General features: G+C 49.2%; 2 protein-coding genes across 3 annotated transcripts; both read left to right on the forward strand.

The window, feature by feature from the left end:
- Positions 1-986: 986 nt before the first annotated feature.
- Positions 987-44,433, forward strand: FLOT1 (flotillin 1). 2 transcript variants are annotated; one of them, XM_075323427.1, is made up of 14 exons: positions 987-1,132; positions 4,689-4,734; positions 11,870-11,945; positions 31,317-31,407; positions 31,507-31,650; positions 32,033-32,152; positions 32,226-32,321; positions 34,507-34,659; positions 34,974-35,155; positions 35,232-35,277; positions 35,369-35,506; positions 35,990-36,154; positions 38,829-38,894; positions 43,494-44,433. In XM_075323427.1, exons 2-13 carry the CDS (start codon positions 4,689-4,691, stop codon positions 38,874-38,876), a joined length of 1,305 nt encoding a protein of 434 aa, XP_075179542.1. In that variant the 5' UTR covers positions 987-1,132; the 3' UTR covers positions 38,877-38,894; positions 43,494-44,433. The 2 variants fall into 2 exon arrangements, with proteins under 2 accessions (XP_075179542.1, XP_075179543.1); XM_075323428.1 differs by lacking the exon at positions 38,829-38,894.
- A 21,179-nt stretch (positions 44,434-65,612) lies between these two features.
- On the forward strand, positions 65,613-71,587 carry TUBB (tubulin beta class I). The gene is made up of 4 exons (XM_075323429.1): positions 65,613-65,758; positions 68,753-68,861; positions 69,121-69,231; positions 69,469-71,587. Exons 1-4 carry the CDS (start codon positions 65,702-65,704, stop codon positions 70,524-70,526), a joined length of 1,335 nt encoding a protein of 444 aa, XP_075179544.1. The 5' UTR covers positions 65,613-65,701; the 3' UTR covers positions 70,527-71,587.
- Positions 71,588-71,597: the final 10 nt, after the last annotated feature.

The following is a 71,597-nucleotide window of genomic DNA, read 5'->3' on the forward strand; positions in this document are numbered from 1 at the left end:
GTTTTTTGGTCGCCGCAAGTTTTACGCAAAATGCAATAACAGGCGATCAAAACGCTACCATTAGAAACATCAGCTCGAGACGCAAAAAATAAGCCGTCACTGAGCCATAGATCCCAAAAAATGAGAACGCTACGGATTTCGGAAAATGGCGCAAAACGTACGCCACTTTTATTGGACAAGCTTGTGAATATTTTTTAACCCCTTAGATACAAGTAAACCTATACATGTTTGGTGTCTACAAACTCGCACCGACCTCAGGCATCACACCCACACATCAGTTTTACCATATAGTGAACATGGTGAATAAAACATCCCAAAAACTATTGTGCCATCACACTTTTTTTGCAATTTTTCCACACTTGGAATTTTTTTGCTGCTTTCCAGTACACCATATGGAAAAACGTATAGTTTCATTTAAAAGTACAACTTGTCCCGCAAAAAACAAGCCCTCATATGGCAAGATTGACGGAAAAATAAAAAGGTTACGGCTCTCGGAAGAAGGGGAGCAAAAAACAAAAACGCAAAAACGGAAAGTGCCCCGGGGCTGAAGGGGTTAAAGCCAAACAGTGCTACAATGTTATGAATTTTCAAAAACAAACAATTTTTGACATAAAATACGTGCATTTAAGTAAAAAAACAAAACCCCACAAACAATATATTCTGCCTCCGAAGGTGGATATGATCTCTTTCAACAATCTATAAAATTGTGTGGTATTCTGCTGTGACGTTACACTGGAGCGTGCAGTGAGCTGTCCCGAACACTAGATGGCGCTGTGTGCAGCAAATAACCCATAGACATCTGATGGCGCGGTGTGCAGTGAGCGGTCCCGGACACCAGATGGCGCTGTGTGCAGTAAATAACCCATAGACGTCTGATGGCGCGGTGTGCAGTGAGCGGTCCCGGACACCAGATGGCGCTGTGTGCAGTAAAGTAACCCCCAGACACTAGATGGCGCTGTGCGCGACTCTATGATCCTGCCATTATCACCAGTGATTAGTGTAGGAGGAGGGGGCAGCAGGGTGGAGCAGTAACGGGAAGGAAAACACAGAAGGAAGAGAAAAACTGAGGGAGAGCGGAGGACTGAGAATTATCACCAGGAAGGTCACGTTATAGGCTGCAGCTCACAGCAAGGTGCAGTATACACAGCTGTGTGTGTATGTGTATGGGAGGTGTGGGCACGGCTGTGTGTGTGTATGGGAGGTGTCTGCCACTCCTGGGTGCGGCCAGTGTCACAGCAGACACTATATACCCATTGCACTGCCTCTAATATAATCCCATCTGCACCTCCTCTGCTTGCTGTCAGTGAGTGGAAACTTTCCTGCTTCCCTCCAATCCAGATCCTGCCTTGTGTAATGAGCCTCTTCTCTGTGTAAGCAATGGATGTTTCCATTCACTGACAGTTATCAGAGCGAGGAACTGATACTCCACTGCTCCTTTTATTAGGTAATAAAACAGAGCTACCTGGTAAATCCTCCACAGCACAGACCTCACTGAAATGATGTCACGTACACCCATGTGACTGCTGCAGCTAATCACTGGCTTTTTAGCATAAAGCTGCTCAGAGCAGTGATTGGCTGCAGCGGTCACATGGTTGTTATCACTGCAGGGAAGTAAACAGAAGGCTGATGGGGAACTTTTGCTTTATTTTGCAGCATAAAAAGGTTTTTAACCCCTTTTTAAATTGGCTGGGGTATAGGTGCAGTACCAGGCACAGGCTGTGCACAGAGGTGGCGCTGTTTATGATGCGCACTGCCATGTTTGTTCTAAACCCACACAAGACAAAATATGTTATTGTGTTAGATTAGGTTACCACAGGCCAGACGTCAGGAGATGCTGGGAGTTGTGGTTCTCGGCTGTAGTCTTTCTGCTGTTGCCGCTCCTCTCCTCTGTAATGGAGGAGCAGCAGACATGTCTCCTGCCAGCTGAGTACTGCGGCTCCGGCTGCCAGCTCTGCAGTCACTAATGTAATCAGTCCTCCCACCGGCGGATACGGAGCAGCTTCTGGCCGTCAGCGAGGACATATTCTATCTGTGCTGGAAGCCGATGTTACACAGTCACATGCCGATCGCTCTGGATCTGCTCAGCATTTTTTGCAGTTGATTTCAGTGGGAATCCTGTAATAGTTTTACAAAATAGAGGAAAACTAATTTATTTATTTTTAAAGGGGTCTCACAACGGACTCATGATGGACATATTTAGTGCCTAGTCCCTGGCGGTCTGGTGGTTTATGGCACATGGTTCCTGGAGATCTAATGGTTTCTGGCACACGGTTCCTGGATATCTAAGGCTATGTGTTCACGGTAGAATGTTGCTGCGGATTTTTCTGCATGAAAATCCGCGACTTTCCCGGCAAATCCGCACCTTTTCAAAGGTGCGGATTTACCGCGGAATTGCCGCGGATTCTGGTGCGGATTTTTTTTTTCCCAATTCTATAGCCAAAATCCGGATCAAAATCCGCAACAATAATTGACATGTTGCAGATTTTTCCGGATCAAAATCCGCGGCAAATCCGCCGCGGAAAAATCCGCAGCATGGACACAGCATTTCCAAAATGCCATTGAAATGGCTGGGAAGTGCCGCTGCTGCAGGTTTTCGGAAAATCCGCGGCTTTTCCGCGAGAAATCCGCGGCAAAATCCACGCATTTTCCGCAGCGTGGACACAGAGCCCTAATGGTTTCTGGCATACACGGTTCCCGGCGGTCTAGTGACTTATGGCATATGGTTCCTGGAGATCTAATGGTTTCTGGCATACACGGTTCCCGGCGGTCTAGTGGCTTATGGCATATGGTTCCTGGAGATCTAATGGTTTCTGGCACACGGTTCCTGGAGATCTAATGGTTTCTGGCACGCACGGTTCCCGGCGGTCTAGTGGTTTCTGGCACGCACGGTTCCCGGCGGTCTAGTGGTTTCTGGCACGCACGGTTCCCGGCGGTCTAGTGGTTTCTGGCACGCACGGTTCCCGGCGGTCTAGTGGTTTCTGGCACGCACGGTTCCCGGCGGTCTAGTGGTTTCTGGCACGCACGGTTCCCGGCGGTCTAGTGGTTTCTGGCACGCACGGTTCCCGGGCGGTCTAGTGGTTTCTGGCACGCACGGTTCCCGGGCGGTCTAGTGGTTTCTGGCACGCACGGTTCCCGGGCGGTCTAGTGGTTTCTGGCACGCACGGTTCCCGGGCGGTCTAGTGGTTTCTGGCACGCACGGTTCCCGGGCGGTCTAGTGGTTTCTGGCACGCACGGTTCCCGGGCGGTCTAGTGGTTTCTGGCACGCACGGTTCCCGGCGGTCTAGTGGTTTCTGGCACGCACGGTTCCCGGCGGTCTAGTGGTTTCTGGCACGCACGGTTGCCGGCGGTCTAGTGGTTTCTGGCACGCACGGTTGCCGGCGGTCTGGTGGTTTCTGGCACGCACGGTTCCCGGCGGTCTGGTGGTTTCTGGCACGCACGGTTCCCGGCGGTCTGGTGGTTTCTGGCACGCACGGTTCCCGGCGGTCTGGTGGTTTCTGGCACGCACGGTTCCCGGCGGTCTAGTGGTTTCTGGCACGCACGGTTCCCGGCGGTCTAGTGGCACACTGTTCCCGGAGGTCTGGTGGCTTGTGGCACTCTAGTGGCTTCTGGCACACGGTACTTTTGCTTTTTAGCTATGTAAGGGTATGTGCGCACGTTGCTTTTTACCTGCTTTTTACCTGCTTTTTTGCTGCTTTTTCTTCTGCGCTGTTTAATGCCAAAATGGATGTGTTCTTCTATTCAAGCAAAGTCTATGGGAATTTGGGTTTCTTGTTCACACTATGTTGTTCAAAATGCTGCCTTTTTGAGGCAGAACTTTGGTCAAAAACTCAGCTTTTCAAAGAAGCAACATGTCAATTGTTTTTGCCATTTGGGTTTTGCACTGCAAAGCTGAGTTTTTGACCAAAGTTCTGCCACAAAAAGGCAGCATTTTGAACAACATAGTGTGAACAAGAAACCCAAATTCCCATAGACTTTGCTTGAATAGAAGAACACATCCATTTTGGCATTAAACAGCGCAGAAGAAAAAGCAGCAAAAAAGCAGGTAAAAAGCAGGTAAAAAGCAACGTGCGCACATACCCTAATACTACATCACCCCTGTAGTGGCCACTGCAGGCAAAGTGAGCAGAGACAAGATTGTGTGTGATTGCGAGAGGCCCGGGATTGTCTGCACTGTTGCCCTTTTCATGTGATTCATCCAGAAACCAGCGGTTGTGCAATCTGGAGTCACGCGGAGTCCAGCCGTGGTGTAACGACCACAGACAGGAAGGACCAGGAGACAGAACAGAAGTCACAGGGCAGACCCCTCTACCACCCGATACATGCACGGGCTTATTACACTGCTGACCCTGATGGAGCCATCGCCTAATGATGAAATTGCAAAACAATAGTCCCCGATTATTGATAACAATAATGCAGGGTGAAAGCAACTAAACCGAGAACACACAGGCTTTGGGGCAGATTTATCAAAAATGTCCAAAAGGAAAACTGTAGGTTACCCAAACCAACCAATCACAGAGCAGCTTTCATTTTATCAGCGCAGTCTTTGAAGTGAAAGCTCTGCTGTGATTGGTTTCTCTTCCAGAACCTTTTGATAAATGAGGTCTTTTATGTGTAGAAATGTGCAGTAAAATTTTTACATAGCGTATCACTCGGGACCACCGCTCATTGCTTTATTTCTTCACATTCAGATGGTGTTTTATACCTGCGGACCGAACGAAGCCATGGTGGTGTCGGGTAAGATTGTGTCCCGTCCCAGACTCTCCCTCATCGTATAATGGGACAGTATCTCAATGTAAATTCTGCATCGATTCGCGACCTCTGCATGTTCTCATGTAACAGAAACCTTTATATATTCCATTCCTGCATGAAAAATGAGTTAACTGAGTGTCCATTAGTGAGCTCATTTTGAAAGGAGAATTTATTTTTCTTTTTCGCTCCTAATTGGGAGACCCAGACAGTGGGTGTATAGCTACTGCCTCTGGAGGCCGCACAAAGAACTACACTTAAAAGTGTAAGGCCCCTCCCCTTCTGGCTATACACCCTCCCGTAGGAGTACGGATTCCTCAGTTTTAGCTTTGTGCGCAAGGAGGTCAGACACGCACGCATAGCTCCATTGTTTTTAGTCAGCAGCAGCTGCTGACTATGTCGGATGGAAGAAAAGAGGACACATACAGTGTCCCCAGCATGCTCCCTTCTCACCCCACTTATGTCGGAGGTGTTTGTAAGGTTGAGGTACCCATTGCGGGTACGGCGGCAGGAGCCCACATGCTGATTCCTTCCCCATCCCTTTTTACAGGGCTCTGGGTGAAGTGGGATTTACCGGTCTCCAGGCACTGAGACCGGGCTCCATCTACAGCCCCTGGAGAAGATGCTGGATGGAGCGGAGTACGTCAGGGACATGGCCCTGCTTCCTTAAGGTACTCTGTGTCCCCGTGCATTTGGCGCTCACACCGCAGCATGCTGGGTGTTGTAGTGCGCCGGGGGACGTCAGCGCTGCGGCGCCTGTGCCATGGCCTCATTCAGCTTAGCTGAAGCAGGCACACTTATGGGATCGGCCGCGCCGGCCGCTGGGGCTGCGGCACGGCTGGCACTTGTAGTGCGCCGGGGACTTCAGCGCGGCCTGCGCTTTTACGGCGGCCGCGCTGATAACTACAGTCCCCGGCTTTTTGCGGCCTGTTTCCGTTCGTTCCCGCCCCCGGACCTGCCAGTCAGGAGAGGGGCGGGACGCTGCCCACGTCTAGGACTCGGTCGCGCCGGCCGCTGGAATAGCGGCGCGGCTGGCACTTGTAGTGCGCCGGGGACTTCAGCGCGGCCCGCGCTTTTACGGCGGCCGCGCTGATAACTCGAGTCCCCGGCTTTTGCGGCCTGCTTTCGTTCGTTCCCGCCCCCAGACCTGCCAGTCAGGAGAGGGGCGGGACGCTGGCCAGTGCATCAGCGCTGAGGGCTGGAGTCGTTTTTACATACTCCAGCCCTCACAGTCAGCACAGAGGGGACACTGTTCCCGCACTTTTGTTTGGGAACTCCCACGGACCGCCCCTCTCCACACAAGCCGGCAGCCATTCTTGCCAGACACGCTGCGCTGCAGAGGGGAGCCGGGGAGACCCAGACAAGGCATTCTGCAGCCTCTTACCCGCTGTTCAGCGGGCGGTAAGCAGCCCTCAGGGCTCACCCCCTCTTGTGCTCGTAGTATTCTTAGTATTTTGTTGCTACAAATACTTTGTACTGCATAGCGCTGGTCGCCCTTTTGGCTATAGACTCTCTCACATGCAGAGAGCCAGCAGCATGTCGCCCGTAAAACGCAAGGGTGCCAAAGCACAGACATTATATGCTTCCTGCACCGCATGTGGGACTTTTCTACCGGCAGGCTCCACGGACCCCCATTGTGTGCAGTGCTCGGCCCCTGCGGCGCTTGCACAGTCGGGACCTCTGCTGGACGTGTCCCAGGGTGTACCACCTGTGAATGCTGTCCAGGTGACAGGAACTGAGTTTGCAGCTTTTGCTGACAGAATGTCTCTCACTATGTCACAAATTCTTGACACATTGCGAGCTAGGCCTGTACTTCAGACCACGGACACTGTGCAATCATTGCCCCCTGGTCCCCCTCAGCTCCTAGCTCCGGGACGGGCATCTACACCTCAGGGTGAAGACTCTGACTCGGACGATGGCCCCGGGCAGCCTAAGCGGGCTCGTTATGACGGGCCTTCACATTCATCTCAATGGTCTGGATCCCAGCGGGATGAATCTATGGGTGATGAGGCGGACGTAACTGATCAGGATTCTGATCCTGGGACCGCTCTCAATCTAGATACACCAGATGGTGACGCCATAGTTAATGATCTTATATTTAACATCAATAAGATGTTGAATATTTCCCCACCAGCTCCTCCTGTAGAGGAGTCAGCTTCGCAGCACGAGAGAATCCATTTCAGATACCCTAAGCGTACATTAAGCACTTTTCTGGACCACGCTGACTTCAGAGACGCAATCCAGAAACCCCACGCTTATCCTGAAAGGCGTTTTCCTAAACGACTTAAAGATACACGCTACCCTTTTCCCTCTGAAGTGGTCAAGGGTTGGACCCAGTGTCCAAAAGTGGATCCTCCAATTTCCAGGCTTGCAGCTAGATCCTTGGTTGCTGTTGAAGATGGAGCGGCACTTAAAGATGCCACTGACAGGCAGATGGAGCTCTGGCTGAAATCCATCTATGAAGCGATTGGAGCGTCATTAGCGCCTTCTTTTGCGGCCGTATGGGCACTCCAAGCTATCACGGCCGGGCTTGCGCGAGTCGACTCAGTCACACGTGCATTTGCCCCGCAGGTAGCACCATTGACCTCGCAAATGGCGGCATTCGCGTCGTACGCGATTAATGCTGTTCTGGACGCTACAAGCCGCACGGCAGTGGCGTCAGCCAACTCAGTTGTTTTGCGTAGGGCTCTGTGGTTGAGACATTGGAAAGCAGATTCTCATTCCAAGAAGTGCTTAACCAATTTGCCTTTTTCTCGTGACCGATTGTTTGGAGAGCGTTTGGATGAAATCATCAAACACTCCAAGGGTAAGGACTCTTCCTTACCGCAACACAGACAAAACAAGCCCCAACAGAGGAGGGGTCAGTCTGGTTATCGGTCCTTTCGAGGACAGGGCAGGTCCCAATTCGCCTCGTCAAAAAAGACTCAAAAGGACCAGAGACGTTCAAATCCTTGGAGGTCTCAGTCACGCCCAAAAAGACCAGCCGGAGGAACCGTTGCCAAAACGACGTCCTCCTGACTTGCGGTCTCCGATACCCACGCCCGCGGTCGGTGGGAGGCTGTCCCACTTTGGCGACATTTGGCTAGCAAGCGTCAAAGACCGTTGGGTGAGAGATATTCTATCTCACGGGTACAGGATAGAGTTCAGTTCTCGTCCGCCAACTCGTTTCTTCCGAACTTCTCCACCACCAGACCGAGCCGATGCTCTGTGGCAGGCGGTGGCCGCTCTAAAGGCGGAAGGAGTGGTGACCTCCGTCCCTCTTCAGGAACAGGGTCACGGTTTTTACTCCAATCTGTTTGTGGTCCCAAAAAAGGACGGATCGTATCGTCCCGTCCTGGATCTGAAGTTGCTCAACAGACACGTAAAAGTCAGGAGGTTCCGGATGGAATCCCTACGCTCCGTCATAGCCTCAATGTCTCAGGGAGATTTTCTAGCATCAATAGACATCAAAGATGCGTATCTCCACGTGCCGATTGCACCAGAGCATCAGCGTTTCCTACGTTTCGTCATACACGACGAGCACCTACAGTTCGTAGCGTTACCCTTCGGTCTGGCAACAGCCCCCCGGGTCTTCACCAAAGTCATGGCAGCAGTAGTAGCTGTTCTGCACTCGCAGGGTCACTCGGTCATCCCGTATCTAGACGACCTGCTTATAAAGGCATCCTCTCAAGAAGCATGCCAACACAGTCTGGAGGTGGCGCTAGACACTCTCCAGACTTTCGGGTGGATTATCAACTTTCCAAAGTCTCATCTAATCCCGACCCAATCTCTGACTTATCTTGGCATGGAGTTTCATACTCTCTCAGCGATAGTGAGGCTTCCACTGGACAAGCAGTGCTCGCTACGGACTGGAGTGCAATCTCTCCTTCAGAGCCAGTCGCACTCACTGAGGCGCCTCATGCATTTCCTAGGAAAGATGGTAGCAGCAATGGAGGCAGTCCCGTTCGCGCAGTTTCATCTGCGCCCTCTCCAATGGGACATTCTGCGCCAATGGGATGGGAGATCGACGTCCCTCGACAGGACGGTCTCCCTCTCTCAGACTGCCAAGGACTCTCTACTTTGGTGGCTTCTCCCCAACTCATTGTCACAGGGAAAGTCGTTCCTTCCCCCGTCCTGGGCAGTGGTCACGACAGATGCGAGCCTATCAGGGTGGGGAGCGGTGTTTCTCCACCACAGGGCTCAGGGGACGTGGACTCAGGAAGAGTCCACCTTGCAGATCAATGTTCTGGAAATCAGAGCAATCTATCTTGCTCTGCGAGCCTTCCAACAATGGCTGGAAGGCAAGCAGATTCGGATTCAGTCGGACAACTCCACAGCGGTGGCGTACATCAACCACCAAGGGGGAACACGCAGTCGCCAAGCTTTTCAAGAAGTCCAGCGGATTTTGACGTGGGTGGAAAGCAGAGCGTCCACCATATCTGCAGTTCACATCCCAGGCGTGGAAAACTGGGAAGCGGACTTTCTCAGTCGCCAGGGCATGGACGCAGGAGAATGGTCCCTTCACCCGGACGTGTTTCAACAGATCTGTTGCCGCTGGGGGTCGCCGGACGTCGATCTGATGGCGTCACGGCACAACAACAAAGTCCCAGTTTTCATGGCACGGTCTCACGATCACCGAGCGCTGGCGGCAGACGCATTGGTTCAGGATTGGTCGCAATTCCGACTCCCCTATGTGTTCCCACCTCTAGCATTGTTACCCAGAGTTCTCCGGAAAATCAAGTCCGACTGCCAACGAGCCATACTCGTCGCTCCAAATTGGCCAAGAAGGTCGTGGTACCCGGATCTGTGGCATCTCACGGTAGGCCAGCCGTGGGCACTACCAGACCGTCCAGATCTGCTGTCTCAAGGGCCGTTTTTCCATCAGAATTCTGCGGCCCTGAACCTGACTGTGTGGCCATTGAGTCCTGGATCCTAGCGGCCTCAGGTTTATCTCAGGGAGTTGTTGCCACAATGAGACAGGCTAGAAAACCATCCTCAGCTAAGATCTATCACAGAACGTGGAAGATATTCTTAGCGTGGTGTTTGGCTCAAGGGTTTTCTCCCTGGCCATTTGCATTGCCAATTTTTCTTTCCTTCCTGCAGTCTGGGTTGGAAAAAGGTTTGTCCCTTAGCTCGCTTAAGGGTCAAGTCTCCGCGTTATCCGTATTCTTTCAGAAGCGCTTGGCACAGCTTTCTAAAGTACGCACGTTTCTCCAAGGAGTTTGTCATATCGTTCCTCCTTACAGACGGCCATTGGAACCCTGGGATCTGAACAAGGTTCTCCTTGCTCTTCAAAAGCCGCCTTTCGAGCCCTTGAAAGAGGTTCCCCTTTCTCGGCTTTCACAAAAGGTAGTTTTTCTTGTAGCGGTCACATCTCTTCGTAGAGTGTCCGAGCTGGCGGCGTTATCTTGCAAATCTCCCTTCCTGGTGTTTCACCAAGACAAGGTAGTACTGCGTCCAATTCCAGAGTTTTCTCCCAAGGTGGTTTCTTCCTTTCATCTCAATCAGGATATCACTTTGCCATCTTTGTGTCCGCATCCAGTTCACCAATTTGAAAAGGGTTTACATCTGTTGGACCTGGTGAGAGCACTCAGGATTTACATTTCTCGCACGGCGCCTCTACGCCGTTCGGATGCGCTCTTTGTCCTAGTCGCTGGTCAGCATAAGGGATCGCAAGCTTCCAAATCCACCCTGGCGCGGTGGATCAAGGAACCAATTCTTCACACATACCGTTCTGCTGGGCTTCAGATTCCATCTGGACTGAAGGCCCATTCTACCAGAGCCGTTGGTGCGTCCTGGGCGTTGAGGCATCAGGCTACGGCTCAGCAAGTGTGCCAGGCGGCTACCTGGTCGAGTCTGCACACGTTTACCAAACACTATCAAGTGCATACCTACGCTTCGGCAGACGCCAGCCTAGGTAGACGGGTCCTCCAGGCGGCGGTGGCCCACCTGTAGGAAGAGGCTGTATGACAGCCCGTTCATGTGGTATCTTTTTACCCACCCAGGGACTGCTTTTGGACGTCCCACTGTCTGGGTCTCCCAATTAGGAGCGAAAAAGAAGAAGGGAATTTTGTTTACTTACCGTAAATTCCTTTTCTTCTAGCTCCAATTGGGAGACCCAGCACCCGCCCTATTTGTTTTTAGGGTTTCGTTTTTTTCGGGTGCACATGTTGTTCACGTTGTTTCTTAAGTTCTCCGATCTAGTTATCGGATTGAATTTGTTTTTGAAACTGTTATTGGCTTTCCTCCTTCTTGCTTTGGTACTAAAACTGAGGAATCCGTACTCCTACGGGAGGGTGTATAGCCAGAAGGGGAGGGGCCTTACACTTTTAAGTGTAGTTCTTTGTGCGGCCTCCAGAGGCAGTAGCTATACACCCACTGTCTGGGTCTCCCAATTGGAGCTAGAAGAAAAGGAATTTACGGTAAGTAAACAAAATTCCCTTCTTTTTAAATCTTTTTCTGAGTTCCTCTCAGCTGATTTTTGACCACGGAGCACATCACAGGTGAATGGAGCACATCACAGGTGAATGGAGCACATCACAGGTGACTGGAGCACATCACAGGTGACTGGAGCACATCACAGGTGACTGGAGCACATCACAGGTGACTGGAGCACATCACAGGTGACTGGAGCACATCACAGGTGACTGGAGCACATCACAGGTGACTGGAGCACATCACAGGTGACTGGAGCACATCACAGGTGACTGGAGCACATCACAGGTGAATGGAGCACATCACAGGTGAATGGAGCACATCACAGGTGAATGGAGCACATCACAGGTGTGAAACCATGAGCCTATAAAAGCTAAATGGTGCTAATTTTTTGTTGAAACACAATTGTTTTTAGACACAAATGCATGTATTTAAGTAAACAAAAGCATAAAAATGTCCCCAGAGTTGGACAAGCAACTTAAAGGATCACTGGGCGTCTGCTGGGACCCCAAAGATCCAGTAAATGAAGGGTTGCAGCACTAAGGTCTGTCTTCACCTGTATCTCGGAGGTGCCCAGCCAGCTTCCTTGAGATGAATGTGGCTTCTCTCCTTGGGTTCAGCCCTACGTCCACATAATTCTAAGGATCGGTTACATTCCCAGAAATATAAGAGTCCTGTGTACAGGGCTCTTACCTCTGGTGTCTTGCAGGTTTCTGCCGCAGTCCTCCAGTGATGATCGCCGGTGGACGGGTCTTCGTCCTCCCCTGTGTGCAGCAGATTCAGAGGTAAGATTACTGGATTATTATTGATCTCTGGGTGTGTACATTGCCTTAAAAAAAGTATTCATACCTAAACTGTGAATGTTTCCACATTTTTTCACACTAGACCCATAAATGGTATGTATTTTGTTGGGATTTTGTGTGATATACCAAGTATTTGTGAAGTGTAAAGGAAATAATACCTGGTTTTCTAAACATTTTACAAACATTTGTAAAAGGACCACCTTTCTCTGTCTTTTGGGGGCTGTTACAAGGCTCTGTGAGATAAACAGAACTTGGGCTATTTTTTTTTTATATAACCTAACCCTGCTTTACTCTTCTCCACAACTTTATCCCTGACCTGTCCAGTGTGTTCCTTGGTTTTCATGATGCTGTTTGATCCCTAATGTTCTCACACAAACCTCTGAGGCCTTCACAGAACAACTGTATTTATTCTAAGGGCTCATGGGCACTTGCACAAAGCTTCCGATGCGAGAGCATCGGAAGCAATATGCTAATGACCCTCTGCTGTGGGTGTCAGCCGAGGGTCATGCAGTCTTGCGATCGTATCATAGCTGTGGAGGAGAGGGGGGGAGCACTTTCTCCCCATCTCCTCCGCTGTCTGTCTATGCGTGCATCGCACTGCAGTCGCATGACATGCAAGTGCAGTGCGATGTTGGGGGTGCGTGAGCCGAGACTCAATGCAAAACGCAGCATGCTGCGATTGCACCGAGAGCACGATTCGAGATGAGAAAAAAATAGCTAAAGGACACTGCACTATTGATTAACACTGGTGCAATACGACTTTTTTTTTTAATCATCGGATCGCACTAGCGCATGAAAATCGCAAGTAGACATGAGCCCTAAAACTAAATTACATGCAGGTGGACTCAATTTACTAATCAGGTGACTTCTGGAGACAATTGGTCACTCGTGACTTTAAGGGTATCAGAATATAGGGGGGCAGTAATACAAATGCAGATCCCAATTTTCAGATTTATATTTTTTAAAAATCTATAGAAAACAATGTATTATTTCCTTTACACCTCACAAAATACTTGCTACTTTGTGTCGGCAAATCACATAAAATCCCAATAAAATAAATGTAAATTTATGGGTACATCGTGAAGAATTGTGGAAAAGTAAAGTATACCAGGTATGAATAACTTTTCAAGGCTGTGTGTGTGTGTGTGTGTGTGTGTGTGTGTGTGTGTGTGTGTGTGTGTTTATATCAATCATAATAGCGAGTACACTCCTTTTTCGTAAATATTTTATTTTTTAATGGGACAACACTAAAGGGGGCTTTACACGCTACGATATCGTTAATGTTTTGTCGTCGGGGTCACGTTGTTAGTGACGCACATCCGGCGTCATTAACGATATCGCAGCGTGTGACACTGACCAACGACCTTAAGCGACCTCAAAAATGGTGAAAATCGTTCACCATGGAGAGGTCGTCCCAAACTCAAAAATCGGTAAGGGTTGTTTATCCAGGTGGTTCATCGCTCATGCGGCAGCACACATCGCTATGTGTGACACCGCAGGAGCGAGGAACGTCTCCTTACCTGCCGCCGGCCACAATGAGGAAGGAAGGAGGTGGGCGGGATGTTACGTCCGCTAATCTCCGCCCCTCCGCTTTGATTGGCCGGCCGCTTAGTGACGTTGCGGTGACGTTGCTGTGATGGCGAACGTCCCTCCCCCTTGAAGGAGGGATTGTTCGGCAGTAACAGCGACGCCGCCGACCAGGTAAGTATGTGTGACGCTGCCGTAGCGATAATGTTCGCTACGGCAGCGATCACAAACAATCGTATGCGCGACGGGGGCGGGTACTTACACGCTCGCTATCGCTACAAATTGCTAGCGATATCGCTACCGTGTAAAGCCCCCTTAAAGATCTGACCCTTTAAAGGGAACCTGTCACCAGATTTTTACCCTATGAGCTGCGGCCACCACCAGTGATCCCTTATATACAGCATTATAGAATACTGTATATAATAGCCCAGGCCGCTCTGTATAATGTAAAAAAAACACCACACTTTATTGGCAGTGCCAAACCCGTATTTATATTACATTGCTTCCCCGATGCAGCAGTTTAGTGGCTGGGGAAAGGAAGGAGGTATAGGATGTTAGTGGTGATCTGGTAAGAGAGTAAGGTCGGACTGGAAATACCCGGTATGTCAGATGGAGGCAGGTGAACAGGGCACGACATCCAACACTAGCCATGATCTTCAAAGTATTGGGACAGGGGCAAATCTCTTCTGAAAGAAGACGGGCCTGCAGAGTTCTGGCCACTATGGCGGAATCCGGACCTACCAGAAATGCAGAAACCTGAAGGATTTAGAGGGTGGGAAGATAGAGGGATATATTTGGTGTCACAAATTCTGCTGAATAATGTTCTTAAGAGCTTTGAGCAACTACAGACTGAGTTTCACCTCCCACATGTATTTTTCCACCAATATTTACAGCTGTGACACGCATTGGAGAGACAGGAGGTTTGGCCCTGTGAATGTAACATATTCTACGTTGCGCCCTTTGGTCATGTCTGAAGTCCTCTAGAGGTCTTATATCAGAACTATATAGGAAACTACTGCCTGCCCATTTGGATAGATACCCGTTTATGGCCAAAAATAAATGGGAGTGAGACTTAAGCGGGCTTTACATGCTACGATTTCGCTACAGCGATCTCGTTGGGGTCACGGATTTTGTGACGCACATCCGGCCGCTGTAGCGATGTCGTAGCGTGTGACTCCTAGGAGCGATTTTGGATCGTTGCAAAAACGTCCAAAATCGCTCCTCGTTGACATGGGGGTCCACTCCCAATTATCGCTGCTGTCGCTGAGGCGAAGTTGATCCTCGTCCCTGCGGCAGCACGCATCGCTACGTTTGACACCGCAGGAACGAGGAACATCACCTTACCTGCCTCTGGCCACAATGCGGAAGGAAGGAGGTGGGCGGGATGTTACGTCCCGCTCATCTCCACCCCTTCGCTATAATTGGGCGGCCGCTTAGTGACGTTGCTGTGACGTCAAACGGACCGCCCCCTTAGAAAGGAGGCGGTTCGCCGGTCACAGCGACGTCGAAGGCCATGTAAGCACGTGTGATGGGGGGTGCGCGATTTTGTGCGCGACGGACAGCGATATGCCCGTCGCGCACAAACGATGGGGGCGGGTCTCATGCTAGCGATATCGGGCCGGATATCGCAGCATGTAAAGCCACCCTTAGGCCCCTTAACTGATGACCAATGGTCGGACATATTGGAACAGATTCCTGAAATGGCAGTCTCGAACGTCAAAGGCTTTCTCAGCTGTTTCTCATCCATAGGGTGTACAAGACACCTATCCTTATGTTCCACATAGGACTTAGGCCATGTACGCACGTTGCGTTCAGTAATTTGCAGAAGAAAACACATACTTTGGCAGAATTTGTCATTGTCAAATTTGGTTTTGACCACAGAAACGCTGGAAATACGCAAGCGTTTTTATAGCGTTTTACATGCATTTTCTGTGCTTAAATTGAGGTGCGTTTTCAATACAAATACACATCTAAATAAGGTTTGACCATTCAAACAGTATGAAAAAATGTAAAAAAATAAAAAAATTATAAACTTAAATTCATACACTAATTTTCAGCAAATAATGTGTTTGATTAATTATGTTCATAATTAAAAGTATTGTTTGACTCATTTCTTTGTCGCTCCATTGGGAGACCCAGACAATTGGGTGTATAGCTTCTGCCTCCGGAGGCCACACAAAGTATTACACTTAAAAGTGTAAACCCCTCCCCTCTGCCTATACACCCCCCGTGCATCACGGGCTCCTCAGTTTTTATGCTTTGTGTTGAAGGAGGCACACATGCACGCAAGCTCCACAATTTAGTCAGCAGCAGCTGCTGACTATATCGGATGGAAGAAAAGGGGGCCCATAACAGGGCCCCCGGCATGCTCCCTTCTCACCCCACTCTGGTCGGCGGTGCTGTTAAGGTTGAGGTACCCATTGCGGGTACACAGGCAGGAGCCACATGCCGTTTTCCTTCCCCATCCCTTAGGGGCTCTGGGTGAAGTGGGATCCTAACCGGTCACCAGGCACTGGGACCGTGCTCCCTCCGCAGCCCCTGGGGGAATCTGCTGGACAGGAGACCGGGTATCGTCAGGGACAGGCCCTGCTACTCTGAGGTACTCTGTGTCCCCTTGGGGACGGCGCATAGAGCGCCTGTGTAACGGACGCTGCAGCAGCTGCTGGGTGTGTTTGTGCGCCGGGACTACCGCGCTGACCGCGCTTGTTTGCCGGCCGAGCTTATAACTTTAGTCCCCGGCTTTTGCGGCCTAGTACCGCATATTCCCGCCCCCGGACCTGCCAGTCAGGGGTAAGGGCGGGACGCTGCACTGGACGTCAGCGCTGAGGGCTGGAGCATACTTAGTATCCTCCTCCCCCCTCACTGAGCACCGTGGGGCACCAGATTCCCGCACTTTCTAAGGCACGCCCACGGCTCCCTCCTCCTCTCAGAACGCTGGCAGCCATTCCTATCAGCACTTCTGACGCTGGAGGACTTCAGAGACACAGCTCTGGGAGCAGGGAATCTGGTGGTCACACAACCGCTGAGGGCGGTCGGTAAGCCGCACCTGTTACTAGGTGCTGGCCCCCCTGGGTGCCGAAGTGTATATTTATATGCCTATATTGTATACATTACTCTGTACGGCCGCACTATTGCTTTGGCTATATACCCTCTCTGATTGCTCTAAGAGGAGACAACAGCATGTCGTCCGCAAAAAGCAAGGGTGCCAAGGCACAGGCTTACTTTGCAACCTGTACCTCATGTGCGGCTATGCTACCTGCAGGTTCCACCTACCCTCATTGTGTGCAATGCTCGGCCCCTGTGACACTCACTCAGCCGGAGCCTCTGACACTGGTGGGACCCTCGGCCCAGGTGGAACCACCTGCTGCCACTGTCCAGGTGACGGGGACAGAGTTTGCAGTATTCGCTGACAAACTTTCTGAGTCTATGGATAAATGGTCTGCTAAAATACTAGGAGCTTTGCAGTCCAGACCTGTAACACAGGCCCCGGGCACTGTTCAATCAGTTCCCTCAGACCCCCCTCGGTCGGCGCAGCAAAGTGCTCCTGGGGCGACTCATAGGTCCCACGGTGAGGACTCCGACACGGGCCACAGTCCCAGACCGGCTAAGCGGGCTCGCTGGGAGCGTCCCTCGACTTCATCACACTGTTCAGGGTCTCAGCATGAGGACTCTATGGAGGATGAAGCGGAGGTGGCAGATCAGGGCTCTGATTCTGACGCCGCTCTCAACCTTGATACACCTGAAGGGGACGCCATAGTAAACGACCTTATAGCGTCCATCAATAAGGTGTTGGATCTTTCTCCTCCAACTCCTCAGATTGAGGAGTCCGCTTCTCAGCAGGAGAAATTCCATTTTAGGTTTCCCAAACGTACACGGAGTGCGTTTCTTGATCACTCCGACTTCAGAGATACAGTCCAGAAACACCGAGCTTTTCCAGATAAGCGCTTTACTAAGCGCCTTAATGACACACGTTATCCCTTCCCCTCTGACGTAGTCAAGGGTTGGGCTCAGTGTCCCAAGGTGGATCCTCCAATCTCTAGACTGGCGGCTAGATCCATAGTTGCAGTGGCAGATGGTGCATCACTCAAGGATGCCACTGACAGGCAGATAGAGCTCCTGATGAAATCCATCTATGAAGCTATCGGCGCGTCCTTTGCTCCGGCATTCGCAGCCGTATGGGCACTCCAAGCTATCTCAGCTTGTCAGTCTGAGATTAATGCAGTCACATGTGCCTCTACTCCGCAGGTTGTGTCCTTAACCTCTCAGGCGTCGGCGTTTGCGTCCTACGCCATGAATGCTGTCCTGGACTCTGCGAGCCGTACGGCGGTAGCATCCGCCAATTCGGTGGCAGTCCGCAGGGCCATGTGGCTACGTGAATGGAAGGCAGACTCTGCTTCCAAAAAGTTCTTAACCGGTTTGCCATTTTCTGGCGACGCCTGTTTGGCGAGCAATTGGATGAAATCATTAAACAATCCAAGGGAAAGGACTCGTCCTTACCCCAGCCCAAACCAAAGAGACCTCAGCAACGAAAAATTCAAGCGAGGTTTCGGTCCTTTCGGCCCTCAGCCAGTTCTCAATTCTCCTCGCCCAACAGGCCACAGAAGGGTCAGAGGAACTCTGATTCATGGCGGTCTAAGTCACGTCCTAAAAAGACCGCCGGAGGAACCGCTCCCAAAGCGGCCTCCTCATGACTTTCGGCCTCCCCAAACCGCATCCTCGGTCGGTGGCAGGCTCTCCCGCTTTTGCGACGCCTGGTTGCCACATGTCCAAGACCGATGGGTGAGAGACATTCTGTCTCACGGTTACAGGATAGAGTTCCGCTCTCGTCCTCCGACTCGTTTCTTCAGAACATCACCGCCCCCCCGAGCGAGCCGATGCTCTTCTTCAGGCGGTGAGCACTCTGAAGGCAGAAGGAGTGGTGATCCCTGTTCCCCTTCAGCAATGGGGTCACGGTTTTTACTCCAACTTGTTTGTGGTGCCAAAAAAGGACGGATCTTTCCGTCCCGTTCTGGACCTCAAACTGCTCAACAGACACGTGAACACCAGGCGGTTCCGGATGGAATCTCTCCGCTCCGTCATCGCCTCGATGTCCCAAGGAGACTTCCTAGCATCAATCGACATCAGGGATGCTTATCTGCACGTACCGATTGTACCAGAGCATCAACGCTTCCTGCGTTTCGCCATCGGGGACGAACACCTTCAGTTCGTGGCACTGCCTTTCGGCCTGGCGACAGCCCCACGGGTCTTCACCAAGGTCATGGCAACAGTGGTAGCAGTCCTACACTCTCAGGGACACTCGGTGATCCCTTACTTAGACGATCTCCTTGTCAAGGCCCCCTCTCGGGTGGCATGCCAACACAGCCTGAACATTGCTCTGGAGACTCTCCAGAGTTTCGGGTGGATCATCAATTTCCCAAAGTCAAAATTGACACCGACCCAATCGCTGACATATCTCGGGATGGAGTTTCATACTCTCTCAGCGATAGTGAAACTTCCGCTGGACAAACAGCGTTCACTACGGACAGGGGTGCAATCTCTCCTTCGAGCCCAGTCGCACCCCTTGAGGCGCCTCATGCACTTCCTAGGGAAGATGGTGGCAGCAATGGAGGCAGTTCCATTTGCGCAGTTTCATCTGCGTCCACTTCAATGGGACATTCTCCGCAAATGGGACAGGAAGTCGACGTCCCTCGACAGGAAAGTCTCCCTTTCTCGGGCAACCAAGGCCTCCCTTCAGTGGTGGCTTCTTCCCACTTCTTTGTCGAAGGGGAAATCATTCCTGCCCCCATCCTGGGCTGTGGTCACGACGGACGCGAGTCTGTCAGGGTGGGGAGCGGTCTTCCTCCACCACAGGGCTCAGGGTACCTGGACTCAGCCAGAGTCCTCCCTTCAGATCAATGTTCTGGAGATAAGGGCAGTTTATCTAGCCCTAAAGGCGTTCCAACCGTGGCTGGAAGGCAGGCAGATCCGAATTCAGTCGGACAACGCCACGGCGGTAGCATACATCAACCACCAAGGCGGCACACGCAGTCGGCAAGCCTTCCAGGAAGTTCGGCGGATTCTGCTGTGGGTGGAAGCCACAGCCTCCACCATCTCCGCAGTTCACATCCCGGGCGTAGAAAACTAGGAAGCAGACTTTCTCAGTCGCCAGGGCATGGACGCAGGGGAATGGTCTCTTCACCCGGACGTGTTTCAAGAGATCTGTTGCCGCTGGGGGAAGCCGGACGTCGACCTAATGGCGTCCCGGCACAACAACAAGGTCCCGGCATTCATGGCACGGTCTCAAGATCACAGAGCTCTGGCGGCAGACGCATTAGTTCAGGATTGGTCGCAGTTTCGGCTGCCTTATGTATTTCCTCCTCTGGCACTGCTGCCCAGAGTATTACGCAAGATCAGGTCCGACTGCCGCCGCGCCATCCTCATCGCCCCAGACTGGCCGAGGAGGTCGTGGTACCCGGATCTGTGGCATCTCACGGTGGGTCAACCGTGGGCACTACCAGACCGTCCAGACTTACTGTCTCAAGGGCCATTTTTCCATCTGAATTCTGCGGCCCTCAACCTGACTGTGTGGCCATTGAGTCCTGGATCCTAGCGTCTTCAGGGTTATCTCAAGAGGTCATTGCCACTGAGACAGGCCAGGAAACCAACGTCCGCCAAGATCTACCACAGGACGTGGAGGATCTTCTTATCCTGGTGCTCTGATCAGGGTTTTACTCCCTGGCCATTTGCCTTGCCCACTTTTCTGTCCTTCCTTCAATCCGGAATGGAAAAGGGTTTGTCTCTCGGCTCTCTTAAGGGACAAGTCTCGGCGCTCTCTGTGTTTTTTCAAAAGCGTCTAGCCAGGCTTCCGCAGGTCCGCACGTTCCTGCAGGGGGTTTGCCACATAGTCCCTCCTTACAAGCGTCCGCTAGAACCCTGGGATCTGAACAGGGTGCTAACGGCTCTTCAGAAACCACCTTTCGAGCCAATGAGAGATATTTCTCTTTCACGCCTTTCGCAGAAGGTGGTCTTCCTAGTGGCAGTCACATCACTTCGGAGAGTGTCTGAGCTAGCTGCACTGTCATGCAAAGCCCCCTTCCTGGTGTTTCACCAGGACAAGGTGGTTCTGCGTCCGGTTCCGGAATTTCTCCCTAAGGTGGTATCCCCTTTTCATCTCAATCAGGATATCTCCTTACCTTCTTTTTGCCCTCATCCAGTTCACCAATGTGAAAAGGATTTGCACTTGTTAGATCTTGTGAGAGCACTCAGACTCTACATTTCTCGTACGGCGCCCCTGCGCCGCTCGGATGCGCTCTTTGTCCTTGTCGCTGGCCAGCGTAAAGGGTCGCAGGCTTCCAAGTCAACCTTGGCTCGGTGGATCAAGGAACCGATTCTTGAAGCCTACCGTTCTTCTGGGCTTCCGGTTCCTTCAGGGCTGAAAGCCCATTCTACCAGAGCCGTGGGTGCGTCCTGGGCATTGCGGCACCAGGCTACGGCTCAGCAGGTGTGTCAGGCAGCTACCTGGTCGAGTCTGCACACTTTCACGAAACACTATCAGGTGCATACCTACGCTTCGGCAGATGCCAGCCTAGGTAGGCGAGTCCTTCAGGTGGCGGTTGCCCACCTGTAGGAAGGGGCCGTTTTTCGGCTCTTTTACCGAGGTATTCTTTTACCCACCCAGGGACTGCTTTTGGACGTCCCAATTGTCTGGGTCTCCCAATGGAGCGACAAAGAAGAAGGGAATTTTGTTTACTTACCGTAAATTCCTTTTCTTCTAGCTCCTATTGGGAGACCCAGCACCCGCCCCTGTTCCCTTCGGGCTGTTGTTCTTTTGTGTACACATGTTGTTCATGTTGAATTGTTCTTGGTTCATGGTTTTCAGTTCTCCGAACATCCTTCGGATTGAATTTACCTTAGACCAATTTATAAGTTTCCTCCTTCCTGCTTTTGCACCAAAACTGAGGAGCCCGTGATGCACGGGGGGGTGTATAGGCAGAGGGGAGGGGTTTACACTTTTTAAAGTGTAATACTTTGTGTGGCCTCCGGAGGCAGAAGCTATACACCCAATTGTCTGGGTCTCCCAATAGGAGCTAGAAGAAAAGGAATTTACGGTAAGTAAACAAAATTCCCTTCTTTTTGATGTCGGAATGGATGTGTGGGCAAATGTAAACCTCTTGACCTCACTATGTCAGAAACGCATGCTTTGTTTTTGTCCAAAAAGCATGCGTTTAGCATCAAAAATGCATGTAAAACGCTACAAATTTCTTTAAGGATGCGTTTTGATGATTCTCATTGACTTCAATGTTAGCAAAACGCTGCCAAAATGGCAAAAACAATTGACAAGCTGCTTCTTCAAACGCAGAGTTTTTGACAAACTTTAGGTAACTAAAACGCAGTGTTTTTTACAGCATTGTGCGCACAAGAAATCCCTATTTCCCATAGACTTTGCCTGGAAATCAAAACGCATGCAATTTTGCAATAAAACGCTGCAGCTCAAAACCCTGCGGAAGCGCATGAAAAAACGCAACGTGTGTACACAGCCTTAGACCAAACGTGCAATGTGTCAGATGTGGACGGGATGAACGCCCGTTTAATGCACGTCATGTGGGAATGTGGACATATAGGTGAAGTTTGGAAGCAAGCTTTGGACCTAATAGAACAGGTGTACCACATTAAAATACAGCTCTCGCCCCCGTATCTGCCTGATGAATTTGTGGGAGGGAGGAGTGGACCCGGATTCTCAAACGGCCCTGGGTATAACACGTATTCTTTACCAAACAAGGAAGTTGCTGGCATACCATTGGCTGGATTTTTTGCCCCCAGCTTTAATGTAGCTTAAAAATAAGATGAATAACATTCCTAAACTGCAAAGAGGAGTCTATTTAAAGAGAAAAGCGCTGAGTAAATTTTATAAAATATGGCAGCCGTGGGTGGAGGCGTCAGGCCTTCTCTCTGCTGCGCTGGTCCAAGACGCTATGCTGGATCGTCTGTTTTTAATGTCTACAGTAAGGCTATGTGCCCACGGAAGCTCACACCTGCGGATTTTGCCGCTGAAAACCTGCAAATTTATCTGGATTTTCTATATAAATCTGCAGGTTTTAGCAAGTACAGACACTCCCCATGTTATCCTATGGGACATGGGGGGTGATGGGTCCGTGCTGCGGTATGTGCGGCTGCGGAATATGCTGTGGGTGTCCTGCAGCCGCATGTAACTGCATGTCAATTATTCCTGCTGAAATACCTGCAGAAATCCCGGCCCTCCACTATGCAGATAGAGGCCGGGACTTCCGCAGGTAAGTCGCACGAATGTCCGCAGGTTTACAGCAGATATTTTGCTGCAATCCCACAGCTATGTATAGCTACGGATGCCGGGGAGCTGCTGTGGGAAACTTGTGGCCGTACCTGCGGGAGCTGTGTGATCTCCCGTGGGCACATAGCCTAAAGGGTATTTTACACGCTACAACATCGCTAGTGATCTCATTAGCGATGTGACACGCTAGATCGCAGATGCGATCTGCCGAGATCGCACATGCGATCTGCCGAGATCGCACATGCGACCGGCGCTATACAAACGACCCATGTGCGATCTCGACAGATTGCATCTGCGATCTGGCGTGTCACATCACTAATTAGATCGCTAGCGGCGTCGTAGCGTGTAAAGCACCCTTAAAGGGAAATATCTTGGAATAAGAATTTGGTAGCTAGGATGATGCGAAACCTTGAAGAATGATGTGGAGAGCGGCTGGAGGGGACGGGTCTGATGACTGGATGGGAGCGGAGATAAGCTACAAAGAGACGCGACTGGCAAATAATCTTCCTGCTGGACAGATGTACTGTTGTAAACGTTAATTTCTTTGTCGCTCCATTGTGAGACCCAGACAATTGGGTGTATAGCTTCTGCCTCCGGAGGCCACACAAAGTATTACACTTAAAAGTGTAAACCCCTCCCCTCTGCGTATACACCCCCCCGTGCATCACGGGCTCCTCAGTTTTTATGCTTTGTGTTGAAGGAGGCACACATGCACGCAAGCTCCACAATTTAGTCAGCAGCAGCTGCTGACTATATCGGATGGAAGAAAAGAGGGCCCATAACAGGGCCCCCGGCATGCTCCCTTCTCACCCCACTCTGAGTCGGCGGTGCGGTTAAGGTTGAGGTACCCATTGCGGGTACACAGGCTGGAGCCACATGCTGTTTTCCTTCCCCATCCCTTAGGGGCTCTGGGTGAAGTGGGATCCTAACCAGTCACCAGGCACTGGGACCGTGCTCCCTCCGCAGCCCCTGGGGGAATCTGCTGGACAGGAGACCGAGTATCGTCAGGGACAAGGCCCTGCTACTCTGAGGTACTCTGTGTCCCCTTGGGGACGGCGCATAGAGCGCCTGTGTAACGAACGCTGCAGCAGCTGCTGGGTGTGTTTGTGCGCCGGGACTACCGCGCTGACCGCGCTTGTTTGCCGGCCGCGCTTATAACTTTAGTCCCCGGCTTTTGCGGCCTAGTACCGCATATTCCCGCCCCCGGACCTGCCAGTCAGGGGTAAGGGCGGGACGCTGCACTGGACGTCAGCGCTGAGGGCTGGAGCATACTTAGTATCCTCCTCCCCCCTCACTGAGCACCGTGGGGCACCAGATTCCCGCACTTTCTAAGGCACGCCCACGGCTCCCTCCTCCTCTCAGAACGCTGGCAGCCATTCCTATCAGCATTTCTGACGCTGGAGGACTTCAGAGACACAGCTCTGGGAGGCCCAGGCAGGGAATCTGGTGGTCACACAACCGCTGAGGGCGGTCGGTAAGCCGCACCTGTTACTAGGTGCTGGCCCCCCTGGGTGCCGAAGTGTATATTTATATGCCTATATTGTATACATTACTCTGTACGGCCGCACTATTGCTTTGGCTATATACCCTCTCTGATTGCTCTAAGAGGAGACAACAGCATGTCGTCCGCAAAAAGCAAGGGTGCCAAGGCACAGGCTTACTTTGCAACCTGTACCTCATGTGCGGCTATGCTACCTGCAGGTTCCACCTACCCTCATTGTGTGCAATGCTCGGCCCCTGTGACACTCACTCAGCCGGAGCCTCTGACACTGGTGGGACCCTCGGCCCAGGTGGAACCACCTGCTGCCACTGTCCAGGTGACAGGGACAGAGTTTGCAGTATTCGCTGACAAACTTTCTGAGTCTATGGATAAATGGTCTGCTAAAATACTAGAAGCTTTGCAGTCCAGACCTGTAACACAGGCCCCGGGCACTGTTCAATCAGTTCCCTCAGACCCCCCTCGGTCGGCGCAGCAAAGTGCTCCTGGGGCGACTCATAGGTCCCACGGTGAGGACTCCGACACGGACCACAGTCCCAGACAGGCTAAGCGGGCTCGCTGGGAGCGTCCCTCGACTTCATCACACTGTTCAGGGTCTCAGCATGAGGACTCTATGGAGGATGAAGCGGAGGTGGCAGATCAGGGCTCTGATTCTGACGCCGCTCTCAACCTTGATACACCTGAAGGGGACGCCATAGTAAACGACCTTATAGCGTCCATCAATAAGGTGTTGGATCTTTCTCCTCCAACTCCTCAGATTGAGGAGTCAGCTTCTCAGCAGGAGAAATTCCATTTTAGGTTTCCCAAACGTACACGGAGTGCGTTTCTTGATCACTCCGACTTCAGAGATACAGTCCAGAAACACCGAGCTTTTCCAGATAAGCGCTTTACTAAGCGCCTTAATGACACACGTTATCCCTTCCCCTCTGACGTAGTCAAGGGTTGGGCTCAGTGTCCCAAGGTGGATCCTCCAATCTCTAGACTGGCGGCTAGATCCATAGTTGCAGTGGCAGACGGTGCATCACTCAAGGATGCCACTGACAGGCAGATAGAGCTCCTGATGAAATCCATCTATGAAGCCATAGGCGCGTCTTTTGCCCCGGCCTTTGCAGCCGTGTGGGCACTCCAAGCTATCTCAGCTTGTCAGTCTGAGATTAATGCAGTCACACGTGCCTCTACTCCGCAGGTTGTGTCCTTAACCTCTCAGACGTCGGCGTTTGCGTCCTACGCCATGAATGCTGTCCTGGACTCTGCGAGCCGTACGGCGGTAGCATCCGCCAATTCGGTGGTAGTCCGCAGGGCCATGTGGCTACGTGAATGGAAGGCAGACTCTGCTTCCAAAAAGTTCTTAACCGGTTTGCCATTTTCTGGCGACCGCCTGTTTGGCGAGCAATTGGATGAAATCATTAAACAATCCAAGGGAAAGGACTCGTCCTTACCCCAGCCCAAACCAAAGAGACCTCAGCAACGAAAAATTCAAGCGAGGTTTCGGTCCTTTCGGCCCTCAGCCAGTTCTCAATTCTCCTCGTCCAACACAGAAGGGTCAGAGGAACTCTGATTCATGGCGGTCTAAGTCACGTCCTAAAAAGACCGCCGGAGGAACCGCTCCCAAAGCGGCCTCCTCATGACTTTCGGCCTCCCCAAACCGCATCCTCGGTCGGTGGCAGGCTCTCCCACTTTTGCGACGCCTGGTTGCCACATGTCCAAGACCGATGGGTGAGAGACATTCTGTCTCACGGTTACAGGATAGAGTTCCGCTCTCGTCCTCCGACTCGTTTCTTCAGAACATCTCCGCCCCCCGAGCGAGCCGATGCTCTTCTTCAGGCGGTGAGCACTCTGAAGGCAGAAGGAGTGGTGATCCCTGTTCCCCTTCAGCAATTGGGTCACGGTTTTTACTCCAACTTGTTTGTGGTGCCAAAAAAAGGACGGATCTTTCCGTCCCGTTCTGGACCTCAAACTGCTCAACAGACACGTGAACACCAGGCGGTTCCGGATGGAATCTCTCCGCTCCGTCATCGCCTCGATGTCCCAAGGAGACTTCCTAGCATCAATCGACATCAGGGATGCTTATCTCCACGTGCCGATTGCACCAGAGCATCAACGCTTCCTGCGTTTCGCCATCGGGGACGAACATCTTCAGTTCGTGGCACTGCCTTTCGGCCTGGCGACAGCCCCACGGGTCTTCACCAAGGTCATGGCAACAGTGGTAGCAGTCCTACACTCTCAGGGACACTCGGTGATCCCTTACTTAGACGATCTCCTTGTCAAGGCGCCCTCTCGGGTGGCATGCCAACACAGCCTGAACATTGCTCTGGAGACTCTCCAGAGATTCGGGTGGATCATCAATTTCCCAAAGTCAAAATTGACACCGACCCAATCGCTGACTTATCTCGGGATGGAGTTTCATACTCTCTCAGCGATAGTGAAACTTCCGCTGGACAAACAGCGTTCACTACGGACAGGGGTGCAATCTCTCCTTCGAGCCCAGTCGCACCCCTTGAGGCGCCTCATGCACTTCCTAGGGAAGATGGTGGCAGCAATGGAGGCAGTTCCATTTGCGCAGTTTCATCTGCGTCCACTTCAATGGGACATTCTCCGCAAATGGGACAGGAAGTCGACGTCCCTCGACAGGAACGTCTCCCTGTCTCGGGCAACCAAGGCCTCCCTTCAGTGGTGGCTTCTTCCCACTTCTTTGTCGAAGGGGAAATCCTTCCTGCCCCCATCCTGGGCTGTGGTCACGACGGACGCGAGTCTGTCAGAGTGGGGAGCGGTCTTCCTCCACCACAGGGCTCAGGGTACCTGGACTCAGCCAGAGTCCTCCCTTCAGATCAATGTTCTGGAGATAAGGGCAGTGTATCTAGCCCTAAAGGCGTTCCAGCCGTGGCTGGAAGGCAGGCAGATCCGAATACAATCGGACAACGCCACGGCGGTGGCATACATCAACCACCAAGGCGGCACACGCAGTCGGCAAGCCTTCCAGGAAGTTCGGCGGATTCTGCTGTGGGTGGAAGCCACAGCCTCCACCATCTCCGCAGTTCACGTCCCGGGCGTAGAAAACTGGGAAGCAGACTTTCTCAGTCGCCAGGGCATGGACGCAGGGGAATGGTCTCTTCACCCGGACGTGTTTCAAGAGATCTGTTGCCGCTGGGGGAAGCCGGACGTCGACCTAATGGCGTCCCGGCACAACAACAAGGTTCCGGCATTCATGGCACGGTCTCAAGATCACAGAGCTCTGGCGGCAGACGCATTAGTTCAGGATTGGTCGCAGTTTCGGCTGCCTTATGTATTTCCTCCTCTGGCACTGCTGCCCAGAGTATTACGCAAGATCAGGTCCGACTGCCGCCGCGCCATCCTCATCGCCCCAGACTGGCCGAGGAGGTCGTGGTACCCGGATCTGTGGCATCTCACGGTGGGTCAACCGTGGGCACTACCAGACCGTCCAGACTTACTGTCTCAAGGGCCATTTTTCCATCTGAATTCTGCGGCCCTCAACCTGACTGTGTGGCCATTGAGTCCTGGATCCTAGCGTCTTCAGGGTTATCTCAAGAGGTCATTGCCACTATGAGACAGGCCAGGAAACCAACGTCCGCCAAGATCTACCACAGGACGTGGAGGATCTTCTTATCCTGGTGCTCTGATCAGGGTTTTACTCCCTGGCCATTTGCCTTGCCCACTTTTCTGTCCTTCCTTCAATCCGGAATGGAAAAGGGTTTGTCTCTCGGCTCTCTTAAGGGACAAGTCTCGGCGCTCTCTGTGTTTTTTCAAAAGCGTCTAGCCAGGCTTCCGCAGGTACGCACGTTCCTGCAGGGGGTTAGCCACATTGTCCCTCCTTACAAGCGTCCGCTTGAACCCTGGGATCTGAACAGGGTGCTAACGGCTCTTCAGAAACCACCTTTCGAGCCAATGAGGGATATTTCTCTTTCACGCCTTTCGCAGAAGGTGGTCTTCCTAGTGGCAGTCACATCACTTCGGAGAGTGTCTGAGCTAGCTGCACTGTCATGCAAAGCCCCCTTCCTGGTGTTTCACCAGGATAAGGTGGTTCTGCGTCCGGTTCCGGAATTTCTCCCTAAGGTGGTATCCCCTTTTCATCTCAATCAGGATATCTCCTTACCTTCTTTTTGTCCTAATCCAGTTCACCAATGTGAAAAGGATTTGCACTTGTTAGATCTCGTGAGAGCACTCAGACTCTACATTTCTCGTACGGCGCCCCTGCGCCGCTCGGATGCGCTCTTTGTCCTTGTCGCTGGCCAGCGTAAAGGGTCGCAGGCTTCCAAGTCAACCTTGGCTCGGTGGATCAAGGAACCGATTCTTGAAGCCTACCGTTCATCTGGCCTTCTGGTTCCTTCAGGGCTGAAAGCCCATTCTACCAGAGCTGTAGGTGCGTCCTGGGCATTGCGGCACCAGGCTACGGCTCAGCAGGTGTGTCAGGCGGCTACCTGGTCGAGTCTGCACACTTTCACGAAACACTATCAGGTGCATACCTACGCTTCGGCAGATGCCAGCCTAGGTAGGCGGGTCCTTCAGGCGGCGGTTGCCCACCTGTAGGAAGGGGCCGTTTTACGGCTCTTTTACCGAGGTATTCTTTTACCCACCCAGGGACTGCTTTTGGACGTCCCAATTGTCTGGGTCTCCCAATGGAGCGACAAAGAAGAAGGGAATTTTGTTTACTTACCGTAAATTCCTTTTCTTCTAGCTCCAATTGGGAGACCCAGCACCCGCCCCTGTTCCCTTCGGGCTGTTGTTCTTTTGTGTACACATGTTGTTCATGTTGAATTGTTCTTGGTTCATGGTTTTCAGTTCTCTGAACATCCTTCGGATTGAATTTACCTTAGACCAATTTATAAGTTTCCTCCTTCCTGCTTTTGCACCAAAACTGAGGAGCCCGTGATGCACGGGGGGGGGGTGTATAGGCAGAGGGGAGGGGTTTACACTTTTAAGTGTAATACTTTGTGTGGCCTCCGGAGGCAGAAGCTATACACCCAATTGTCTGGGTCTCCCAATTGGAGCTAGAAGAAAAGGAATTTACGGTAAGTAAACAAAATTCCCTTCTTTTACTCTTTAATTTTGTTTTCTCACTAAGTTAGGTCGTTTGTTTGCTCTGTTTGTATAAATTTGTGTCATATTCTGATTTTTATAGAGAAGGAATTGTGCAGCTGACCAATATTATGCCATTAAGTGAGTTTTGGTGTTGACGTATATGTAAAAGAATGTATTCTCTCTGAACTGATTGTATTGTGTTCAATAAAAGTGATTTGATAACAAACCCCCCCCCCCCCCCCCCAGATTTTATTATGCTCACCTGGGGGCGGTCCGGTCTGATGGGCGTCGCTGGTCTCGCTGCGGCGCCTCCTGTCTGCTTGAAATCTCCTCACCTTTGTACCATTAGGTAATTAGGAGGAAGTGAGTGGCAGCCGCAGCACTCGCCTCCTGTTAATTAGTAAAACATCCAAAGGCGAGGAGAAGGAAGCCGGCTCTGATTGTTATGACATGCGAGACCCATGACCAATGTCATGTGGCCCTCAGGAACGCGAGTTCCGACATCACTGGAACTGCCCCGGCACTGGAGGAGAGTATAGGCTTTATTTCTATGGGGCGCAAATGGGGAAAGAGAAGGTGTTGTCCAAGTAGTAGACAACCCCTTTAATTTATAAAGCACTGGCAACAAAAGTGAGGAGAAATTGTGCCCAAAGTGGGAATATTTTGTGAGACCACCATTATTTTTCAGTACTGCCTTAACTCTCTTGGGCATGGAGGTCACTAGAGTCACACGAGCCGCTAGATCCTCTTCCATCCTCCATGACGACATCATGGAGCTGGTGGATGTTTCAGACCTTGCGCTCCTCCACCTTCCATTTGAGGAGGCCCCACATGCTTCAAAGGTTTCAGGTTTGGAGACGCTTGGCCAGTCCAGCACCTTTACCATCAGTTTCTGTAGCAAGACAGTGGTCGTCTTGGAGGTATTTGGGGTAGTTATGTTGGAATATGAAAGGAGGGAATCATGCTCTGCTTTCACAGGACATGTTGGCATTCATGGTTTACTCAATGAACTTTAGCTCTTCACAGCCAGCAGCACTCATGCAGCCCCAAATCATGACACGCCACCACCATGCCTGACTGTAGGCAGGACACACTTCTCACCTGGTTGCCACCACACACACTAGACACCATCTGAACCAGATACGTTTCTTAGTCTCATCAGACCACAGGACATGTTTCAGTAATCAAACTTCTTATCCTATCTGTCTTCAGTAAACTGTTTGCGGCTTTCTTGTTCCTCATCTTTAGAAGAGGCTTCCTTCTGAGACAACAGCCATGCAGACCAATGTGATGCAGTGTGCGGCGTATAGTCTGAGCACTGACGGATGAACCCCCCCTACTCCTGTAACCTCTGAAGTGTGTGATGTATGGTCTGAGCAATGACAGGCAGGCCCCCCCCCCCACCCCTGTAACCTCTGCAGCAATGCTGGCAGCACTTATGCATCTATTCTGAAAAGACTACCTCCGGATATGATGCTGAGCACGTGCACTCAGCTTCTGTGGTCGACCATGGTTTAGGCCTGTTCTGAGTGGATCCTGTCTTGTTATACACCTGTATGGTCTTGGCCACCGTGCTGCAGCTCAGTTTCAGGGTGGTGGCAATCATCTTATAGCCTCGGCCATCTTTATATAGATCAACAATTCTTTTTTTTCAGATCCTCAGATTTCTTTGTCATGCGGAGCCATGTTGAGCTTCCAGTGACCAGTATGAGCGAGCATGTGAGTGATAACACCAAATGTAACACCCCTGCCTCCATTCACAACTGAGACCTCGTAACACTGAGTTATGACATTGGGTAGGGAAAATGGCAAATTGGGCACAATTTGGCCATTTTCACTTAGGGATGTACTCACTTTTGTGTGTTTATACAGGCTGTACAGTGTACACTGACTACTGTACATTGTACCAAAGTGACATATCTTCAGTGTCGTTCCATGAAAATATGTAATAAAATATTTTTAAAAATGTGAGGGGTGTATATATTCACTTAATAATTGTCCACAGGATCTCTCTGAATACACTGACCCTGAACGTGAAGAGTGAGAAGGTCTATACGCGGCACGGAGTCCCCATCTCGGTCACCGGCATTGCTCAGGTAAAGCAGGATTGGAGCGGCTGACGTGCATGCTGCTCTATACAGCGATGGGTAATAAACCTATGTGGGGTCTCACGTTTCTGTGCATCACACCCACAGGTGAAGATCCAGGGACAGAATAAGGAGATGCTTGCAGCCGCTTGTCAGATGTTCCTGGGTAAAACTGAGAATGAAGTGGCTCACATCGCCCTTGAGACTTTGGAGGGTCACCAGCGAGCTATCATGGCACACATGACCGTGGAGGTAGGTGTCATTGATGTCACGTCTGCAATTACCAAGACTTTCACTTACAAAAGCAGTAATTTGTGATAACTTCTAGCCTAGTTATATATGGGTCCTGAATGCTGTGTTTAATTAATATAATTTAAAAGCAGTCAGAATAAAAGGCTGATACAGAGAAAGTTCCTCCGCATAAACATTCAAGCGTTTCCCCGCAGCGACCACTAGAGGGAGCTCACTGCCTGGAGTTCAATGTGCAAACCATAAGCAGTGAGCTCCCACTAGTGGTGGCTGCAGGTATAATTTTACCATTAAACTCCTATCCATGCAGAGGAATTTGAGCTCTGAGAAAAAAAAAAATGCAGCTTTGATTTAAAAACTTGACATTAGCCATTTTTATTATCAGGAGATCTACAAGGACAGGCAGAAGTTTTCTGAACAGGTTTTCAAAGTGGCCTCTTCGGACCTGGTGAATATGGGTATCAGTGTTGTCAGCTACACCCTGAAGGACATTCACGATGATCAGGTAATTAAGGGGGTAAAGGGAGGTGGTGAGATTCGAAGGAGTAATACTGAGCGATGTCCCCCGTCTCCTTTAGGATTACTTGCACTCTCTGGGTAAAGCCAGGACGGCTCAGGTGCAGAAAGATGCAAGAATTGGGGAAGCGGTGGCCAAGAGGGATGCTGGGATAAAGGTAAGATTTTTGTAGCTGTAAATATGGCATTGTAAGACAGAAGAGGAAAATATGTTCCTTATCATGACAATAAAACGATTTCAGGGTTTCAGGATAGCAGTGGGAACAAAGTCTTTAAGTTTATATCCTGTATTTTCTTTTTAATCATGTGCTGATTTCATAACACATTGATGTTTGTTCAGAAATGTCTTTTTCTCATGCTCCAAACCTGTGCAAATAGATGGTTACATTATCTTAGTCACCACTAGGGGGAGTTATAGAGCTTATAGTAGGCAGTAAGCTCCCTCTAGTGGTGGCTGCAGGGAAGCTCCCCACTAGTGGTGCTAGTGGTGGCTGTGGGAAGCTCCCTCTAGTGGTGGCTGCAGGAAGCTCCTCTCTAGTGGTGGGCTGCAGGAAGCTCCTCTCTAGTGGTGGGCTGCAGGAAGCTCCTCTCTAGTGGTTGGCTGCAGGAAGCTCCTCTCTAGTGGTTGGCTGCAGGAAGCTCCTCTCTAGTGGTTGGCTGCAGGAAGCTCCTCTCTAGTGGTTGGCTGCAGGAAGCTCCTCTCTAGTGGTTGGCTGCAGGAAGCTCCCCTCTAGTGGTGGCTGCAGGAAGCTCCTCTCTAGTGGTTGGCTGCAGGAAGCTCCTCTCTAGGGGTTGGCTGCAGGAAGCTCCCCTCTAGTGGTTGGCTGCTGGAAGCTCCTCTCTAGTGGTTGGCTGCTGGAAGCTCCCTCTAGTGGTTGGCTGCTGGAAGCTCCCCTCTAGTGGTTGGCTGCTGGAAGCTCCCCTCTAGTGGTTGGCTGCTGGAAGCTCCCCTCTAGTGGTTGCCTGCAGGAAGCTCCTCTCTAGGGGTTGGCTGCAGGAAGCTCCCCTCTAGTGGTTGCCTGCAGGAAGCTCCCCTCTAGTGGTTGCCTGCAGGAAGCTCCCCTCTAGTGGTTGCCTGCAGGAAGCTCCCCTCTAGGGGTTGGCTGCAGGAAGCTCCTCTCTAGGGGTTGGCTGCAGGAAGCTCCTCTCTAGGGGTTGGCTGCAGGAAGCTCCTCTCTAGGGGTTGGCTGCAGGAAGCTCCTCTCTAGGGGTTGGCTGCAGGAAGCTCCTCTCTAGGGGTTGGCTGCAGGAAGCTCCTCTCTAGGGGTTGGCTGCAGGAAGCTCCTCTCTAGGGGTTGGCTGCAGGAAGCTCCTCTCTAGGGGTTGGCTGCAGGAAGCTCCTCTCTAGGGGTTGGCTGCAGGAAGCTCCTCTCTAGGGGTTGGCTGCAGGAAGCTCCTCTCTAGGGGTTGGCTGCAGGAAGCTCCTCTCTAGGGGTTGGCTGCAGGAAGCTCCTCTCTAGGGGTTGGCTGCAGGAAGCTCCCCTCTAGGGGTTGGCTGCAGGAAGCTCCCCTCTAGGGGTTGGCTGCTGGAAGCTCCCCTCTAGTGGTTGGCTGCAGGAAGAGCTCCTCTCTAGGGGTTGGCTGCAGGAAGAGATCCCTCTAGTGGTTGGCTGCAGGAAGAGATCCCTCTAGTGGTTGGCTGCAGGAAGAGCTCCTCTCTAGTGGTTGGCTGCAGGAAGAGCTCCTCTCTAGGGGTTGGCTGCAGGAAGAGCTCCTCTCTAGGGGTTGGCTGCAGGAAGAGCTCCTCTCTAGGGGTTGGCTGCAGGAAGAGATCCCTCTAGTGGTTGGCTGCAGGAAGAGATCCCTCTAGTGGTTGGCTGCAGGAAGCTACAATGCTCTAATTTTAAAAGCCACTGGTTGTCCAGTGGCTCTCACTTTTCCATGGGGAGATGGGCAATTTTGAAGATGTTGCATTTGCAGATATGTGCAGTCAGCTGAAAATGCAAACGAGACTTGAGTGCCGTGGACTACCCCTTTAAAGCATTTGTGTACCTTAAATATGCCAATTTTGTGATCCTGCTTTAGGTTAAAAATATACATATTAATTTGGCCACGTGCATACTGCTCTAAGGTGGTGCCCATCGCATGACTAGTCATCCTAGCCGGCTTCTTTCTGGCCCTGCTTGCATCCCCCTGTCCTGGATATAATATCACAAGTCAGCTCATGCGCCAGTAAAGTCTCACATCGCTGCGTGTGCGCGGGATGCCACCGGAGCCGTGCCCCAGGAAGATAAGAGCCCGCTAACATGACGATCTGGGAGGGAGCCGCCACCTTCATGACTGTTTAGGGGTAATCTGCATGTGGCGGTTATTAAATTGTTGACGTGCTGCCCCACATTACAGGAAGCGGAGGCTCAACAAGCGAAGGTGTCGGCTCAGTACGTCAATGAAATAGAGATGGCGAAAGCGCAGCGAGACTTTGAGCTGAAGAAAGCCACGTACGACCTGGAGGTGAACAGCCGGAAAGCTGAGAGCGACCTGGCCTATCAACTACAGGTACAACCATAAGCTCTTGTTCACATGTAGCATTTTTTTTCCCAAGTGTTTTACAAGAACATGAATGAGATCTCTAAATCTAAGTCACACAGAGGGTTTTTATTCATTTTTGTTTTTTTTTACCTGCTGTAGTTTTTATTGCATTTTTTTTTCCATTGACATCAAAATTCTATCTAACTTGTAACTTCCTCTGCAGTTTTCATACAGGAAAAAAAAAATTAATCAAAAAGGTTGTGTGAACATATCCTGTGTCCCATCTACTTCACATATTACCAAGGAGGCTGACTGAGAACCCATCACTCTTTTCATCATAGGTCGCTAAAACGAAGCAGAAGATCGAGGAGCAGAAGGTCCAGGTGCAGGTGGTGGAGAGGGCTCAGCAGATCCAACTACAAGATCAAGAAATCATCCGGAAGGAGAAGGAGCTGGAGGCCAGAGTCAAGAAGCCGGCGGACGCTGAGCGATATCGACTGGAGAAAATCGCCGAGGCTGAGAGGTGGGATATGTTCACAGAGGACTGATGACTGACGCTGTGCCGGCACCTGCCCACAACGTATGTTCTTGACTTTCAGGATGAAGCTGATTACTGAAGCCGAGGCAGAAGCGGAGTCCATCAGGGTCAGTCCTCGCCCCGTGTGGATAATATAAGATTAATGTACAGGCATGTAGGATGCTTTACCTCACTATTCTCTTTTTTTCGTCACTGCAGGTAAAAGGGGAGGCTCAGGCCTACGCCGTAGAAGTCCGAGCTCGTGCTGATGCCGAGCAGATGGCCAAGAAGGCGGAAGCCTTCCAGCAGTATCAGGAGGCCGCCATAGTGGACATGCTGCTGGAGAAGTTGCCGGAGGTAACATGTCCCAGATCGTCTGGTATGGGAGTGTATATAAATGTCTCCCACCCAGAAGTCGCATGTTCTGACCATTCCCTCTTTCATTATTTCTCCATCAGTTGTGCTTACGGCTGATGTCCATACTGTCCTCAGTCTATAAATCAAGTTTCTCCATTAACCCCTTCTCGGCAAGTGATATACATTTCATGTGCAGATGTGTGGAGCTGTCTCAGGAGCTGAGACAGCTACATACACTAACACCAGCAGTGGTAAACGGACTGTTTGCTGGGCTTTATAACAAGTCAATATAAGGCAGTGGGTTGACGTTCCCTAAATCTAGGGCACCTTAAAAAAAAAAACCCAACCCAGCAGCCAGAATGTCACCTGTGTCTATATAGGAGGTTTAAAGACCTGCACCATATTGGATGTGTTCCCTGTTGTCAGTGGGCCTAGATGTATCTGTTTTATCGCCTTACGTTGCCCTCACATTCTACATCCCAGGTCGTAGAGGAGATCAGTAAGCCTCTAACTGAGGTGAAGAAGATTAAAATGGTGTCCAGTGGTGGCAGTGAGGTCGGAGCCGCCAAAATCACAGGAGAAGTCCTGGATATACTCAGCCGCCTCCCGGACACGGTGGAGAAGCTGACGGGCATCAACATCAGCCAGGTTAGTAGATGTCAGGTTTGGTCTCTGTCCACTTCTATGAGGTCCACACTACAAATGTCTGCAGGTTTCAGACCATGACAATGTCTCATGGAGAGGAATTTTTTAGACCTGTGCAAAGTGGCAGCGAGCGTGTGTGCTAGTGCGTGACCGTATCCGCACTATACAGGTCAGGAAACAATATAATCCTTCACATTTATAAGATGTAACCGTCTTGTCTACGGCTGTGATCAGCTCTGGCTCCTAGGACCCTCCTGGGGACATTTCAGGACACTGATTATCTCCTTTGCGATGGGCCCCAATAGGGAAATTGTCGTTTTGAATGATTGAACATACATGGACCTGGTTCCACCTGAGCTAGAGCTGCTGCTCGGCTGATTTAGGTGTGTTTTGAATGGCAGACCCCTCTATTAGGGCATATAAAAAGGGGGTTTTAAGATAAGACCAGTCCTTCTAAGTAGTGGACAACTCTACATAATACGTCTCACATTGGTAATTCAGCGATTCCTGCTGAGGATGCCCCTTGAGCGGAGACTCTCTTGTACGGTTTATTTCAGTGACTTTTAATGCACTTTTCTTCAATGATTACATTTAATTGTAATGGGGGGTCTTTCAGCCCGGACCCCCTCTCTAGCATTGAATCAGAAAACCTGACCACACTAGACAACTTAACCAGCGCGTTCAGTCGTGTAATATAATGGGAAGTGCATGAATAATGACAAAAGAATCGCTGGTCGTATGAACATTATGGTGTCACTAAAGGGGTTCTCCAGGACTAGATAAAAGTTTCTGCTTTTTATTTTCCTGTAAGAGCACCACCCCTGTCTGTAGGCAGTGTCTGGTATTGCAGCTACGCTTCATTTATCTGAACATTGCAGGGCACAAGGCAAACCCTTCACTTTATTCTGGACTGGTCTCCTACTTCTTTTTAGAGCAGATACATCAATGGAGAAGAATTATGTCCCTCCATAACTCAAAAGACACAAAGCATCCAAAGATCTGAATCACCAAATGCTTTCATGATATGCAGATGACAGGAGGCTTAGATTAGGAGATTTATATCCAAGCCTTACCTAAATATTGGAGGAAAAGACCATCAATTTACAAGAAAGTCAGTCACCCAGATTTATGCTGAAGTCCCCAGTCTGTATGGGATCATCCAGATCCCCCTATATCTGGACCCCCCCCCCCCCACCCCACCCCCAAGATTTATGGGCAGCAGAAGGTTATGGAATCATCTAGAGCTCTATCTGGACCACGAGTCTGTATGGGCAGCAGGAGGTCATAGGATCATTCATAGCTCCCTATATCTGGAACCCTGGGCTGTATAGGCAGCAGGAGGACATGGGATGATCCAGAACTCCCAATATCTGGACCCCTGGGTTGTGAGGGCATCAGGAGGTTATGGGATCATCCAGAGCTCCCTATATCATGACTCCTGGGTAGAGTTGAGTGAGTATCTAACTACTCATACTCGCTATACTCATAACGAGTACTGTCTAATAGTCTCATATTCGTTCCGAGTAGCGTGTGCAATGCAAGTCAATGGGGAAAAACTCGCAAAGTAACGAGTAACCTGAAGGCCGTACTATTCGTGAGAGTAGCGAATAGTGCTGAATTTAAGTTACTTGTTACATTGTGAGTATTCCCCATTGACTTGCATTGCACACGCTATTCAGAATGAATCCACGAGTATTAGACAGTACTCGATATGAATATAGCGAGTACAAATAGTTACGTACTCGCTCAACTCTACTCCTGGGTTGTATGGGCAGCAGAAGGTTATGGGATCATCCAGAGCTCCCTATATCTGGACCCCTGGGTTGTATGGGCAGCAGAAGGTTATGGGATCATCCAGAGCTCCCTATATCTGGACCCCTGGGTTGTATGGGCAGTGGGAGGTTATGGGATCATCCAGAGCTCCCTATATCTGGACCCCTGGGTTGTATGGGCAGCAGAAGGTTATGGGCTCATCCAGAGCTCCCTATATCTGGACCCCTGGATTGTATGGGCAGTGGGAGGTTATGGGATCATCCAGAGCTCCCTATATCTGGACCCCTGGGTTGTATGGGCAGTGGGAGGTTATGGGATCATCCAGAGCTCCCTATATCTGGACCCCTGGGTTGTATGGGCAGCAGAAGGTTATGGGATCATCCAGAGCTCCCTATATCTGGACCCCTGGGTTGTATGGGCAGCAGAAGGTTATGGGATCATCGGGAGCTCCCTAAATCTGGACCCCTGGGTTGTATGGGCAGTGGGAGGTTATGGGCTCATCCAGAGCTCCCTATATCTGGACCCCTGGGTTGTATGGGCAGTGGGAGGTTATGGGATCATCCAGAGCTCCCTATATCTGGACCCCTGGGTTGTATGGGCAGCAGAAGGTTATGGGATCATCCAGAGCTCCCTATATCTGGACCCCTGGGTTGTATGGGCAGCAGAAGGTTATGGGCTCATCCATAGCTCCCTATATCTTGACTCCTGGTCTTTATGGGCAGTGGGAGGTTATGGGATCATCCAGAGCTCCCTATATCTGGACCCCTTTGCTGTATGGGTAGCAGGAGCTCCTGAGTAATGGACAGACATACATCTTCATCCATTGACTGATCTGCGGTGACATTGAAACGCGCCATGCAACCTGACATGACTTTTTCTTATTGTGCTCTTCTATCACGGGAAGAATCTACAGCAAAATGGAAAGTTGGGCCAGCCACTGATCTCAGTGTGACCGGTGGCCAGCAGCACCGTGAGTGGTCCTTGTTACTTTTTGCACTTATCTAGGTTATACCTCCATGTTGTTTGCTCACCCTGACAGCTCCTATAGATTATATCTGCAATCCTCCTATGGCGCCATCCTACCCCCTGGTTTACCGCTAAAAATGGGCCTGAGCCCCATTGGCATAACCCTCAAGATGTGCTGGATCAGAACCTTTTTTGTTTTTCTTCTCCCCCACCTCTCATGCCTGCAATCCCTTACTGCCCCCTCCAATGTGGCTGTGTTTGACCCCCCTGTGTAATATATTAGGCAGCTTGTACCACTCCCAAAAATGGCACGTATAGGAGCTTGAGTATATAAGGTAGATATGTAGGCTGTCCACTTAGGGGATCTTTGCCCCCAAGACTAAGGAGTTGTCTGCTTTAAACATTTCTTATATATATGTACTATAAACCACAGTGGAAAGCTCAGACGGGAGTCACATTTGGACCTTGGTGCCCATGGGGGGGTCTACAGGCTTCTCTCTTACATAAGGTATCATTTGGGGGAAGGCTGTGAAATGGGGAATGAGGAATCACCAGCCCTCATTGAGAGGCCCACGTGGCCTTTGGGAGTGGTACAATCTGACAATTACCCTATTATCACCCCTGCTCTTACATAAGCCAGTACACCCCTGCATTGTCTTTATCTCCGCATGGACGCTAGGCCGAGCAGCATTTGCATGTTTTTGGAGACTTATTTCCAATATACCTGTTGCCATTTACTGTTTGCGGGAAGAACAAAGCTGTCATATTTGCAGATGCTGGGTGGGTGGGCTCCCTTTTAATTAAAATTAATTAAAATATTTAAAGAATATATCCCTTTAATGAATATATGATGCTACACTGTAGGCACTATGTCCAAGATTTGGATATTTCTAGCCCTTGGCAGCTCCGTTATGGCTTATTTACAAGAACTGGAGGGGTTCTGCCCCTTTAATTTTGTTCACCTCCTGGGCATCCTGTCTTAAAGGAACACTCAACTGAACATCGAGGTAATGTAGACGAATCTCTGCTCTGTTTAGGAGCACCGCAGTTCCTGAGTGAACGTGGCTATTTTGTTAGCTTAGGCTAGGTTCACATTTCCGTTAAAATTGTATCAGTCACAATCCGCGGCTATGGTAAATAACGCAATCCGTTTAGCGGATTCCGTTGTTCCCATAGACTTGTATTAGTGGCGGATTGCGACTGATTACCTTGCGTCGCGGTCAGTCATTTTTCGACTGACCGCCGGGTGGGAGCAACGCAGAATGTAATGTTTTTCTGGCCGTCAAAATTAACGCGCCGCGCAGGAATCCGTCGCCATCCGTCAAGCTTGTAATGGATGTCTATGGTGCTGGATTCCGTCGTAATCCGTCTTACGACGGAATCCAGCGCTTGATTCAGTCATGCTCTACTGAGCATGCCCAGCATGTTTGGCACACCCACTGGGCTGTCCCAAACACAAACTGATCATGACTGATCATGACTGATCCGTCAAAAAATGGACGCACAGCGGATGTAACGGACACGACTGATCAGTCTTTTCACAGGATTCCTGTGAAAAACACATCCGTTGCGTCAGTTGACATCTAAAAAAACGACTGATCCGTTGCGGACGGATTTAAAACAACGGAAATGTGAACCTAGCCTTAGATGGGCAGTAGTCACTGTGGAGAAATTTGAATGGGCTCATAGACTTAGCCAAGCTATTATAGGGACATTTCTAAGGCTGCTTTCACTCTTCCGTCTTTTTCCATCAGTTGCAATCCATCGCCTTGAGAATAAGGCTAAGTTCACATTTTCGCTAAAATCTATCAGTCACAATCCGCTGCTCTTGTAAACAGCGGAATCCGTTTAGCGGATTCCGCTGCTCCCATAGACTTGTATGAGCAGCGGATTGTGACTGATGATGCTGCGTTGCACCCTCCGCCCGACTGATCAGTCGTGGAACGACTGACCGCCGGGCGGGGGGAACGCAGCATGTAACGTTTTTTGAGCAGCGAGATCCGTCGGATTTCGCTGCGCATGCTCTCTGGCTCCCTGCACACGTCACCAGCTTTGGTTGGTTACCCGATATTTACCCTGGTTACGGTGCAAGGAGCCAGCGGTAGGCCCGTAACCAAGGTAAATATCGGGTAACCAAGGTAAACATCGGGTGCTTTGCTGTTACCCGATATTTAGGCTGGTTACGTGTGCAGGGAGGCCGACACTTCCCCGCTCGGCCCCGCCCCCTCCCGCACTCCGCACATGTATGTACACACACACACACACCTGTCCTCAGCCATGCAGACAAGCACTGACACCCTCGTCTGGCCCCGCCCCCTGCTCGGCTCCACCCCCTCCCGCACTTTGCATGTGCACACACACACATACATACATACATACATACATACATGCACATACACACACTCACTCACACATACACTCACCTGTCCCCAGCCATGCAGACCGCAGCACTTCCACTGACATCCTCAGCGCCTGGCCCCGCCCCCCGCTCGGCTCCGCCCCCTCCCGCACTTTGCATGTGCACACACATACATACATACATACATACATACATACATACATGCACATACACACACTCACTCACTCACACATACTCACCTGTCCCCAGCCATGCAGACCGCAGCACTTCCACTGACATCCTCAGCGCCTGGCCCCGCCCCCCGCTCGGCTCTGCCCCCGAACTCCGCCCCCCGCACACAACGGAATCCGACAAAGAATTCTGTTCTGTGTCATCCGTTGTACAGCGTTGAACAGCGCATCAGTCACATGCGTCAAGCGACGCATGTGACTGATACAAATCAACGGAAATGTGAACTTAGCCTAAGGGTGAAGTTCACACTTCTGTTGTTTTGCATCAGTCACAATCCGTCGCCTTGAGGAATTACGGTATCCTGCAAAATATTTTGCAGAAATACAATTTTTCCCCACAGACTTCTATTAGTGACGGATTGCGACTGATGATGCTGCGTTGCATCCACTGCGTCGCGGTCAGTTGTGTTTTAACTGACCGCCGGGCGGGAGCAACGCAGCCTGTAACTGTTTTTGAGCAGCGCGATCCGTAGGATTTTGCTGTGCATGCTCTCTCTGGCTCCCTGCACCCGTAACCAGGATACACATCGGGTAACCAAGCAATGCGCTTTGGTTAGTTACCCGATATTTACACTGGTTACGTGTGCAGGGAGCCAGCGCTAAGCCGGGTATGCTGGTAACCAAGATAAATATCGGGTAACCAAGCAAAAAGTGCTTTGCTTATACCAGATATTTACCCTGGCTATGCAGGGAGCCTGACACTTCCCCGCTCGGCTCCGCCCCCTCCCGCACTCAGCATGTATGTATGTACGTACGTACGTACACACACACACACACACACACACACACACACACACACACACACACACACACGTCCCCGCGGCACTGACGTCCTCAGCGCCACGGCCCCGCTCGGCTCCCCCCCCCCCCCCGAACTCCGCCCCCCGCACACAACGGAGTCCGACAAAGAAATTCTGTTCTTTGTCATCCGTTGTACAGCGCATCAGTCACATGCGTCAAGCAACGCATGTGACTGATGCAAAACAACGGAAATGTGAACTTAGCCTAATTTGCAGGATTGTTTTTTTTTCCCCATAGACCTGTATTAATGGCAGATTGTGACTGATGGGCTTGCGTTGCATCCGTTCCGCGATGGATCAGTCATCGCAAAAACGGACAGCGACGTGTCCGTCGGTAGTTATAATGGAAGGCTATGGGCGCAGGAATCCGTCATCCTCCATGAAATGACGGAATCAGGCGACGGATCTGTTTTTGTACTCTGGGCATGCCCAGACCGACTGCAAATTCAATTCTGGTCACTCTCCGGCACATCAGTTTCGACGCAATCTGTGCCGGCTCCATCCCATCAGTCACAAAACGAATTGCGACTGATGGAAAAAGATGGAAGTGTGAAAGCAGCCTAAACCAGGCACAGTTATCCTTGGGGTAACGAAATCTAAATTCTCCCTCCTCCTGGAGGACGTCAGCTGGCTTTTTTTTTTTTTTTTTTTGTCACTTATTGGAGATGTCCACCCTATAAGGAAGAGACGTTAGACTGTACAGTTATTTTCCAGAGTAGGCGGCTGATTGACAGTTGACCCCAAACTGAGCACTTTCTGATGCTGATTTGAGGCGGCTTTGCAGCATTGGAGGAGCACAGCGGCCTCGCAGGTGGCCAGATCGGGAGGTAACCATGTGCTGCAGCCATCCCAGCAGCAGCGCTTACAAGCTCTATTGAAAATTGTTTATGCAGATGTTCACTGTCTTGAAAAGGAGTATTACACCCATTGCAAATTGAAAACAGAGGATATTTATACATACAATATTTTTTAATAAGTAACTTACAAAGTTGCACTTTGCAGTTTCAGCCTGCCGGGAGTAACCCTTTAATGTAGGGTAGTATTCCCTTCATTAAATACAACACTCATTCCTCCTGGGTTTAGTGTTCCTTTAAGATCTATTAATTTGTTCCATCGGAGAGTGAAATCCTTCTGTGATGTGTGGCAGCGGTCGGTTTGTTGGGCTTTCACTGCTTCGGCCGCCTCCTGACACCATCGTTGTTCTTCTTTTCCAGGGTCTAAAGAGGAAGCCCGGACGCATGTCCTAAGTGAAGAAAGTCGGCGTGGCATCCTTTCCTTACTCTTCACGGTGCCTCTGAGATGTATCTATGTGTTCACTACATGTATTACAGCCGGGTCTCATCTGATAATCATTTGTATATTTGGATGAAGCTGCTCTCCGGATATAACAAAGATTTGTAACCTATATCTTGTTACTTTGTATCTGGGACGGTCGTTTCCCTTTTCCTATTGTTACATGTAGCTTGGTTTGATTGTTGTGTGTTTTTCATGTTTTTATTTTAAAGATTTTATCACCACAGAACCTATATATACAGTATACGAGACGTCACTCCGCTGTTCAACTATGCAAAATGCTCATGATCCAATCTAGAAAAGCCCCGGAGCTCGTTCTCAGTGCCAGTAATTATCATGTCCGAGCTCAGCGAATGGCTTAATTTGCTTCTAACCAGCCCTGTACCTGACGTAGCAAATGTTTAGCCGGATTCCCCCAGCAGGGGGCAGTAAGCAGGATCTGTCGGCCACGTCAAAGCTACATTCGGAAGAACTGTATATTTTTATTTGACCTACTTACATATGTAATCTCCTACTTTAAGGCCTCGTCACAACTAAACTAATGGCGAAAATCAGGAAAAAGGGTTAAATGTAATCCCTAAAGGGCCGTGCCCTAGATAGAAATGCCACACTTTCCAGAATGTGCTGCCTAAAATCCCGCCCGTTTGCCCTCCTTTCTTCAGAATGGCTGCTCTTCACCCTGCTTGTGTCTGTCTCGAGATGTTTGTGAAGGATCCTTCGTTTATAGCGATATTATGGTCTAGATGGTTCATGTACAGATGTGATCCCTTTTAACTGTGAAGTTTGTGCCTGTGGATGAAAAATGCCTTATATCTACGTCTATGGTTGTGACAGCCAAATAAATACTGCATATCTTACTGATCCTGTGGTTATAATCTGGTATTACACACTAACCGGTGAGTCAGGAGGGGGTATCATATTGTTATACAGTGTATCCACCCATATCCTGTCCACCGCCATTAACTTGAGAACGGCGGCAGCTATAGGCATAGAAGTGGTGTCTAGGTATAGTAAAGTAGCCATGCGCTACGCAGTGAAGCCACCTATAGCGCCACCTTGTGGAAAACAACGGAGTTAGCATTTTTATCTCAAAAACGGAACGAGATAGAGAAAAGTGAATTACAAAGTTGTAGGGCATCATCAATTCAATATGAATCGACACCTTGCATACAGAAATGCTATGATTAGAACGTGTAAAACTCACAAGGCTGCGGACGTGAAGCGATACCTCACGGAGACCTTCCTACAAGTCATTGGGTATGGTGGCTGTGTGGAGTGGCCTCCACTCACCTGACCTGACCCCATTGGACTTTCTGTGAGGTCACATCACACAGCAGGTGTATGCGACCCCCTCCACCAACATTGCAGGACCTACGACGACGTATCACAGATGCTTGTGCAGACGTGTCACCTACCATATTGCACAACATGCAGCAAGATACAGTATGCTGTGCAGAGGCCAGATGTGCATTGCAGCTGACGGGGGCCACTGAGCATCAAAGTTAAATGAGTGCCATATGCGTGACCAGCATTCAGTGTTTTTGGTGGGGGGGGGGGGTCATGGGTTTCATATCATAGCATTTCTGTATGCAAGGTGTTGATTTGTATTGTATTGATGATGCCCTACAACTTTGTAATTCACTTTTTTTCCTCTCTCGTTACGTTTTTGGAGATAAAAATGCTAACCGTTGTTTTCCACCAGGCGGCGCTATAGGTGGTTTCATTGCGTAGCGCATGGCTACTTTACTATACCTAGACACCACTTCTATGCCTATAGCTGCCGCCGTTCTCAAGTTAATGGCGGTGGACAGGATATGGATGGACACACTGTATAATGCCAGGATATACTGCAGCGCTGTACAGAGACTACACTCCCTTTACAGCTCTGCCTGACCGCAGAGGTAGTGCATGTTGGAAGCATCGCAAATAATGGAGAATTTACCCAAACGGCTGCATAATTTATATGCTCGGATCCTAAACACGGGAGATTGCACAGAGTAACCTCCAGAGCAGAGAGAGATTGTTTACCAGGGGTACAGAGCAACCCAGAACTACATCTACTGCTCAGTGGTTAGCACTACAGTTTTGCAGCGCTGGGTTCCTGGGTTTAAATCTCACCAAGGACAACAGCTGCAAGGAGTGTGTATGTTCTCCCCGTGTTTGTGTGGGTTTTCTCTGGTTTTCTCCCACACTCCAAATACCATACTGATAGGGAATTTTATGAGACTAATGGGGACAATGTTGTTCATGTATATAAAGCTCTGGAATTAATGGTGCTATATAAGTGAATATTATTATTAGGAGACCTCCACATTTACTCCTCCAGGAGCTTCTCTGACCTCCCATCCTACATCCATGGACATTAATATGGAGTTGGCCTCTCTGCAGATATAACGGCTCCTGCTCTTCATCTAGAAGAGCCTTTGTGAGGTCAGACACTTATGTTGGGCAGAGGCCGGGGCTCAGTCTTCATTATAGTCCATCCCTGTAGTGTTGAATGGAGCAGAGTTCAGGGCTCCGTGTGGCTGGTGATGATGTTCTTCCCACCAGACTCAACCATATAATTGTGCACTGGGCACATTCATGGGAAACAGAAAATGGTCTTCCCCAAACTCTTCCCACAAAGCTGGAAGCTACAACTGTCCACAATGTCTTGTGCTGAAGAACTAAGACTTCCTTACACTGGAGTAGAGAGGCCGACCCCTCATAACGACCCAGAGCATCATCATCATCATCCTCCACCAAACTGTACAGCGGGCCCAATGCAATCAGGTGGGTAATATTCTCCTGAAATCACCAAACACAGACTCTTCCAACAGATGCAGATAGAGCACACTTCTCTATCACTGCACAGAACACATCTCCTCCAGAGTTCAATGGTGGCTGTTTAGGTTATGTGCGCACGTGTGCGTATTACATGCAGTTACGCTGCGATCTGCAGCGCAGCGTAACTGCCTGCGTCCCCTTCACAGTCTATGGAGATTGTGCAGGAGCCGTGCGCACGTGGCATATTAGAACGCGATTCGGCTGCTGCCCGAATCGCTGCGTTCTAAGAAGTGACATGTCACTTCTTCCGTGCGGTTTGCATGCTGTCTATAGGGAGAGGCAGCATGCAGAGCGCACGTTCTCTGCCGGCACCATGCGCTTCAGAACGGAGCTTTTCAGCTGCGCTCTGAAGCGCACCTTTTAGGTGCGGTGCAGAGCGCACACGTGTGCACATAGCCTTTAAATTGCTTCATCTGACGCTCAGCATTGTGCTTGGTGATGTACGGTTCGGCCATGAAGCTCCCTGCGGGCGCAGTGTTTGTATTGACGTTATCATAGGAGGTCTGGACTCAGCAGCGCGGTTGTGACTTTTTTTTTTGCTCCTCAGCACTCGGCCCCCTGCTCTGTAACATTACGGCGTCTCCACTTCGTGGTTGAGTTGCTGCAGTTCCTTCCACTTCTCAATAATATTAGTCATAGGTGAGGAGGGAAATTCAGGAAGTAGAAGTCATAAACTGATTTGTTACCCTGGTGGCTCCAATTACAGGACGTGCTGGTATCAGTGAGACATTCACCACCGGCTGTTCTAGAACATGATAGTAAAGGCAGATGGCATGGTTGAGGTGGGGGGGGGCTATGTGTCCTGCACAGTTGGAGGCAGCGTTGCCGGATGTCCTGCACAGTTGGAGGCAGCGTTGCCGGATGTCCTGCACAGGGGGAGGCAGCGTTGCCGGATGTCCTGCACAGGGGGAGGCAGCGTTGCCTGATGTCCTGCACATGGGGAGGCAGCGTTGCCGGATGTCCTGCACAGGGGGAGGCAGCGTTGCCGGATGTCCTGCACAGGGGGAGGCAGCGTTGCCGGATGTCCTGCACAGTTGGAGGCAGCGTTGCCGGATGTCCTGCACAGTTGGAGGCAGCGTTGCCGGATGTCCTGCACAGGGGGAGGCAGCGGTGCTGGATGGCCTGCACAGGGGGAGGCAGCGGTGCTGGATGGCCTGCACTGGGGAGGGGGGAGGCAGCAGTTCCTGATATACTGCTCGGTGGGGGGGGGTCTTGCACCGGAAGAGCAGCGTTGCCGGATGTCCTGCACTGGGGAGGCAGCGGTGCTGGATTTCCTGCACTGGGGGGTGGGGCCAGATGTTTTGCACTGGGGGGGCAGCAGTGCTGGATGTACTGCAATGTCCTTCACTAGAGGCGAGGGGCCGGACGTCATGCACTGGTGGGGCAGAGGTGCCGGATGTCCTGCACTGGTGGTAGGGGGGGGGTTAGCGGTGCCGGATGTCCTGCACTGGTGGTGGGGGGTTTAGCGGTGCCGGATGTCCTGCACGGGGGGGGGGGGGGGAGGCAGTGGTGCTGTATGTCCTGTACTGGAAAGGGGGTGGGGAGGGGCAGCGGTGCCGGATGTCCTGCACGGGGGGGGGGGTTGGGCAGCGGTGCCGAATGTCCTGCAATGTCCTTCACTGACGGCGGCGAGTGGACGGACGTCATGCACCAGGACAGCGGGGCTAGATGTTATACACAGTGGGTGAGGGGACCAGATGTTATACATCGGGAGTGAGTGGCCAGGTGAAACCTGAGTTCAGTGAATGTGTCCCCCTACAGGTGTATCTATAACACTTGATAACATACACCAGAACCAAAATTACAGAAGTAAAACATTACACAGATTTATATTCTGCATATTTGCGAATATGTTACAGGAGGAAAGTAAAGGTCTAAATAAAGGCAAAGTGGGCACACTATGCGGCCCCTAGTGCAGTTGCCGCAGCACAATCAATGATCTCTGTGATACTGATAGGACAAGGGTCGGCAGACAGGTTTTACGACACTTTATCGACCATCTGCTACTAAACACTGCTAGTTTAATAGGGCAACACACTGAGCTGTGGGTCAATGTGCTGCATGATAGCAGCCCCAAGCGCCCACTCATAGACATTATCAGAGTTGAATACACCTGAGAGGTTTTTCCACAAGAGCTTTATTATATGTGATCTCCATAGCCTGTTGTCTGTATAATATCCATATGAAAAAGTCACCATTGAAATTAAACCCCCCTGAGATCAATCAATGGGACCCCACCTTCTAGACCTAATGTCCGATTCATGTGATAACGCAAAATCTCTTTATGATCACAAACAAATCCCGGATTTCGGGTATGATCCGGACCTGCTAGATTACTGTAACCACTGCACATAAATCTGATCTCTGCTTTGTGCACATCACCAGGCAATGGCCAGGATATACTCTCTGTATACACGTCCTCGGGGACGGCAGACCCCCACCCTCTATATCCTCATCATGGTTGCATCAGCAGAGCTCCTGTGGGACGCCAGCTGTTCCTGCACATACATCACAATTTGCAGGTTTCCATTAAGACTTCATTCTGGCTCATAAATACTTAACCTGCAGAAAGTCCATTTCTTGCGGCGTTCAGCAGCACTTACTGCACAGGATGCACGGCCGCTCCAACCCCACCCTTTTGTTTCCATGTCCAGTACTGCAGATCCATTAGGTCATTGTAGCCCATCGTTTTTGTACATAGGGGGGGCTCCAGGGATGGGGGGCTTCCCGTTAGCTTATCATGTGTAACTACTTTTTACCTGAAACAAGTCCATTATTTTATCAAAGACCCATCCACATAACAGGACCCAAAAGTGTCACACTGCCTCCTACGTCTCGTGTCCTTCCCATAGTCCACCACGGTGCCATCTGTTCCCCGGGCAAAGTTAGTGGAAAAGGTGATTAGTTACAGCGGGCCGCCTACCTCCATTGTTCGGTGGACCAGTTCGGAGGTCCATGTGGCCATTATTGCCACTTTTGTTGATGGACAGGGGTCAACATGGGCACTCTGACCACGCAGCAGCTCGTCTCCACTTGTACTGCACTGGGCGTCCATGACCAGGGGTTAAATCTGCAGATGGGAAGTCATGGATGTTAAAAAAGCTGCACCTAATCCTGCACTCCACTCCTGGCACCACCTCTGCAGTACGAGAAGCGGTGACATCAATGACCTGACCACTGCAGCCAGTGATTGGCTGCAGAGTACACAACATGACATGGACTCTCCCTGCTATCAGAGGCACAGATCACCGTGAAGATATGCATTAATGGGTTATTCACATCTTCATAGATGAGTATTGGATAGTGCTTGTAAAAACAATCACTTTTGCACTTTGCAATTTAAAGTCTTCAGTCATTCTTGAGATATTAACTTGTTTTTTCTTTCCAGTGTGTTGCTTAGGAGACCGACCACCGCTGCTGACTAGCAGCGATGGCTGAATATGTACAGCGCTTATGTGGCGCCCCTGAGGCTTCAGTCGCTACAGGGTACTGCATCTCCTTTAAGCTGCAGTACTCATCCCGGGTAAGGAGAGGTTAATCGCTGGTGATTCTCACATTCAGACACCACAAACTGTCAGGTGCCTTCCCACTTGGGGATGGCCTGGGGTAGATAGGGGGGTGGCCATCATGAAGCATGGGACTTTCCCGATCACTGGGACTGCCACCTGGGGGGCAGGCACCACTTGGGGAAAAGGGAAGGAGCATCTTTACACATAGTCAGTTAGCCCCAGGCACTAGTGATGGGCAGTCCGGCTCTTTTTGGTGATCCGGTTCCCATGGTTCTGCTCACCAAAAAGAGCCGGCTCATTCGTATCATTCTCGGCTCCTTATTAAATATGTGTTCACCCCAGGTGAACACATATTTAAGATTATAGTGACGCCGCTGAAACCACGCCCACCCGCGGCTAAACCACGCCCACTTACAAGGGACCCATTAGATTGCTAAGTGGGCGGGGTTTAGACACAGGTGGGCGGGGTTTCAGCGGCGAAAAGAGCCGTTAGCGATTTTAGTGGCTCACTTTGGTGATCCGGCTCCTGTCAGTCACAGCAGGGAGCCGGATCTTTGTGTCGGATCATTCGCAACCGACACATCACTACCGGGCACAGCTTCGGGTGAGATGCACTAGGGGACCTCGGTCCACTCTCTTCTACCTCACACTTCTGGGAGCGAAATAGGGCCCGTGGCTTGGAGCAGGCAGCTCAGCCCGGGTTCTCTACAGCTATACGAGAGTCCAGGGTCTGCGATGAGTGCAGGAAACACCCGCGACCTGTTCCATATTCCACATACACTGGGATTGGAGGGACCCCGACCAGAAAGGACTCACAGTGGGAACACCGGCGGTGACCTCGAATTGCTCGGGATCGGCTGGGGCCCATCACAGCAGTGGCCAGTGCTTCGGATGCGGCAACCGAGTTACTTGAGGAACTGTGAGTAAAACATCTGAAACCCGCAGGCTGTGTCTGCCTGTCATTCCCAGCGCCGCTGCCCCGTGCCTCGGTCCCTGCCACTACTACTCCTCTCATCATCCTCCCCGGGGCCCGCTCCACCTGTGGGGAGCAGAAACACCTCAGCTGCTGCTACTACAACCATCCGCCCCTGAGGGCAGCGGCTAATCAACCTTTCCATCACCCTTATTCCCCCTCTCCCTCCATGTACACCTCGGGTCACGAAACCGGGCAGGGCCATCCGTAACATCCCCTGACCCTCACCAGCTCGGTGACGGGTATTTTCCCCCGACCCTGGGGTGGTGCATTTACAAACTCTATTAATTTTGTAAGCGCTGTTTTGAAGCTGGCCAGGATTGATGGGGAACCCCGTTACCTACAAATGGAGAGACAGCAGCGGCGGGCGGTCTTCTAAACAAGCTGTAAACAAAAGTGGTAATATCTCAAGAACAGCTTAAAATTTTAACAAACAGTAAACTAGGGAAGTGCTTTATTTTACAAGAACTATCCAAACAATATTAATCTATGAAGATGGGAAATATCCTTTTAAAATGAGGCTGGCTCCAGACATTCAGTAATACCTTATGACTCACTGTTTACACAGCCGTAGACATACAACACAAATACGCCAAAAGTGTAGGAAATGGCAATGTAATGCCAAAACAGCGCCGCTCCATCCCAGAGGCTGCAATGTGAATTGCAAGCAGCTCAGAAGCGCCCCCGCAGCAGTCATCAGTGGTGGTCTCAGGACTCAGTCCCCATAGATCCAACATCAATGATGCCTTATTACCACTCGCCTAATACGAGGGGTTCTTCATCGCCGTATACAGACATCATGGAGGAGATTGGGGGTCCAGCTCCCCTATTAGTGGAGTCACATGATGAATATGGGACACGCCACTAGAGACGGCCATCACGCCAGCCTTAAAGCCGCAGTCCACACATAAATCTGCCACGTGTGTCCCAGGCACTGCACCGCAGTATTACATTACAGGGGGGGTTATAATAAGACAGGGGGAGGGGAACTACAGACACCAGCATGGACCTGCTTGTTAACTCATTGCTGCCTGGAACCTTTTCATTATGGTGGTGCCCAGGAATGTCTGAATCATTCCCTGAAGTCAGGTTATAAGAGCTGCAGCATTACATGACATTACACAACCTGCAGTGAGGTTATAGTCAAAGCATGCTGGGATTTGTAGTTCCACAGCACCTGTGGCTCGGTACAGCGGCCTCTACGGTGTCCCAGTCGGTTATTAGTATTAAGCCGTCATACACCGGGCAGATACAATCATCACAGCCGGTATTAGGCGCCGTCTACGGTCCACCACGTGTCCGCTTGGGGCAGGGCGTTGGCCGCTCTCGAACTACACTTCCCGTCAGCCCTCTCTTCTTTATCCACGCCCTCATCTGTTTGACGGACACTTGGACGCAGTGCAGCCAATCAGCTTAGTCTGCGGCAGCCACAGTGAGCGGTCAGGTGACTTCGTGAGGCCAATGGAATGAACTAAATTAGTGGGAGGGGTGTGATATGCAGAGTAGGGCCCTTAGAGGGGGGGAAAGGCACGATCCGAAGTGGCACTGTCTGTAGCGTGGGCGGCGGATAGAAGAGAGGAAGCAAGAGGGAAAAGGGAGAGCCAGAGACGGGGGAGGGATGGGAGGGAATACAAAAATGGCAGCACCTCAGCAATGCGAGGAAAAAGTGCAACAGTGATATATCCTCCCATAGCAAAAATCATACAATGGCTCTATACATGGAAGATTGAGCAGGCTCTGAGATGATAGAGGATAAATAAATAGAGGGATAGCTAGAGAGAGAGAGAGAGAGAGAGAGGGGGGGATGGATAGATAACAGAGGGATAGATAAATGGATAGGTGGAGGGATGGATAGAGGATATATAAATATAGGGACGGATAGAAAGAGGGGGATGGATAGATAGATGGATAGAAGGATAGGTGGAGGGATGGATAGAAGATATATAAATAGAGGGATGGATAGAGAGAGGGGGATGGATAGATAGATGGATAGAAGGATAGGTGGAGGGATGGATAGAAGATATATAAATAGAGGGATGGATAGAGAGAGGGGGATGGATAGATAGATGGATAGAAGGATAGGTGGAGGGATGGATAGAAGATATATAAATAGAGGGATGGATAGAGAGAGGGGGATGGATAGATAGATGGATAGAAGGATAGGTGGAGGGATGGATAGAGGATATATAAATAGAGGGATGGATAGATGACAGAGGGATAGATTGATGGATAGGTGGAGGGATGGATAGAGGATATATAAATAGATGATGGATAGCCCATATCCATAGCCCCCAACGTCCCCACCCTGGATGTGCTCCATCCATCCTTACTATGGTCCCTACCCATCATCCCCACAGTCCCAGTCCCTAATGTACACTTGCTTTGGCAAAACTAATTTGTATTTGGTCCTGCCAATAAAGCTTATTTGATTTGATTTGATAGAGGGATGGATAGATGACAGAGGGATAGACATATAGAAGGATTGGTGGAGGGATGGATAGAGAATATATAAATAGAATGTGCATTTAGTCCTGCCAATAAAGCTTCATTGAATTGATAGATAGATGATAGGTAATAGATGATGGATGGACAATGTGCGCTCAGTCATCTGTCTCTCACAGCTGGGTGTAGTCGGTCGGGGAGATATTCCGGAATATGAATCTGATTTTCATCGATGACCCCTATAAGTGACTGCACCTCTTCCGCCCGGTCACTGCTGGACTCAACCATATGCATCGTGTACCGATCAGAAGAAAATGATCCCTCCTGTATAATCTGATCCCTCTGGGAATAGTAAGCAGATGCCGCACCTCCGCCCCCAGTGTCTGCACCAGGATCCCAGCAATGACAAATCACCTAATCAATCACATCTGTTACTCATATAAAAAAAATGCTGTCACTATTCCCCACATATCCATAAGGAGGATCCTATATGAGATTTATATTTATTAACAATAACAGGATGTTTGTAACATGGTCGTATTGTCATTTCTGTACTTTCTTTAAAGAATTCTTCTGTTTGCACATATAATCATCGGCTGATCCTTACACTGGACAAATTGGGTACATTATAATTGATAAGTAAATGAATGGAGTGTAAATAAGCTGTAGTTGTAAGGTTGTATAGTTTTAACATCTATCATCATCTATCCCATATCTATGTCTAATATCTATTTACAATAAAATATGCATCAATTAAAATAAAATGTGATTTTTAATCGTCCATTTTGGCAACACTTCAATCCATGTAAGGAAGGACCTTTTACAACCCTCTCAATTTGTTTTACTGTATTTAGAGGGCTGGTCTTTACCTGGGAAACTTTCCACCTATTCATCCTTGCTGGTGCTGCACCTATTTTTTCCATGTATCTATATCTATCCCTTTATCTATCCAGCATCTATCTATCTACAGTTAGGTCCAGAAATATTTGGACAGTGACACAAGTTTTGTTATTTTAGCTGTTTACAAAAACATGTTCAGAAATACAATTCTATATATAATATGGGCTGAAAGTGCACACTCCCAGCTGCAATATGAGAGTTTTCACATCCAAATCGGAGAAAGGGTTTAGGAATCATAGCTCTGTAATGCATAGCCTCCTCTTTTTCAAGGGACCAAAAGTAATTGGACAAGGGACTCTAAGGGCTGCAATTAACTCTGAAGGCGTCTCCCTCGTTAACCTGTAATCAATGAAGTAGTTAAAAGGTCTGGGGTTGATTACAGGTGTGTGGTTTTGCATTTGGAAGCTGTTGCTGTGACCAGACAACATGCGGTCTAAGGAACTCTCAATTGAGGTGAAGCAGAACATCCTGAGGCTGAAAAAAAAGAAAAAATCCATCAGAGAGATCGCAGACATGCTTGGAGTAGCAAAATCAACAGTCGGGTACATTCTGAGAAAAAAAGGAATTGACTGGTGAGCTTGGGAACTCAAAAAGGCCTGGGCGTCCACGGATGACAACAGTGGTGGATGATCGCCGCATACTTTCTTTGGTGAAGAAGAACCCGTTCACAACATCAACTGAAGTCCAGAACACTCTCAGTGAAGTAGGTGTATCTGTCTCTAAGTCAACAGTAAAGAGAAGACTCCATGAAAGTAAATACAAAGGGTTCACATCTAGATGCAAACCATTCATCAATTCCAAAAATAGACAGGCCAGAGTTAAATTTGCTGAAAAACACCTCATGAAGCCAGCTCAGTTCTGGAAAAGTATTCTATGGACAGATGAGACCAAGATCAACCTGTACCAGAATGATGGGAAGAAAAACGTTTGGAGAAGAAAGGGAACAGCACATGATCCAAAGCACACCACATCCTCTGTAAAACATGGTGGAGGCAACGTGATGGCATGGGCATGCATGGCTTTCAATGGCACTGGGTCACTTGTGTTTATTGATGACATAACAGCAGACAAGAGTAGCCGGATGAATTCTGAAGTTTACCGGGATATACTTTCAGCCCAGATTCAGCCAAATGCCGCAAAGTTGATCGGACGGCGCTTCATAGTACAGATGGACAATGACCCCAAGCATACAGCCAAAGCTGAGTGCAAAAAAGTGGAACATTCTGCAATGGCCAAGTCAATCACCAGATCTTAACCCAATTGAGCATGCATTTCACTTGCTCAAATCCAGACTTAAGACGGAAAGACCCACAAACAAGCAAGACCTGAAGGCTGCGGCTGTAAAGGCCTGGCAAAGCATTAAGAAGGAGGAAACCCAGCGTTTGGTGATGTCCATGGGTTCCAGACTTAAGGCAGTGATTGCCTCCAAAGGATTCGCAACAAAATATTGAAACTAAAAATTTTTTTTGGGGTTTGGTTTATTTGTCCAATTACTTTTGACCTCCTAAAATGTGGAGTGTTTGTAAAGAAATGTGACAATTCCTACAATTTCTATCAGATATTTTTGTTCAAACCTTCAAATTAAACGTTACAATCTGCACTTGAATTCTGTTGTAGAGGTTTCATTTCAAATCCAATGTGGTGGCATGCAGAGCCCAACTCGCCAAAATTGTGTCACTGTCCAAATATTTCTGGACCTAACTGTATATCTATCCCTCTATATCTATCCAGCATCTGTCTATCCATTTATCTATCCATCCAGCATCTATCTATCTATCTAGGATCTATCTATCCAGCATCCATCTATCTAGCAATCTATCTATCTATCTATTTATCTATCCTTCTATCTATCTATCCAGCATCTATCTATATCTATCTATCTATCTAGCATATATCTATCCAGCATCTATCTATATCTATCTATCTAGCATATATCTATCCAGCATCTATCTATATCTATCTATCTAGCATATATCTATCTATCTATCCAGCATCTATCTATATCTATCTATCTATCTATATCTATCTAGCATCTATCTATCTATCTATCCCTCTATCTATCCCTCTATCTATCTATCCCTCTATCTATCCCTCTATCTATCCCTCTATCTATCTATCCAGCATCTATCTATCCAGCATCTATATCTATCTATCCCTCTATCTATCTATCTATATATCTATCATCTATGTAAAGCCTCATTTAAGGCCCCTTTACACACTGAGACTTTCTAGCGATCCCACCAGCAATCCCAACCTGGCCGGAATCGCTACAAAGTCTCTGGTGAGCTGTCAAACAGGCAGACCTGGCCAACGACGCAACAGCGATCCGGACCTGCAGAACGACCTAGCTAGTCATTGGGGACGTTGTAAAGCAGCTTTTTGAAAGGGAAGTCGCTGTAAAGTCCCCTTTACACACTGAGACTTTCTAGGGATCATGCTGCACAGCGGGAAACAAAGGACCAAAGAATGGTCCTGAACGATTTGTAGCGATCAGCAACTTTACAGCAGGGGCCAGGTCAATGATGTGTTTCACACACTGCAATGTCGCTGGGGAGGTCGCTATTACGTCACAAAACCGGTGACGTTACAGCGATGTCGTTTGCGATGTTGCAGTGTGTAAAGGGGCCTTTACACTGAATCATTATCACAAATAAGCATTCTTAAGGTCCAGTCACACTAAGCAACTTACCAGCGATCCCAACAACGATAGGGATCGCTGGTAAGTTGCTAGGAGGTTGCTGGTGAGATGTCACACTGCGACGCTCCAGCGATCCCACCAGCAACCTGACCTGGCAGGGATCGCTGGAACGTCGCTACACGAGTTGTTGGTGAGCTCACCAGCAACCAGTGACCATCCCCCAGCGCCGCGTGGAAGATGCTGCGCTTGGTAACTAAGGTAAATATCGGGTAACCAACCCGATATTTACCTTGGTTACCAGTGCACGGAGCTACATGTGCAGAGAGCAGGGAGCAGCGCACACTGAGCGCTGGCTCCCTGCTCTCCTTGTTACAGCACACATCGGGTTAATTAACCCGATGTGTCCTGCAGCTACATGTGCACAGAGCAGGAGCCGGCACTGACAGTGAGAGCGGCGGAGGCTGGTAACAAAGGTAAATATAGGGTAACCAAGGACAGGGCTTCTTGGTTACCCGATGTTTACATTGGTTACCAGCCTCCGCAGAAGCCGGCTCCTGCTGCCTGCACATTTAGTTGTTGCTGTCTCGCTGTCACACACAGCGATCTGTGCTTCACAGCGGGACAGCAACAACTAAAAAATGGCCCAGGACATTCAGCAACAACCAACGACCTCACAGCAGGGGCCAGGTTGTTGCTGGATGTCACACACAGCAACATCGCTAGCAACGTCACAAAAGTTGTTTGTTAGCAGCGATGTTGCTAGCGATGTTGCTTAGTGTGACGGGGCCTTTAGGAGCACTCATTTCATGATAATCTTGCAGTCTAAACTGGCTGTCAATCACCTGACAAACGACCAACAAACATAAAAAGACAGATATCTTTTTCTAGGTATTTGATTAAGGCTATGTTCACACAGGGCTTTTGTGGCAATTTTTTTTCCTGACCAAAACCTGATCTTGTGCAGGAAGAAGGGAATTTTGTTTACTTACCGTAAATTCCTTTTCTTCTAGCTCCAATTGGGAGACCCAGACAGTGGGTGTATAGCTACTGCCTCTGGAGGCCGCACAAAGAACTACACTTAAAAGTGTAAGGCCCCTCCCCTTCTGGCTATACACCCTCCCGTAGGAGTACGGATTCCTCAGTTTTAGTACCAAAGCAAGAAGGAGGAAAGCCAATAACAGTTTCAAAAACAAATTCAATCCGATAACAAGATCGGAGAACTTAAGAAACAACATGAACAACATGTGCACCCGAAAAACGAAACCCTAAGAACAAATAGGGCGGGTGCTGGGTCTCCCAATTGGAGCTAGAAGAAAAGGAATTTACGGTAAGTAAACAAAATTCCCTTCTTCTTTTTCGCTCCTAATTGGGAGACCCAGACAGTGGGACGTCCAAAAGCAGTCCCTGGGTGGGTAAAAAGATACCACATGAACGGGCTGTCAGACAGCCTCTTCCTACAGGTGGGCCACCGCCGCCTGAAGGACCTGTCTACCTAGGCTGGCATCTGCCGAAGCGTAGGTATGCACTTGATAGTGTTTGGTAAACGTGTGCAGACTCGACCAGGTAGCCGCCTGGCACACTTGCTGAGCCGTAGCCTGATGCCGCAATGCCCAGGACGCACCCACGGCTCTGGTAGAATGGGCCTTCAGTCCAGATGGAATCGGAAGGCCAGCAGAACGGTATGTGTGAAGAATTGGTTCCTTGATCCACCGCGCCAGGGTGGATTTGGAAGCTTGCGATCCCTTATGCTGACCAGCGACTAGGACAAAGAGCGCATCAGAACGGCGTAGAGACGCCGTGCGAGAAATGTAAATCCTGAGTGCTCTCACCAGGTCCAACAGATGTAAACCCTTTTCAAATTGGTGAACTGGATGCGGACACAAAGATGGCAAAGTGATATCCTGATTGAGATGAAAGGAAGAAACCACCTTGGGAGAAAACTCTGGAATTGGACGCAGTACTACCTTGTCTTGGTGAAACACCAGGAAGGGAGATTTGCAAGATAACGCCGCTAGCTCGGACACTCTTCGAAGAGACGTGACCGCCACAAGAAAAACTACCTTTTGTGAAAGCCGAGAAAGGGAAACCTCTTTCAAAGGCTCGAAAGGCGGCTTCTGGAGAGCAATGAGAACCTTGTTCAGATCCCAGGGTTCCAATGGCCGTCTGTAAGGAGGAACGATATGAGAAACTCCTTGGAGAAACGTGCGTACTTTAGAAAGCCGTGCCAAGCGCTTCTGAAAGAATACGGATAGCGCGGAGACTTGACCCTTAAGAGAGCTAAGCGACAAACCTTTTTCCAACCCAGACTGCAGGAAGGAAAGAAAAATTGGCAATGCAAATGGCCCGGGAGAAAACCCTTGAGCCAAGCACCACGCTAAGAATATCTTCCACGTCCTGTGATAGATCTTAGCTGAGGATGGTTTTCTAGCCTGTCTCATTGTGGCAACAACTTCATGAGATAAACCTGAGGCCGCTAGGATCCAGGACTCAATGGCCACACAGTCAGGTTCAGGGCCGCAGAATTCAGATGGAAAAACGGCCCTTGAGACAGCAAATCTGGACGGTCTGGTAGTGTCAACGGTTGGCCTACCGTGAGATGCCACAGATCCGGGTACCACGACCTTCTTGGCCAATCTGGAGCGACGAGTATGGCTCGATGGCAGTCGGACCTGATTTTCCGGAGAACTCTGGGTAACAATGCTAGAGGTGGGAACACATAGGGGAGTCGGAATTGCGACCAATCCTGAACCAAGGCGTCTGCCGCCAGTGCTCGGTGATCGTGAGACCGTGCCATGAAAACTGGGACCTTGTTGTTGTGCCGTGACGCCATCAGATCGACGTCCGGCGTCCCCCAGCGGCAACAGATCTGCTGAAACACGTCCGGGTGAAGGGACCATTCTCCTGCGTCCATGCCCTGGCGACTGAGAAAGTTTGCTTCCCAGTTTTCCACGCCTGGGATGTGAACTGCGGATATGGTGGACGCTCTGCTTTCCACCCACGTCAAAATCCGCTGGACTTCTTGAAAAGCTTGGCGACTGCGTGTTCCCCCTTGGTGGTTGATGTACGCCACCGCCGTGGAATTGTCCGACTCCGCTCCCCACCCTGATAGGCTCGCATCCGTCGTGACCACTGCCCAGGACGGGGGAAGGAACGACTTTCCCTGTGACAATGAGGTGGGGAGAAGCCACCAACGCAGAGAGTCCTTGGCAGTCTGAGAGAGGGAGACAGTCCTGTCGAGGGACGTCGATTTCCCATCCCATTGGCGTAGAATGTCCCATTGTAGAGGGCGCAGATGAAACTGCGCGAACGGGACTGCCTCCATTGCTGCTACCATCTTTCCTAGGAAATGCATGAGGCGCCTCAGTGAGTGCGACTGGCTCTGAAGGAGAGATTGCACTCCAGTCCGTAGCGAGCACTGCTTGTCCAGTGGAAGCTTCACTATCGCTGAGAGAGTATGAAACTCCATGCCAAGATAAGTCAGAGATTGGGTCGGGGTTAGATGAGACTTTGGAAAGTTGATAATCCACCCGAAACTCTGGCCACCTTCAGACTGTGCTGGCATGCCTCTTGAGAGGGTGCCTTTATAAGCAGGTCGTCTAGATACGGGATGACCGAGTGACCCTGCGAGTGCAGAACAGCTACTACTGCTGCCATGACTTTAGTGAAGACCCGGGGGGCTGTTGCCAGACCGAAAGGTAACGCTACGAACTGCAGGTGTTCGTCGTGTATGACGAAGCGTAGGAAACGCTGATGCTCTGGTGCAATCGGCACGTGGAGATACGCATCTTTGATATCTATTGATGCTAGAAAATCTCCTTGAGACATTGAGGCTATGACGGAGCGTAGGGATTCCATCCGGAACCTCCTGACTTTTACGTGTCTGTTGAGCAACTTTAGATCCAGGACGGGTCGATACGATCCGTCCTTTTTTGGGACCACAAACAGATTGGAGTAAAAACCGTGACCTTGTTCCTGAAGAGGGACGGAGGTCACCACTCCTTCCACCTTTAGAGCGGCCACCGCCTGCAACAGAGCATCGGCTCGGTCTGGTGGTGGAGAAGTTCTGAAGAAACGAGTTGGCGGACGAGAACTGAACTCTATCCTGTACCCGTGAGACAGAATATCCCTCACCCAACGGTCTTTGACGCGTGACAGCCAAATGTCGCCAAAGTGGGAAAGCCTCCCACCGACCGCGGGTGTGGGAATCGGAGACTGCAAGTCAGGAGGACGCCGTCTTGGCAACGGTTCCTCCGGCTGTCCTTTTTGGGCGTGACTGAGACCTCCAAGAATCTGAGCGTCTCTGGTCTTTTTGAGTCTTTTTTGACGAGGCGAATTGGGACCTGCCCGGTCCTCGAAAGGACCGATAACCAGACTGACCCTTCCTCTGTTGGGGTTTGTTTTGTCTGTGTTGCGGTAAGGATGAGTCCTTACCCTTGGAGTGTTTGATGATTTCATCCAAACGCTCTCCAAACAATCGGTCACGAGAAAAAGGCAAATTGGTTAAGCACTTCTTGGAATGAGAATCTGCTTTCCAATGTCTCAACCACAGGGCCCTACGCAAAACAACGGAGTTGGCTGACGCCACTGCCGTGCGGCTTGTAGCGTCAAGAACAGCATTAATCGCGTACGACGCGAATGCCGCCATTTGCGAGGTCAATGGTGCTACCTGCGGGGCAAATGCACGTGTGACTGAGTCGACTTGCGCAAGCCCGGCTGAGATAGCTTGGAGTGCCCATACGGCCGCAAAAGATGGCGCTAACGACGCTCCAATCGCTTCATAGATGGATTTCAGCCAGAGCTCCATCTGCCTGTCAGTGGCATCTTTAAGTGCCGCTCCATCTTCAACTGCAACCAAGGATCTAGCTGCAAGCCTGGAAATTGGAGGATCCACTTTTGGACACTGGGTCCAACCCTTGACCACCTCAGGGGGAAAAGGATAGCGTGTATCTTTAAGCCGTTTAGAAAAACGCCTTTCAGGATAAGCGTGGGGTTTCTGGATTGCGTCTCTAAAGTCAGCGTGGTCCAGAAAAGTGCTTAATGTACGCTTAGGGTATCTGAAATGGATTCTCTCGTGCTGCGAAGCTGACTCCTCTACAAGAGGAGCTGGTGGGGAAATATTTAACATCTTATTGATGTTAAATATAAGATCATTAACTATGGCGTCACCATCTGGTGTATCTAGATTGAGAGCGGTCCCAGGATCAGATTCCTGATCAGTTACGTCCGCCTCATCACCCATAGATTCATCTCGCTGGGATCCTGACCATTGAGATGAATGTGAAGGCCCGTCATAGCGAGCCTGCTTAGGCTGCCCGGGGCCATCGTCCGAGTCAGAGTCTTCACCCTGAGGTGTATGTGCCCGTCCCGGAGCTTGGAGGTAATTCAGCTGAGGGGGACCAGGGGGCAATGATTGCACAGTGTCCGTGGCCTGAAGTACAGGCCTAGCTCGCAATGTGTCAAGAATTTGTGACATAGTGAGAGACATTCTGTCAGCAAAAGCTGCAAACTCAGTTCCTGTCACCTGGACAGCATTCACAGGTGGTACACCCTGGGTCACGTCCAGCAGAGGTCCCGACTGTGCATGTCTGTGCCTTGGCACCCTTGCGTTTTACGGACGACATGCTGCTGGCTCTCTGCAATGTGAGAGAGTCTATAGCCAAAGGGCGACCAGCGCTATGCAATACAAAGTATTTGTAGAAACAAAATACTAAGAATACTACTGGCACAAGAGGGGGTGAGCCCTGAGGGCTGCTTACCGCCCGCTGAATAGCGGGTAAGAGGCGCAGAATTCCTTGTCTGGGTCTCCCCGGCTCCCCTCTGCAGCTCAGCGTGTCAGCAGGAATGGCTGCCGGCGTCTGTGGAGAGGGGCGGTCCGTGGGAGTTCCTAAACAAAAGTGCGGGAAACAGTGTCCCCTCTGTGCCGATTGTGAGGGCTGGAGTATGTAAAAACGACTCCAGCCCTCGGCGCTGATGCACTGACCAGCGTCCCGCCCCTCTCCTGACTGGCAGGTCTGGGGGCGGGAACGAACGGAAGCAGGCCGCAAAAGCCGGGGACTCGAGTTATCAGCGCGGCCGCCGTAAAAGCGCGGCCCGCGCTGAAGTCCCCGGCGCACCACAAGTGCCAGCCGCGCCGCAGTCCCAGCGGCCGGCGCGACCGATTCCCAGAAGTGTGCCTGCTTCAGCGAAGCTGAATGAGGCCATGGCACAAGCGCCGCAGCGCTGATGTCCCCGGCGCACTACAACACCCAGCATGCTGCGGTGTGAGCGCCAAATGCACGGGGACACAGAGTACCTTGAGGAAGCAGGGCCATGTCCCTGATGTACTCCGCTCCATCCAGCATCTTCTCCAGGGGCTGTAGATGGAGCACGGTCTCAGTGCCTGGAGACCAGTAAATCCCACTTCACCCAGAGCCCTGTAAAAAGGGATGGGGAAGGAATCAGCATGTGGGCTCCTGCCGCCGTACCCGCAATGGGTACCTCAACCTTACAAACACCTCCGACATACAGTGGGGTGAGAAGGGAGCATGCTGGGAGCCCTGTATGGGCCCTCTTTTCTTCCATCCGACATAGTCAGCAGCTGCTGCTGACTAAAAACAATGGAGCTATGCGTGCGTGTCTGACCTCCTGCGCACAAAGCTAAAACTGAGGAATCCGTACTCCTACGGGAGGGTGTATAGCCAGAAGGGGAGGGGCCTTACACTTTTAAGTGTAGTTCTTTGTGCGGCCTCCAGAGGCAGTAGCTATACACCCACTGTCTGGGTCTCCCAATTAGGAGCGAAAAAGAAATATCCTTTGAGTCATCTGCGTTTTTGGTGTGTTATTTCATGTGTTTTTAGTGGCGTTTTTTGCTGCAGATTTGGTGCGGATTTGCTGCTTTTTTTCTACAAAATGGGTTGTATCAATGAAAAAACGCAGCAAATCTGCAGCAAAAAATTGCCATGCTCATTCTTTAAAAACCCTGACGAAAAACGCAGCTATTTGACAAAACAGTCAGGAAAAAAACCTGATGTGTTTGTGTGCATGAGATTTCAGAAATCTCATAGACTTTGCTGATGCTTTAAAAAGCAGCTTTTTATTAGCATAGATTTGCATAAAACCAAGGCAATCTGCAGCTAAAAAACGAAGCAAAAGAAAAATTACCAAAAAAGCCCTGTGGGAACATAGCCTAAAAGGGATCAACCCTGAAGCGCATTATTTTTGGACAATACAGTACTTAAGCGTAGGTACTTTTTCGGTTATCCATATAACCGCATTTTTTTACTGATTCGAAAAATGAGCAAAATGCTTTTTTCATTGTGCAAAATGGTCTTTCGTGCTGTTGAAAAGATCTTAGTTCTCGGCAGCACATAGTACTGAGCGATATGATAATGGCCCTATACTGCGAGCGTCAGTCGAGGATCATTCGACTGTGATGCGATCTTGCAATCGTATCACAGCTGCGGAGAAGAGGGAGGAAGCACTTTTTCCCCATCTCCGTGGCCTGTCTCTGCGTACATCGCACTACTGTCGGATGACATGCGAGTGCAGTGCGATGTTTCACATGCTCCCATAGACTTGTATGGGGGTGCGTGAGCCGAGACTCGCTGCCAAATGCAGCATGCTGCGATTCATTCTGCATGCCGGTATGGTATCGCATGAGAAATTAATTGTAGATGGACACTGCCCTATAGTTTTCCACTTTTGCGAGTGCATTCCGATGTTTTATCGGATTGCACTCCTCGGTGCAAAACGTTAGTGGAACCATACCCTTACGCACAGTCTGCCTGACTAAACAGGGTAGGAAACAGTCACTGATCTGTAAACATTTACTGATCGGCAGTCATTTAATGCCACCGGTTGGGACATTACTCCTTCGGCATACGTGCAGTATCGGAGACCGGAAATTAGCAGACGTGACCGTCTTAGTTGGTGGGTGTGGTGTCCATCTTAGTGGGTGTTACCCAGTTTCATTCTACATGTTCTACCTGGTTAGTGAGTGCCCTTCTGTTGGTTCTTTCGGCTAAGCCCAGTTACCACCACGCCCCCATCAACCGATTGCGAGGTGAGTGAGCATGCCCCGGCAAGCAGCTGGTCTGCGGTAGCAAGCGGGAGACAATGGACCACACCCACTAAGTTGGTCATGCCCACTCACCCCGGACACTGCGAGGAAAGTACACCCACTGACAAGCGGTGTACTGCGAGCAGGGAACTGTGGTACGCAGGTGAAGGATACAACAAATGATAAGTGGACCAGGTCCACGATATAGAGTTCGGAAGGACACGCTGGGCCACGCCCACCAAATAAGGCAATAACGATAACTTCTGGTTCCTAATACTGCAAGCATGCCACTCCCTCTTACATTTATATGTCCATCCACCTGTCTGCTTCTCCCATATCTATCAATCTAGCTATACTTTTTTTTACATCTATTTATATTTAAGGGATTTCACTTAGACAGTAAATGTGGCATCATTTTTTAGCACTGAGACTAAGAAACAGATTTCATTCTTTTTTCTTTAAAAGTAATGTATTGCAATTTTTATTCTTGTATTAATAATATAATCAATTATTTTTAATACAAAAATTAAATGCACTATTTTATCATTTTTCTCTTTTTCTTTTTTCTGCCAGCAGAGATTTCTATTGTACAATGTGCGAAATGACTGGAGAGGCAGAGGTGACAGCCGCATTCCCCCTAGAGGTACCCCAGCCAGGCCACTCCCTCCCCCTGCCCTGGTCCCGCCCATTTCCTCTAGTCCCCGGCTGCCTGCCTTGCTGTCCTCGCCATTGTCTCGGACGTTCCATACTAGAACGTCGCAGCCTCCAAAGTTCCATCTTTGACCACCCAAGAATCCACAGCCATGAGGGAGATCGTGCACATCCAGGCCGGCCAGTGCGGCAACCAGATCGGCGCTAAGGTGAGATTAGTTGCCTTTCACGATATTCTCAGTATTATATAACGGATCATATTGTATGGGACCATGGTATCGATCAGGGTAGATGATTACTTTACGGTAGAAAATAATGAGACTATTTAACCTATTCTGTAGATTTAAATGTCTTTGTATCATGTTAGTGTATTATTTGCTTAAAATTCTACAAGAAAAAAATTGTAAAAAAAATAAAACCATAGTGAGGTGGATCCTGGCAAGGGGCTTGAAATGGCGGTAACATACGTCTAGTTGTAATGGCATGATGAGGTCTGTAGTGTTACATTCTTCCAATGTGGCTGGATCCAGCACTTCTCTAAACCAGCTGGTGGCGCAATATATATATGTGTGTGTGTGTGTGTGTCTGTGTGTGTGTGTGTGTGTGTGTGTGTGTGTGTGTGTGTGTATGTATGTGTATATATATATATATATATATATATATATATATATATATATATATATATATATATATATATATATATATATATATATATATATATATATATATATACACACACACACATATATTTTTTTGTTAACCTTACACGAATTAAATAATATTTTATTTTTTTTCATTTAAATCTAATTCATTTAAGAATTTGAGTAAAATATGAATCCTGAATCTAACCTCTGACATTAATTATTTCGGAGGGATTCTCTTGCTCTAATTATTTTCCGTAGTAAAAACAAGAAAATAAAATTTAAAGTAAAAAAAAAAAAAAAAAAAAAGGATAAAAAAATAATCTGTTTTATTTTTAATCCGTAAATGCACCCTTGCTGCGCTACAAACTTGATTATAAAATTTGACTATTTACATTTAAAAAAATAAAATAAGAAAAATTAATAGATATTACATTTTAAACATATATGCATAGAATAAAAATGTAAAAATTGGATATTTAAAATGTTTGCGTTGAATGTTGTTTTTATTTATTTTAATTGAGAGGATTTTTTTCTTCTTCACTATATTACATTGTATTTGACCAATCTTGATTGACAAATGCTTCTGGTAACAATGCATGACTCTGACCCATTAGATTGATGATCTTTCAGAATCCTTTTCTCATTCTTGCTGAGGAGGATCAGCAGTCTATGGCGCCAACTCTCTCCCCTGCCTCCTCCTCCCCTCCCTGCTCCTCCACTCTTTGTTCTCAGACAGCCTGTATAATAGGGAGGGAGTTTCCTTAAAACTGTATTTGTGGGTTTGTAAAATCCCTAAAAAACCCACAGGGAGAGGTAGGATAGCCTTTCCCAGAAGCGGTCTCACCCATTATAATCAATATTTACCCCAATTCTCAATGGAAGAACGGGAAAAAAAACCACCCTGTGACGTAGGTTGTATCTGCAGTGCAGCAGAGCTGGACAGTAATGCTATTACTGGTGGGATTAGGGGAAGGGTGTGTATCTGTACAGCCATCTGCAGGGCAGTGCATGAAGAATCACTTGTACAGATAATGCAGATTGCATTGTAATTAGATTACAAAAATGATACATCTTTATCATACATTAAAGAAAAAAATATTTTATAAATTAAAAAAAAATTCAGATTATCGCTCAATCTTAATAATTTGTGATTTTCCCAAACTCAAATATTTCCACCCATTTTACAGTCCACGTCTCCTACAATTCTAGGGGTCTATAAATAGGATCGGGAACTCCCTATTATAACGGGTTGGCAACATGGCTGATGATGGCTCACATAGCGGATGTGCGTTATGCATTCATTGTGAGTTGGCTGCTGACAGCTTGGTACAGCTGCAGTGCCACACCCTGGGGTGTAAAACGCCAGCCCCCTCCGACACTGGAGACATCTGGGTGCACATTGTATCAGTGATATCATGATACATTTTATCCTTTTATATAAAAGAAATAGATTGCAATTTTTGTATTTAAATGGTATGTTGCCTACGGAACAGAAGGATGGATGGATGGATAGATAGATAGATGGGTGGATGGATGGATAGACAAATAGATTGCCAGATGGATTGATAGATATTAGATATATAATTAAATATTAAATAAAATAGATTAGATATGAATCGGGTTGAGATTATATATATATATCACACATATATATAGATAGAGATATATATTATATATATATATATATATAGAGATATATATATATATATATATTATATATATATATAGATATAGAGAGATAGATATATATAGATACATATATTTGTATACTATATATATTATATATTAGATCACTAGATTGCCAATGTATTTAAAGCACTGTGGAATTAATGGCACTATACAAGTGAATAAATATTATTATTATATTTTAAATAGGTAATTGTTATGGGATAGACAGATAAATGTATAAAGAAATAAAAACATGGAATACACAGAAAATAGATAAATGGATAGATATTACATATTTGACTGGATATTACATATTTGATAAGATATTTAATAGATAATATTAGTGCACTTATAAATTATACACTGATTACTATGATATTTCCTGAATGGTCCATTAGTAATACAAATCCATAACTGATAGCGTCATTCTCCCTATTCTGCCTCCATGACATAATTTGGGGTAAATAGCCATGTCCCGTCCCCCACTCCTCTATTCGCCCATTTCTAAGGCTGTATTGTTCTCCAATTTCCTCTGCCGATGTGGATAGAGTGGGGGAGGGGAAGCAGGTCAGTGCAAGTGAAGAGGCAAGGCGAGAAAGGGAAGGGTGGGGGAGGTCTGGTTTTCTTGCAGAGAACGGAAACTATTGTAAGCTTGGAGAAGCATGTGATGTTTGGCTGCCCGAAGGCTCCATGAATGCTGATATATTGGATTTATGTTGAAACTTTTGCTGAAGAACTTGCATCTAGGTCAACAGAAGAGTTAAATGTTAGAAAAGGGGATGTGGTTCCCGCTTCCTGTTTACTTCAATCACAAGATCTCCGATTGCATCTGCTGTCTGACACCATCTTATACACATAGCCTTACGATGTTGATTCCCTCTTGTCTTCTAGTTTTGGGAGGTGATCAGCGATGAGCATGGAATCGACCCAACAGGGACATACCATGGTGACAGCGACCTGCAGTTGGACAGGATCAGCGTCTACTACAATGAGGCAACAGGTACTAAGATGTCCTCTCATTCTTCTGCCCCCTAAAAATATAGATTGCAATATTAACCTACATGGTAAATAGAAAATCGCTCCAAAAGACTACGCCCTTATTCAGACTAGATTTGAAACAGATCTTCCTTCTCTTCATATATTATGCCACCAATCTAGAAGATCACTTCTTGATGAAATTTTCTGACAATGGAGTTAAATGTTGATATGTAAATAAATTTGGTTCAGTTTTTAACCCCCTGTCTTTGCTTTGTCATTAGGAGGCAAATATGTCCCCAGAGCCATCCTTGTCGATCTGGAGCCAGGAACAATGGACTCTGTCCGATCCGGGCCCTTCGGACAGATATTCAGGCCCGACAACTTTGTTTTTGGTAAGTTGCTCTTCCTAGACTCATAGGATCTTCTGATGTTCGCTGATATAGAAACCTGTCTAGGGGTTTCAATTCTTAAAAGGTTTAGAGGAGACATCATATAAGGTCTTCTAAACAGGAGGGGCTATACAGTATAATCGTTATACTTTCATCATGAAGTTGATCTTTTGCTTGTGAACACTTTTACTTTCAAGGTTCCTCACAGATGTTAATTTGACCTTTCTCTCCTTTCTTCAGGACAAAGTGGTGCTGGGAACAACTGGGCTAAGGGCCACTACACAGAAGGAGCCGAGCTGGTAGACTCTGTGTTAGATGTAGTGAGGAAGGAGGCCGAGAGCTGCGACTGTCTTCAGGGCTTCCAACTCACACATTCCTTGGGTGGTGGTACTGGTTCTGGTATGGGCACACTCCTCATCAGCAAAATCCGGGAGGAGTATCCTGACCGTATCATGAACACCTTCAGTGTGGTGCCATCTCCCAAGGTATCTGATACAGTTGTGGAACCATACAATGCCACACTCTCTGTGCATCAACTGGTTGAAAACACAGATGAGACCTACTGTATAGACAACGAGGCCCTCTACGACATCTGCTTCCGCACGCTTAAGTTGACAACCCCAACCTATGGGGATCTCAATCATTTGGTCAGCGCCACGATGAGCGGAGTAACCACCTGCCTACGTTTCCCAGGTCAACTCAATGCCGATCTCCGCAAACTGGCAGTCAACATGGTTCCCTTCCCACGTCTCCACTTCTTCATGCCAGGATTTGCCCCACTAACCAGCCGAGGCAGTCAGCAGTACCGGGCACTGACTGTGCCAGAGCTCACACAGCAGGTGTTCGATGCCAAGAATATGATGGCTGCTTGTGATCCACGACACGGCAGGTACCTGACAGTGGCAGCAGTTTTCCGTGGCCGCATGTCCATGAAGGAAGTGGATGAGCAGATGCTCAACGTCCAGAACAAGAACAGCAGTTACTTCGTAGAATGGATCCCCAACAACGTGAAGACCGCCGTGTGCGACATCCCACCACGCGGCCTTAAGATGGCAGTCACCTTCATTGGCAACAGCACCGCCATCCAGGAGCTGTTCAAACGTATCTCAGAGCAGTTCACTGCCATGTTCCGTCGCAAGGCTTTCCTCCATTGGTACACAGGAGAGGGAATGGACGAAATGGAGTTCACAGAAGCAGAAAGCAACATGAACGACCTTGTCTCCGAATACCAACAATACCAAGATGCTACAGCAGAAGAAGAGGAAGATTTCAATGAAGAAGCTGAAGAGGAGGCTTAAATTTTCTCCACCATTAACACCACCACTATCCCTCCCTTCTTCCTCATCTTTCCTCCTCCTTCATTGTCAGGCTGAGAAAAAAAAAAGTCCTCACTGAAGTTTAGCATTTGTTTTCCTCCATCTTTTTTTTTCCATTTTTCGGTGTTTCTACTCTTCTGCTCCTCTATCCCTTCTTTATATTTGTTGCTTCAGTCATGTTGATGGTCAAAGGGCAGGCCTATAGTTTTTAAGTGGATACCACCTTGGGTTTGGGTTTTCCGACAGATTGGCATACGGTTGGTAGGTCTTTGAAGGCTCCTTGAACTCTAGGTACAACTTAACCCACCATCCCGAGTTCCATCAAACATGTCCGATAGCTTCTACAAAATTCTGAACCTTTTTTGTGACTGAGTGCTGGTCTCTTCAGCCACAAATGGGTTTTATGATGCCTTCGGGCTTTATTAGGAGAGACTGAAAGCCTCCTGGCATTGAGATACTCTTCTAGGTCCCATTTGAACAGTGATTATTTTTGATCCTCGACTAACATTTTCCTCTGCGACCTGTTTCCTTAACCTATTACCTATTGTTAACTGCCATTTCCCTAGACAGGCGGTAGTCATTAGTATGGCTCCATCTGGTCCAGGTCTTCAAAAATATCTAAAAAAGCTAACAAATGCACTTACTGCCCTTCACGTAGAACAGTATTTAATATTTTTGAAGGTTTCGGCCATATTCTCAGGCCTGAAATCTTTTATCTCGGGATGGTCGTACGTGGGACGGCCTGCCGGTAATAAGGAAACTATTGTATTTAGACAAAAAGAAGTATCTTGCTCGCTAGCACAGAGAAGGAATTGTGGGGAAGAAGTTTTTTTCAAAGTGAAAAGTGGATGTTTTATTTTTTTTTTCCTGTAACTTTATCTTCGTTCTTCTCGTCATTCTTGTCTTCTCTTTTTCTCTTTGATGCCCATGCCATAATTATTTTTTATTTTACTGTTGCTTTTTCATATTGAAAAGATGACAAGCCTGTGACCGAAAAAAAAAGAAAAAAAAAAAAAAGAATAAAACCTTTTTTTTTAAGTTTTGTCTGTTGTG

Source organism: Anomaloglossus baeobatrachus, chromosome 9, assembly GCF_048569485.1.
Source record: "Anomaloglossus baeobatrachus isolate aAnoBae1 chromosome 9, aAnoBae1.hap1, whole genome shotgun sequence".
Classification (NCBI taxonomy): Eukaryota; Metazoa; Chordata; class Amphibia; order Anura; family Aromobatidae; genus Anomaloglossus; species Anomaloglossus baeobatrachus.

What these genes read in the sequence shown, in the direction of transcription:
- FLOT1 (XM_075323427.1), top strand. Translation starts at nt 4,689, where the DNA reads ATGGTGTTTTATACCTGCGGACCGAACGAAGCCATGGTGGTGTCGG. An exon ending in CGAAGCCATGGTGGTGTCGG is followed by an intron (nt 4,735 to 11,869) that starts GTAAGATTGTGT and finishes GGTGTCTTGCAG; the next exon opens with GTTTCTGCCGCAGTCCTCCA. An exon ending in TGTGTGCAGCAGATTCAGAG is followed by an intron (nt 11,946 to 31,316) that starts GTAAGATTACTG and finishes AATTGTCCACAG; the next exon opens with GATCTCTCTGAATACACTGA.
- TUBB (XM_075323429.1), top strand. Translation starts at nt 65,702, where the DNA reads ATGAGGGAGATCGTGCACATCCAGGCCGGCCAGTGCGGCAACCAGATC. An exon ending in GCAACCAGATCGGCGCTAAG is followed by an intron (nt 65,759 to 68,752) that starts GTGAGATTAGTT and finishes CTTGTCTTCTAG; the next exon opens with TTTTGGGAGGTGATCAGCGA. An exon ending in CTACTACAATGAGGCAACAG is followed by an intron (nt 68,862 to 69,120) that starts GTACTAAGATGT and finishes CTTTGTCATTAG; the next exon opens with GAGGCAAATATGTCCCCAGA.